Below are 72,089 nucleotides of genomic sequence, written 5' to 3'. Positions count from 1 at the left end.
CCCCGTTGAGGTAACATAGTGTTATTCGAAATTTCTCCGGTTCCATGTTATTTGGAATGAGTTTGTTAACAAGACTTGATCAACCTTGTTAGTGGATTCCTTTTGATGAGCATGAGATGGATGAAACTAGAAGGCACAACCTTCTGTGCCCTCTCTCTACTTTCTATTATTTAGTTGAAATAAAGTAAAAATAGTATTTTCCTGTCTGTTTTCTGATTTATACGTGCAATATAAAATACCCCGAAAATAAAAGTTCTCCAAATGCCCTGAAAATGAAATATGATTTTTTTGGAATATTTGAGAATATCTGGCACTGAGAACACAACAGGAGGGGCAAGCACATGGCCACGAGGGTGGAGGGCGCGCCCCCTGCCTCGTGGGCCCATGGTGGCCCCCCTCCACTTATTCCTGCACCCACACACTTCTTCTTCCTCCCAAAAAATCACCATCCAGCTCAAGCACGAGTTCTAGCTCATTTTGCTGCGATTTTCGATCTCCTTGCTCAAAGCACCTCTCACAAAACAGTTTGGGGATATTGTTCCTTGGTATGTGACTCCTCCATTGGTCCGATTAGTTTTTGCTCTAGTGCTTTATCATTGCAAATTTGTGCTGCCTAGGTGACCATGTTCTTGAGCTTGCATGTTAAATTTATATGGTTCCAAGTAGTTCTAATGCTTGATATAGGCTCTAGGCACATGTAGGAGTAGTTGCTATCAATTTTGTTGAGTTTGGTTCACTTTTATTTGAAGTTACTAAAAATTTCAGAATTTTTCGGAAAATAATGAAGAGATTTTTGAGGGGCTCATCGAGCTGAAGCTCGAAGGAAAAGCAAAGTGAAGAAGCACAGAGGCCCAAATATAATTTGCCTCGCACCGCGGAGGTCCGGCCGTGTGAATGGCCTTCCAATGATTTCTTGAGAGAAACCGGGATTTATGATGATTTTTATGAATTGGCTGAGAATGCAGGCCTCACCGACTTCCTCCGCGACCAACGCAATCAGTATCTCTTACTCACCAATACTTTTGTGCAAAACTTCTACTATTATCCTAAAGAATCACCTCCCTCGGTAGAGTTTCATTTATATGATGTTGTTAAGAAGATGCCACTAGATGAATTTTGCAAGGTTTGCAAAATACCTTTTGAGGGTAGTTTAGTGGAACCACATCGTAAAGATGTGGACGGGTTTATTGATACTATTACTGTGGGGGAAACTAGGAAGGTTTCCGATGCAAGAATCACTAGCATAGAGTTTCCTGTTTTACGCTACTTTGCCATATTTGCTAGTCGTTGCTTAATTGGCCGCGGAAACTGTGGAAACCTTAGTGTTCCTGATATTATCATTTTGTTCCATGGTTTATTCTGCGATAACACTGTTAGTATGGGCGGTATTATTGCTAAACGGTTAAGTTTGAACCGTACAAAGGGCCCCATCTTTGGAGGTATTTATGCTTCACGCCTTGCCGCACATTATAACATACCTATTAGGCACTATGAAAAAGAACAAAAATTGCTGCCCACTGCTTATTTAGATTATAAGAGTATGGTAGCGCATGACTTTATTGTTAAGAATAGGGAAGGAGCGCTTAAATACAAATTGTTCTTTGATAAACATCACCCTGAGACTATTACCTTGCCTGCTCCCTCCTTGTTTAATTTATCTGAAGATCCGTATCTCGTTCTGTTGGCGGCCATTCACGCCTACCGGAAACCTACACCAGCCACGGAGCTAGAACCACAATTTGAACCTCCACGACAGTCTAACTACCAGTGGGATCTGGATATGATTGCCAACCAGTGGCAGTCGGAGTCTTCTTCATCTCAGTACGACCCCAGCTACAACTATAGATATCCGCCAGGCCATCCGTGGCAATAAACCAACTTAGGCCAAAAGCCTAAGCTTGGGGGAGTACGTATTTCTCACCTGCATTACATTCATGTTCACACACACTCATTGCTAGATGTCGGTGCTCATACTCTTTCACTGTAATATCCGTGCTAGTTTATTTTCTTTTTCTTGCTTTATTCTTGTGTGTTTGATAAACCTTAAGAAAAACCAAAAAATTAGTGTAGCTTTTAGTTAGTTTACTTTTCTTGCTGTAGTAGTAATAATTAAAAAGAAAACCCCAAAAAGATTTCCTGTTCTTCTTTTGCTTGTTGGGAGCTTTCCCGTGTAAATAGTTTTATTTCTTTTCTTTTCTTTGGGGGTCGATAGGAGAAGGCCATGATTAAATTATTAAAGTGGCTCTTATATGCATTATTGTTGATTTAACCAAGAGCCCATATTGCCTTGTCTTCTCTTGTTTATTGAATGCTCGCAGATTCCAGCTTAGTCCAATGCACGTGCACTCTTATTATTATTCACATCGTTCGGTCGTGCAAGTGAAAGGCAATTATGACGATATATGATGGACTGACTGAGATGAGAGAAGCTGGTATGAACTCGACCTCTCTTGTTTTTGTAAATATGATTAGTTCATCGTTCCTGATTCAGCCTATTATGAATAAACATGTTTGTAATGACAATTAGAGATCATAGTTGCTTATGCCATGCTTGATTAGCTATGAGTTATAATGGTTTACCTTGCGTGCCAACATGCTATTAAAATGGTTGTGATGTGGTATAGTGGGGTGGTATCCTCCTTTGAATGATTTAAGTGACTCGACTTGGCACATGATCACACATGTAGTTGAAACAAATCAACATAGCCTTCACGATATTTATGTTCATGGTGGATTATATCCTACTCATTCTTGTACTCAATGTTTATTAATTTTAATGCATGTTCATGACTGTTGTCGCTCTCTAGTTGGTCGCTTCCCAGTCTTTTGCTAGCCTTCACTTGTACTAAGCGGGAATACTGCTTGTGCATCCAATCCCTTAAACCCCAAAGTTATTCCATATGAGTCCACTATACCTTCCTATATGCGGTATCTACCTGCCGTTCCAAGTAAATTTGTATGTTCCAAACTCTAAACCTTCAAATAAACATTCTATTTTGTATGCTCGAGTAGCTCATGTATCAACTAGGGCTGTCCGTATCTTCCATGCTAGGCGGGTTATTCTCAAGAGGAGTGGACTCCGCTTCTCATTCACGAGAAAATGGCTGGTCACCGGGATGCCCAGTCCCATGCTTTATGCAAACTAAATCAAAATAATTGCAAACAAAACTCCCCCTGGGACTGTTGCTAGTTGGAGGCACTCGTTGTTTCGAGCAAGCCATGGATTGATGCTTGTTGGTGGAGGGGGAGTATAAACTTTACCATTCTGTTTGGGAACCGCCTATAATGTGTGTAGCATGGAAGATATCGCCATCTCTTGGTTGTTATGTTGACAATGCAAGTATGCCGCTCAAAATATTATTTATCTCTATTTCAAAACCGAGCTTTGGCACCTCTACAAATCCCTGCTTCCCTCTGCGAAGGGCCTATCTATTTACTTTTATGTTGAGTCATCACCCTCTTATTAAAAAGCACTAGCTGGAGAGCGCTGCTGTCATTTGCATCCATTACTATTAATTTATATTGGGTATGACTATGACTGGATCTCTTTTACCATGAATTACAATGTCTAGTCAGTCCTTGATCTTTAAAGGTGCTCTGCATTTATGTTTTGCGGTCTCAGAAAGGGCTAGCGAGATATCATCCTGTTATATCATATCATGATTGTTTTGAGAAAGTGTTGTCATCCGAGATTTATTATTATTGCTCGCAAGTTGATTATGCCATTGATATGAGTAAACATGAGACCTAAGAGTTATTGTGAATGTGGTTAGTCATAATCTTTGCTGAAAACTTGAATGTTGGCTTTACATATTTACAACAACAAGAGCAAACAGAGTTTGTAAAAGTTTCTCTTTATCACTTTCAGTTTATCAACTGAATTGCTTGAGGACAAGCAAAGGTTTAAGCTTGGGGGAGTTGATACGTCTCCGTCGTATCTACTTTTCCAAACACTTTTGCCCTTGTTTTGGACTCTAACTTGCATGATTTGAATGGAACTAACCCGGACTGACGCTGTTTTCAGCAGACTTTCCGTGGTGTTATTTATGTGCAGAAACAAAAGTTCTAGGAATGACCTGAAACTCCACGGAACATCTATTTGGAAAATAAGGAAAATACTGGAAGAAAAATCCACGTCAGGGGGCCCACACCCTGTCCACGAGGGTGGGGGGCGCGCCTGCCCCCCTAGGGCGCGCCCCCGTACCTCGTGGGCCCCCTGACGCTCCACCGACCTCAACTCCAACTCCATATATTCACTTTCGGGGAGAAAAAAATTAGAGAGAAGGATTCATCGCGTTTTACGATACAGGGCCGCCGCCAAGCCCTAAAACCTCTCGGGAGGGCTGATCTGGAGTCCGTTCGGGGCTCCGGAGAGGGGAAACCGACGCCGTCGTCATCATCAACCATCCTCCATCACCAATTTCATGATGCTCACCGCCGTGCGTGAGTAATTCCATCGTAGGCTTGCTGGACGGTGATGGGTTGGATGAGATCTATCATGTAATCGAGTTAGTTTTGTTAGGGTTTGATCCCTAGTATCCACTATGTTCTGAGATTGATGTTGCTATGACTCTGCTATGCTTAATGCTTGTCACTAGGGCCCGAGTGCCATGATTTCAGATCTGAACCTATTATGTTTTCATCAATATATGTGAGTTCTTGATCCTATCTTGCAAGTCTATAGTCACCTACTATGTGTTATGATCCGGCAACCCTGAAGTGACAATAATCGGGACCACCCCCGGTGATGACCATAGTTTGAGGAGTTCATGTTTTCACTATGTGCTAATGCTTTGTTCCGGTACTCTATTAAAAGGAGGCCTTAATATCCCTAAGTTTCCATTAGGACCCCGCTGCCACGGGAGGGTAGGACAAAAGATGTCATGCAAGTTCTTTTCCGTAAGCACGTATGACTATATTCGGAATACATGCCTACATTACATTGATGAATTGGAGCTAGTTCTGTGTCACCCTATGTTATGATTGTTACATGATGAACCGCATCCGGCATAATTCTTCATCACCGATCCAATGCCTACGAGCTTTTCACATATTGTTCTTCGCTTATTTACTTTTCCGTTGCTATTGTTACAATCACTACAAAACACCAAAAATATTACTTTTGCTACTCTTACCTTTGTTACCGTTACCACTACTATCATACTACTTTTCTACTAAACACTTTGCTGCAGATATTAAGTTATCCAGGTGTGGTTGAATTGACAACTCAATTGCTAATACTTGAGAATATTCTTTGGCTCCCCTTGTGTTGAATCAATAAATTTGGGTTGAATACTCTACCCTCGAAAACTATTGCGATCCCCTATACTTGTGGGTTATCACCGAGCACTATAGCAGAGCTGGAAGCCGCGGGCGTCAGCGAGGTCTCTGTGGACCCGCGCGAGCTCGTGTACATGCCAGCGCCAGCACCCGTGCCCATGCGCGCCCCTTCACCCACCGTGGCGCCGGCCCCGTGCGTTTGGCTGCACCCGCCGCGCCCGTGCCCCTGCCCGTGCGCGCCCCTCCACCCACCGCGGCGCCGGTCCCCGTGCGTTTGGCTGTACTCGCCACGCCCGTGCCCGTGCGCGCGCCCCCCTCAGCGGCATGGGATGCTGCCATCGACCGCTACCTCTCAGCGGTGCCAGTTGTCGTCCTCCCGCGCCCCGCCCGTCGATCGCGCGACGACATGATGTTTGATTTACAAGTGAAAAACATTTTGTGCTGCCTTGAAGACTTCAAAAACGGCGTCCCGGAGTATGACAACGACAACGACGGCATGGCACGCCGCCTCCGCCGCCGCCGGAAATAGCTTTTTTGGGGTTTAATACTATATCTCGAATTCTCGATCATATGAATATAAATTCGCAGTGTGACTGAATGAAAGATATGGTTTGAACGAACTTGCATTTTTCTCTCTTAATGTACATACTTATCAAACGATTTTCTTTTGAAAAAAATGTCAATGGTTTTTAAATATAAAACACTCATCACAAACGTTTTAGTTAGAACATCCGTATGCAAACCGACGGCTTCCCCAGGATGCCAAGGGAAAATGTGCCGAGTAGGATTTATGCAGCTCTTGATCGCAAACATTTCAGATAGAACACCCGTATGCAACGTGAGAGCTATGGTCTTCCCCCTTAAGTCAAGGGAAAATTTGCAGGATTTGTGCATCCCTTCAATGAAAACGGTTGTTTTGGATGACCCGTGTGCAACCACGTAGAAACAATTGGGTAAGATTTGCACCTGTCATATTGGGTATGTTGCCATTTGTCAAACGGAAAGTTTGACATTTGTTTATCTAGTAACATTGCCATTTGTCAACCTTGTAACACTGCGATTTGTCAAAATATGTAGCTAAAAATCACTAGCACTATCTATTTTTTGCAACTAAAATCACTAGCACTGTTCATATGGACACCACTAGCAGGCGTGAGTTGATGGACGCATATGCAAATATACCATTGATTACATACAACAAGTCATCAACCCACAACGACGAGGATACATGTTGGATTATAGATCATTTCCAACAAAGCATTCTAGTAAAGTGAAGTTTTTCTCACACAACAAATAAGAAAGTGATGAAATGAACTTCAGCTCAACCACTCTTCGGCGTTGGAAATGCTTGCTTTGAACCAGAAGTGATTCCCTGGGAAGGGCCAGCTACTGTCAATCTCGAGACCAACGCGGGACTGATCATCCAGGCTGAAGCGGCCTCTTTCAATACCCATATTGTGATAGCCATGGTAGGGAAGCATAGCAATGTCCGAGGTATAGATACAGTTGCTTCTCATAAATGGTCACTGGTGCGTGTCGGTCCTAAACAAACGGTTTTTAACCCCTTTGCGCGACGGCATTTGGAACCGTCGCCAAGTGAGTGTGGGCGATAGGGGGGTCCTTCCCACATGACCCAGAAACCGTCGGGGATATGCCCTCCTGGCACACACGTTCGGCAAAATGAGGTCGTGTGCGACCGGCGAGCGCTCAAATACGGAAATACATACAGTAGAGCTAAAAAAATACAATTATACGGCGAAATTGTTTCCGGTCGCAAGTACATCCCACACAGTCAGTCCCCGCTAAACGTTTCCGTTCGTATGCACATCCCACACAGTCGCTCCAATGAAAACGTTTCCGTTCACAGGTACATCACACACAATTTTTCCCGTTAAATTGTTTGCATTATTGAATGTATCACGCACGGTCCGTAGAAGAAACTGTGTGGCAAAGGCTGTCCATCACACACAGTTTTTATGTGGTAAACGTTTGCGCAAGGTGGCCTAACGCAAACAGTTTTCAAGAGAAAGTCGTGTGTGATTATTCATTGATCCAACACGGTTTATTCCTAGAAACCGTGTGTGTTGCCTGAGGTCATCGCCCACGGTATTTTTTCAACAACCGTTTGCAATAGCAAAACCCAATTAGCAGGCTAATTATCCGATTATTCGTAATCCATTTATTAATCTAGTTGACATTTCATATTAAGCACACAATATATTTCATTTCCATATTAAGGAAGTAGAATTTCATAATTGAAATACATCAGAGTACAACATGATATAGCTTCAGCACTTAGCTACCCCATTACACAATTGCACCAGCAGCAACTTCCACATGCAACATGTAGAACCTTTCGAAATTAGCATCATAGACGATATATAGACAGATGCAACTTTAGGCCAGTGCCTGTGGATGATTGACCGTCCGTCCTTCGTCCTCTCCAGGAACACTTCAATATTGAACCGTGGGTGTTGTATGAAAATCTTCCTCGCCTCCTGACCATAGAGGTGGTTTGAGAGGTAATCATCAGTGAACTGCTTTGGAAAGGCCTGAAAACAAGGATGTGCATAAATATCTTCTCTATATTGGAAATGGGGCAAATGAATAAAAAAAAGGCAAGGTATAATAGTTAGTACCATCTTGTAGTGAACTGATGTCTTCTTCATTGTGCAGACAAAGATCTTGTTGTTTTTTGTCACTAATTTCTTTATCCTAACAATCTTTCGGAGTTTCTTGATTTGATTGATATTCATGGACAACTCATTTCCCCATATGCAAAAAGGGTCGAACAGTGGGTCAAAACCTCTCACAGCAGGACCTACATGTGCAAGACCAAATTGTTAAAAACCTAAATATTAGAATGGTTCCTGCAATTGCACAATAATGTGCTATTAGACAACGAACCATGCACGTGCTAACCTCGATTGTAAACCTCTGTGCTTCCCATTTTTTCCCTGCAACACATATAAGGTAGTTAGTCATCAGGTTAAGTAAGGGTTCGCATGCTATCCGTAAAATATGTTGATGAAAAATAATCACATTGCAGATTCATTAGATTAATTCAAGCCACACGGAAAACCCATTTATCCAAACCAAGCATGATTAAGAACTAGGAAATATAGCACTTGTATATGTTTCTCATGTATTAAGTGCAGCCAAATTCGATTTATTCCTCACATGCACAACAATACAAAATTCTACCCACGACAATTGGACATCGCATTGCAGAATTGAACCAAGCAGTTAACTAAACACCACAACAAATGAACCAAATATTAACTGAGCATCACATTGCACAACATAACATACTCCTAATAGAAGATCAAACAGTTAACCAAACAGTTAACTACATCCAATTGTAGCAATTGTATTTGTTTCTCATGTATTTACTACAACCAAATTCAATTTATTCCTCACATGGTATACAATAACAGAATGCACCCACAATTTTGTAAAGATAAATTCGATTTATTTCTCACATGGAAGACAATACAAAATTGCAGCCTGAAGAATTGAACATCACATTTGCAAAATTGAACCAAACAGTTAACTGAAGACGACAACAAATTAACAAAACAGTTAATAAGTGAGCACCACACTGCACGACATATAGAACATACACACTATATCAACAGATTGCATGGTAAAATTAGATAGCACAATTCACTAGAATTTGTGAAGGAAAGGCAGGAGCAGCACACGCAACGGGTAAACTGAGCATTCTTAACCGGCGTAGCTAGCAAATGGCAAGGTGCTCCTTCAAGATCTGGGGGTCGGCATGAATGACAGCCATCGCGACCTCATCCGCGCGTGCGGCCGCGATTTGCTTCTCCGCTGCCAAATGCTCCTTGAGGTCCTGGTTATACTACATGCACCATGGCTTAGGCCTATGCTTATTTGGTGTAGGGGTCGGTGATTTGGGTGGAAGGTGTCGCGCTCGCGCCAGCGGTCGGGGCATGTGGGATGTGGAAGGAGGAGGAGGATGGGGGTCGGGTGTGGATTACCTGCCTGGATAGAGGAGGCCGAGCAGCGTGAAGGAGGGTCGCCAACGAGGAGGCCGAGCAGCGTGAAGGAGGGTCGCCGATGAGGAGGCGGCGCTGCAAGCAAGGAGTGAACGTTTCAACTTGGAAAGGATGGCGGAAAGAGGGGAAATGTGGCTTTTGGTAAGGGGGAGGGGGCGGGGAGGTAGATATTTCTGCGGAAGCCGAAAATTTGGAATCGCTTCAGCGAAAAAACTGGAGCGCAAAGTTTCATCAGACACGGTCCCTTATTCAGAACTGTGTACGATATGTGGACATCACAACCGATTCAGATAGCTTAACCCGTGTGTGATGAGTTTGTACGTCAAAAGTTTTGGTTCGAATTTCCATGCATATAGTGGTCATCCACGCCATTTGCATAATTTGGGTACACAAAGGAGACTACAACACACCCACACTTCTTAATCGAGCAAGTTCAGCAATTAAACAGAGCTAGCTAACCTAAACATTACTCTAACAAATTAAAGACCGGCGCTCTTAATTAAACAAAACAAAGAGTACTAGTACGGCTGGTGCTCGTCGATCTCCGCCGCCGCCTCCATGTCCAGCTCACGCTCGACGGTCTCCGGGGGAAGGGGCTCCATGGCATCCATCGCACCATACTCGGCAAGCATCTCGCCATCCGCGTCCGCCATCTCTTTGGAAAAGGCCGCCACGAGCTGGGCGTCGGCGGACGCAATCTGGGCTTGGATGGGCTCCGTCGTCGCAAGGTATGCGGCGGAGGACCGGACGGCTGCTCGAAAGCTCTCGGCGATTGCCAACTCTTCAGCCGTGGGTTGCCGACCATTGTCGGAGAAGCTTCATTCGATTTGTGCGGTGACCGCCAGGAGCTGGGCGTGGGTGGCATCCATCAGGGCTAAGGCCGCCGCTGCGGAACGGACAGCTGCTGTGCCGCTCTCGCTAGTTGCTATCCCCGAGGCAGATGTTGCTGCCGCCACCTGAGAAGCAACAGCAGCCGTTTGGGCTGCCTTTGCCGCCCGGTCACAGATTGTGGCTGCACTCATGCACCTTGTTAGCACGCGCATGGCGGCTGCGGCCGCGCTCTCGCCGGAGTGGGCAACCGAAGTTGCCCTCACGATGCGGGTCCACGTGCCCATCTTTCACCGGCGACGATTGAACAGTGAAATGATATTTGGGGAGCGAGCTAGTGTACTTGAGGCGCCGGCTATGGACTGTAGCCGACACACCTTCTCGCGTAAGCCATAGGCGTACTATACACCGACGGTGCTCCAGGATATTTTGTGCTGCATCTCACATGGTTGCTGATAATAAATTGTGTGCGATCTACTTGATTTTTCATCTTGATTTGAATTACATAATGGGGTCACAATGGCAATGGGCGGTGTTTGAATTGCTAGACCTTTTATCTGGAGTGGACATGCAACTATATGTGTGTCGTAAAAGAATTGGAATTATTCAGGGTTCGTTTGAACATTTTATACATTAAATTGGTTTTCTAGCCATTTCAGGTGAACAATTAGAATTTGAACTACATGCACATGCTCCTGTGCATATAAATTGGTTGAAAAATCAAATCTGTGTCCTTGGGTGCATGCTTATAGGTCTCATGCAAGAAATGGGAATGAATTTCAAACACCAGGGCACCGTCGATTGCTGGCAAAACATTGAGATGCCTGGTTTTTAAATTCTAGTAAATCAAAAACTCGTCTGAAATTCATGAAACTTGGCATGCTATCATGGAGCGGCATCAACATGCTGTGGTAAATTTTGTGTCCCATTTGGGGCAGGTTTGGGTATATGCTTCTCACAAACCGGAGCTTCTCACAACCAGCATGATGGTTTTTGGTAGGGAACGTCCCACCTTTGGGGGAAACGATATCCATTGCCTCTTATTGCTTTCAAATTTTTTCTCGTGTCAACAAAGAACAACAGGAGTGTTGTGTGAATTTTTGTGATTTTTCGGGGTTCGTTTGGACATTTTTATGCATTAACTGAGTTTTCAATGGATTTATGTGCATAATTCAAATTTGAACTACATGCACATGCTCTAGTGCATATAAATTGGTTGAAAAAACAAATCTGTGTCCTTGGGTGCATCCTTAGGTCCCATGCAAGAAAAGGGAATGAATTTTAAACACCAGGGCACCGATGATTGCCGGCAAAACATTGAGATGCCTGGTTTTTATATTCTAGTAAATCCAAAACTCGTCTGAAATTCATAAAACTTGGCATGCTATCATGGAGCGGCATCAACATGCCGTGGTACAAATTTTGTCCCATTTGGGGTAGGTTTGGGTATATGGTTCTCACAAACCGGAGCTTCTCACAACAAGCATGATGGTTTTCGGTAGGGAACGTCCCACCTTTGGGGACGAAACGATATCCATTGCCTATTATTGCTTTCAATTTTTTTTCTTGTGTCAACATAGAACAACAGGAGTGTTGTGTGAATTTTTGTGATTTTTTGGAGTTCGTTTGGACATTTTTATGCATTAACTAAGTTTTCAATGCATTTATGTGCATAATTCAAATTTGAACTACATGCACATGCTCTAGTGCATATAAATTGGTCAAAAAATCAAATCTGTGTCCTTGGGTGCATGCTTAGGTCCCATGCAAGAAATGGGAATGAATTTCAAACACCAGGGCACCATTGATTGCCGACAAAACATTGAGATGCCTGGTTTTTAAATTCTAGTAAATCCAAAACTCGTCTGAAATTCATGAAACTTGGCATGCTATCATGGAGCGGCATCAACATGTCGTGGTACAAATTTTGTCCCATTTGGGGTAGGTTTGGGTATATGCTTCTCACAAACCGGAGCTTCTCACAACCAGCATGATGGTTTTCGGTAGGCAACGTCCCACCTTTGGGGACGAAACGATATCCATTGCCTTTTATTGCTTTCAATTTTTTTTCTCGTGTCAACATAGAACAACAGGAGTGTTGTGTGAATTTTTGTGTTTTTTCGGGTTGGTTTGGACATTTTTATGCATTAACTGAGTTTTCAATGCATTTATGTGCATAATTCAAATTTGAACTACATGCACATGCTCCAGTGCATATAAATTGGTCAAAAAAACAAATCCGTGTCCTTGGGTGCATGCTTAGGTCCCATGCAAGAAATGGGAATGAATTTCAAACACCAGGGAACCGTTGATTGCTGGCAAAACATTGAGATGCCTGGTTTTTCAATTCTAGTAAATCCAAAACTCGTCTGAAATTTATGAAACTTGGCATGCTACCATGGAGCGGCATCAACATGCTGTGGTACAAATTTTGTCCCATTTGGGGCAGGTTTGGGTATATGCTTCTCACAGTCCGGAGCTTCTCACAACAAGCATGATGGTTTTCGGTAGGGAGCGTCCCACCTTTGGGGACGAAACAATATCCATTGTCTCTTATTGCTTTCAAATTTTTTTCTCGTGTCAACATAGAACAACAGGAGTGTTGTGTGAATTTTTGTGATTTTTGGGGTTCGTTTGGACATTTTTATGCATTAATTGAGTTTTCAATGCATTTATGTGCATAATTCAAATTTGAACTACATGCACATGCTCCAATGCATATAAATTTGTTGAAAAATCAAATCTGTGTCCTTGGGTGCATGCTTAGGTCCTATGCAAGAAATGGGAATGAATACCAGGGTACTGTTGATTGCTGGCAAACATTGAGATGCCTGGTTTTTAAATTCTAGTAAATCTAAAACTCGTCTGAAATTCATGAAACTTGGCATGCTATCATGGAGCGGCATCAACATGCCGTGGTACAATTTTTGTCCCATTTGGGGCAGGTTTGGGTATATGCTTCTCACAAACCAGAGCTTCTCACAACAAGCATGATGGTTTTCGGTAGGGAACGCCCCACCTTTGGGGACGAAACAATATCCATTGCCTCTTATTGCTTTCAATTTTTTTTCTCGTGTCAACATAGAGCAACATGATTGTTGGGTGAATTTTTGTGATTTTTCGGTGTTCGTTTGGACATTTTTATGCATTAACTGAGTTTTCAATGCATTTATGTGCAAATTCAAATTTGAACTACAAGCACATGCTCCAGTGCATATAAATTGGTTGAAAAACCAAATCTGTGTCCTTGGGTGCATGCTTAGGTCCCATGCAAGAAATGGGAATGAATTTCAAACACCACGGCACCGTTGATTGCCGACAAAACATTGAGATGCCTGGTTTTTAAATTCTAGTAAATCCAAAATTATGTTAACCATTCACGTGATGCCACGTGTCTTGGTTTTAATGGCTGTAGGAGGTGCCGTGTGGACAGCTGCTTGACCTTGACTGAACGGGAGGCGTGCAAGCGCTGTCCGGTGCGCAGGCTGACCGAGAGGCGTGCAAGCTGTCCTCGAGTGCGCAGGCTCACCAGGAAGCGTGCGAGCTGTATGCTGGCAGGCTCATTGGGAAGCGAGCCTTTGACTTCCATGGCCGCCCGCCTTGCTCTCATCCTCTCCATTAATGGCGCCCAAGCTGCAGTTTAATTCGCTTTTTAAATATAAAACACTCATCGCAAACGTTTTAGTTAGAACACCCATATGCAAACCAACAACTTCCCAGGAAGCCAAGAGAAAATGTGCCGAGCAGGATTTCTGCAGCTCTTGATCGCAAATGTTTTAGATAGAACACCAGTATGCAAAGTGAGAGCAGCGCAGGATTTGTGCATCCCTTCAACGCAAATGGTTGTTTGGGATGACCCATGTGCAACCACGTACAAAAATTTGGTAAGATTTGTCAATCCTTGTAACACTACGATTTGTCAAAATATGAAGTTAAAAATCACTAGCAGTATCTAACTTTTGCAACTAAAATTCAGTAATTAAGCATAGATTTCATTCATAGATTAAGCAGTCGTTCTTAATTTATACAAACAGTTCAAATCCACAGCTGAACCGACCAAACTTTTCCCCAATTGTTGCCAACCACGTACTGAAATAGCTAGTTCAACTATATATACTAGCTAATTTTAAGTACGTTGTACAGTTCCACCACATCTAAAGTTAGATGAACTGAACAAAATAGCCCCTAAATACTACTACCACTACTACTACTGCGGAGGGGCTTTGTACTACTTCCGACTACCTCTCCTCTGCCGAGCGCGCTCAGTAAGAGGCGGAGGAGGAGGAGCCTACCGACGAGCTGGGCAACCGCAATGCAGTGCCTGCCGCTAATGCAGCTTCAGCGACGCTCACCTCGAACGCCCTCTACCGCTCCAGACGACCCCTCTCGAAGCGGTGGTTCTCCTCGTAGATCTCCTAATTCCTCGCCTCTGAGGCGGCGTGCGCCGTGGCCACGGCGACGGTAGGGCTCTTTGCGTGCTCGACGAGGCGCTCCTCCTCCTCCCGCAGGAACTGCGTGTAGCGCGCAAGGTCGCTGACGCACGTGCGGGCATCCACCTCCGCCTTCCGCCTTCGGGCGGCGGTGGCAGAGCGGGTGATGACCCCGGCGGTCGACGGTGGGCTGGCGGCCACGGCGGCCGACGACAGGGTGGCGGCCACGACCACCACCTCCCGCCTTCGAGCCGCGGTGGCGGAGCGGGTGATGGCCATAGTGGCCAGCAGTGGGGTGGCGGCCATGACGGCCACCTCCCACCTTCAGGCCGCGGCGGCGGAGCGGGCGATGGCCCTGGCTTTCGGCGGTGGTGTGGCAGCAATGGCAGCCGGCAACAGCTACCGACGGGCACCGGCGCGGAGCGTGTGGTGGGTGTTCCGCGCACACCCAACAGGGACGCCACGCGCACTACACTATGCCGAGGACTGCGTCGCCGCCGCGGTGTAGCCTCCCAGCTGGAGCTGTCCTCTGATGACGGCGGAGTGGCTGAGCGACGATGACGGACCGGTGCCATTAGCGATTATGGGAGAAGCAGACGAGATAAGCTACAAGGATGGAGGGGAAAATGCGAGGCAGGACTCGCCGGCCGTGAGGGTTTTTATAGCAGGCTGGTAAGCATTGGGATTTGGGGGATTTCACCGAGTTGGGCGGGAAGCTTGCGCGGGAACCTGCGAGGTTGCGCGGGAACAAGCTCACCGACAATTCATTGGCGCCATCGTTTGGCAAAAAGAACGCCCCCGCGCTGTGCAAGCTTGCGCTGCGCAAGCTTGCGCTGTAAGCCGTCTGCGGCAGCGGGGTGACAAGACGTGCGAGAGGAGGACGAAAGGCCACGTACACATACGGTTAATAAAAATAACATTTACGATTTAATTACCTACTATACCACCGTCCTGGTTTATAAGTATGATTTAACTAATAAAATACGAATGCATGTCGCCAAAGATTATATAGTTGGATTTGTATTTGAACATAGTTTCCAATTATATAATTTATAAAACATGCATTAACATTTTGTTGGTTAAATTTGAGGGCAAAGTATGGCACGGAATATAAAAGAGACTATAGACTAGACGGAGGTGGTACCACACGGCCGCTCTCTACACAGCGACGCAACTGTCGGCCGGCTTGTAGGCGACCATTTCCTGCATGTTCAACTGCTCTATGCGTGTGGTTGTTTGCGGTTCAGGCGGCCGCGGCGGGCTCTGCTCGCGTCCCGCCGCGCGCGCTCTACTCTCGCATCCCTCCGGGTGCTCTTCCCTCGTCCCTCCACGCGTGCTGCCAGTGTTTGGGGCCGGCGCACGATCACGCACGTTCGTGTGCAAGCGGTTGCACCGGGTGCGGCGCGACGATGCAGTTACCCGCTATAAAAACTGCCATGCAGATGCGCCGAGAATCCACGCCGCCCGGCCCCCTTTTATTCCTGCGGCCATTTACCTTGATCTCTCGTCTCACATGACAGAATAAGCACACCCACGAGGACACATACAGAGAGGACATCCAGCAGTTCCAATGGCGCTCCCCGTGGCTCCAATGGTGCTCCCAGCGGCCGACGACAACAACGGCGGGCAGTTCACCATGCATCACGTAGTGGACACCCACGTGAGGAGGAAGGCCCCCTCGGTGGTGTACACGAACGATCCGGTCTCGGTGGAGAGCTCCATCCAAACTATGGAGCAGTTCCTTGCCAAGAACAAGTACCGAGTGGTCGGCTTCGACCTCGAGTACACCATCGGTCGTGCCGGGCACGATCGGAAGGTTGCCGTTGCCCAGTTGTGCATGCGACATGACGTCCTCGTCTACCACTTCCACCTTGCCACAAGGCCTTGCGAGCGTTTCTCCAGGTTTATCAACAGCTCCGACTACAGTTTTGCTACGGTGGACACCACCAACGATCTAAAAGCGCTCAAGGTTTCGGACTTGAAATGCCCAAATCTTGTCAACATCCAGCACCACTAAAAGGTCTGGGGCAGCGACAAAAACAAACTGAACTCCCTGGTTGACCTCGCCTCGGCCATCATCGACCCCTACTATGCGAAGATGAAGAATGAGAGCAATAAGGACAAGAACGCCTGACACAGTGTGTGGCATAAGAGACGGGATGAACAACATGTCAAGTACGCGGCCATGGACGCGTACACAAGCTACGAGATGTACAGGCAGATCGTTGACATGAGGAAGTGTCTTCTTCCTGACAAAGACGAGGGATCGAGCAACATAGCAGTGGCGGGAGCGTCACAAGAAGTAGATGACTAGACGATCATGTTGGGGATCGTAGCAGAAATTTAAAATTTTCTACGCATCACCAAGATCAATCTATGGAGTCATCTAGCAACGAGAGAGAGGAGTGCATCTACATACCCTTGTAGATCGCGAGCGGAAGCGTTCAAGAGAACGGGGTTGATGGAGTCGTACTCGTCGTGATCCAAATCGCCGATGATCCTAGCGCCGAACGGACGGCACCTCCGCGTCCAACACACGTACGGTTGGGAGAGACGTCTCCTTCTTCTTGATCCAGCAAGGGGAAGGAGAGGTTGATGGAGATCCAGCAGCACGACGGCGTGGTGGTGGAAGCAGCGGGGATCTCGGCAGGGCTTCGCCAAGCTCAGCGAGAGGGAGAGGTGTTACTGGAGGGAGAGGGAGGCACCAGGGCTTAGGGTGCGGCTGCCCTCCCTCCCCTCCACTATATATAGGGGTCCTGGGGGGGCACCGGCCCCCTGGAGATCCCATCTCAGGGGGGGGGGGCGGCCAAGGGGGGACTTGCCCCCCAAGTCAGGTGGGGCGCCCCCACCCCCAGGGTTTCCAACCCTAGGCGCAGGGGAGGCCCATGGGGGGGCGCACCAGCCCACCAGGGGCTGGTTCCCTTCCCACTTCAGCCCATGGGGCCCTCCGGGATAGGTGGCCCCACCCGGTGGACCCCCGGGACCCTTCCGGTGGTCCCGGTACAATACCGGTGACACCCGAAACTTTCCCGGTGGCCGAAACTGGACTTCCTATATACAAATCTTTACCTCCGGACCATTTCGGAACTCCTCGTGATGTCCGGGATCTCATCCGGGACTCCGAACAACTTTCGGGTTACCGCATACTAATATCTCTACAACCCTAGCGTCACCGAACCTTAAGTGTGTAGACCCTACGGGTTCGGGAGACATGGAGACATGACCGAGACGACTCTCCGGTCAATAACCAACAGCGGGATCTGGATACCCATGTTGGCTCCCACATGTTCCTCGATGATCTCATCGGATGAACCACGATGTCGAGGATTCAAGTAATCCCGTATACAATTCCCTTTGTCAATCGGTACTTTACTTGCCCGAGATTCGATCGTCGGTATCCCAATACCTCGTTCAATCTCGTTACCGGCAAGTCACTTTACTCGTTCCGTAATGCATGATCCCGTGACTAACTACTTAGTCACATTGAGCTCATTATGATGATGCAATACCGAGTGGGCCCAGAGATACCTCTCCGTCATACGGAGTGACAAATCCCAGTCTCGATCTGTGCCAACCCAACAGACACTTTCGGAGATACCTGTAGTGCACCTTTATAGCCACCCAGTTACGTTGTGACGTTTGGTACACCCAAAGCATTCCTACGGTATCCGGGAGTTGCACGATCTCATGGTCTAAAGAAATGATACTTGACATTAGAAAAGCTTTAGCAAACGAACTACACGATCTAGTGCTATGCTTAGGATTGGGTCTTGTCCATCACATCATTCTCCCAATGATGTGATCCCGTTATCAATGACATCCAATGTCCATGGTCAGGAAACCGTAACCATCTATTGATCAACGAGCTAGTTAACTAGAGGCTCACTAGGGACATGTTATGGTCTATGTGTTCACACATGTATTACGATTTCCGGATAACACAATTATAGCATGAACAATAGACAATTATCATGAACAAGGAAATATAATAATAACCATTTTATTATTGCCTCTAGGGCATATTTCCAACAGTCTCCCACTTGCACTAGAGTCAATAATCTAGTTACATTGTGATGAATCTTACACCCATAGCGTTCTGGTGTTGATCATGTTTCGCTCGTGGAAGAGGTTTAGTCAACGGATCTGCGACATTCAAATCCATATGCACTTTACAAATATCTATGTCTCCATTTTGAACATTTTCGCAAATGGAGTTGAAGCGACGCTTGATGTGCCTAGTCTTCTTGTGAAACCTGGGCTCCTTGGCAAGGGCAATAGCTCCAGTGTTGTCACAGAAGAGAGTCATCGGCCCCGATGCATTGGGAATAACTCCTAGGTCGGCAATGAACTCCTTCATCCAGATTGCTTCATGTGCTGCCTCCAAGGCTGCCATGTACTCCGCTTCACATGTAGATCCCGCCACGATGCTTTGCTTGCAACTACACCAGCTGACTGCCCCACCATTCAAAATATACACGTATCCGGTTTGTGACTTCGAGTCATCCAGATCTGTGTCGAAGCTAGCATCGACGTAACCCTTTACGACGAGCTCTTCGTCACCTCCATAAACGAGAAACATATCCTTAGTCCTTTTCAGGTACTTCAGGATATTCTTGACCGCTGTCCAGTGTTCCATGCCGGGATTACTTTGGTACCTTCCTACCAAACTTACGGCAAGGTTTACATCAGGTCTGGTACACAGCATGGCATACATAATAGACCCTATGGCCGAGGCATAGGGGACGACACTCATCTTTTCTCTATCTTCTGCCGTGGTCGGGCATTGAGCCGTGCTCAATCTCACACCTTGCAATACAGGCAAGGACCCCTTCTTGGACTGATCCATATTGAACTTCTTCAATATCTTGTCAAGGTATGTGCTTTGTGAAAGACCTATGAGGCGTCTTGATCTATCTCTATAGATCTTGATGCCTAATATGTAAGCAGCTTCTCCAAGGTCCTTCATTGAAAAACACTTATTCAAGTAGGCCTTTATACTTTCCAAGAATTCTATATCATTTCCCATCAATAGTATGTCATCCACATATAATATGAGAAATGCTACAGAGCTCCCACTCACTTTCTTGTAAACACAGGCTTCTCCATAAGTCTGCGTAAACCCAAACGCTTTGATCATCTCATCAAAGCGAATGTTCCAACTCCGAGATGCCTGCACCAGCCCATAGATTGAGCGCTGGAGCTTGCATACTTTGTTAGCATTCTTAGGATCGACAAAACCTTCCGGCTGCATCATATACAATTCTTCCTTAAGGAAGCCGTTAAGGAATGCCGTTTTGACGTCCATTTGCCATATTTCATAATCGTAGAATGCGGCAATTGCTAACATGATTCAGACGGACTTCAGCTTCGCTACGGGTGAGAAGGTCTCATCGTAGTCAACACCTTGAACTTGTCGATAACCCTTAGAGACAAGTCGAGCTTTATAGATGGTAACCTTTCCATCCGCGTCCGTCTTCTTCTTAAAGATCCATTTATTTTCTATCGCTCGCCGATCATCGGGCAAGTCTGTCAAAGTCCATACTTTGTTTTCATACATGGATCCTATCTCGGATTGCATGGCTTCAAGCCATTTGTTGGAATCTGGACCCGCCATTGCTTCTTCATAGTTCGAAGGTTCACCATTGTCCAACAACATGATTTCCAGAACAGGGTTGCCGTACCACTCTGGTGCGGAACGTGTCCTTGTGGACCTACGAAGTTCAGTGGCAACTTGATCATGATCGTCATCATTAACTTCCTCTCTAGTCGGTGTAGGCACCACAGAAACATTTTCTTGTGCTGTGCTACTTTCTAGTTCGAGAGGGGTCATCTCATCAAGTTCCACTTTCCTCCCACTTACTTCTTTCGAGAGAAACTCTTTCTCCAGAAAGGACCCATTCTTGGCAACGAAGATCTTGCCTTCGGATCTGAGGTAGAAGGTATACCCAATGGTTTCCTTAGGGTATCCTATGAAGACGCATTTTTCCGACTTGGGTTCGAGCTTTTCAGGTTGAAGTTTCTTGACATAAGCATCGCATCCCCAAACTTTAAGAAACAACAGCTTAGGTTTCTTTCCAAACCATAATTCATATGGTGTCGTCTCAACGGATTTAGACGGAGCCCTATTTAAAGTGAATGCGGCAGTCTCTAAAGCATAACCCCAGAATGATAGCGGTAGATCAGTAAGAGACATCATAGATCGCACCATATCCAATAGAGTGCGATTACGACGTTCGGACACACCATTACGCTGAGGTGTTCCAGGCGGCGTGAGTTGTGAAACAATTCCACATTTCCTTAAGTGTGTGCCAAATTCGTGACTCAAATATTCCCCTCCACGATCTGATCGTAAGAACTTTATTTTCCTGTCACGTTGATTCTCAACCTCACTCTGAAATTCCTTGAACTTTTCAAAGGTCTCAGACTTGTGTTTCATTAAGTAGACATACCCATATCTACTCAAGTCATCAGTGAGCGTGAGAACATAACGATAGCCACCGCGAGCCTCAACGCTCATTGGACCGCACACATCAGTATGTATGATTTCCAATAAGTTGGTTGCTCGCTCCATTGTTCCGGAGAACGGAGTCTTGGTCATTTTGCCCATGAGGCATGGTTCGCACGTGTCAAATGATTCATAATCAAGAGACTCCATAAGTCCATCTGCATGGAGTTTCTTCATGCGTTTGACACCAATGTGACCAAGTCGGTAGTGCCACAAGTATGTGGGACTATCATTATCAACCTTACATTTCTTGGCATTCACACAATGAATATGTGTAACATCACATTCGAGATTCATCAAGAATAAACCATTGACCAGCGAGGCATGACCATATAGAAAACATATCTCCCATATAAATAGAACAACCACTATTCTCGGATTTAAATGAGTAGCCATCTCGCATTAAACGAGATCCAGATACAATGTGCATGCTCAAAGCTGGCACTAAATAACAATTATTGAGGTTTAAAACTAATCTCGTAGGTAAATGTAGAGGTAGCGTGCCGACGGCGATCACATCGACCTTGGAACCATTCCCGACGCGCATCGTCACCTCGTCCTTCGCCAGTCTTCGCTTATTCCGCAGCTCCTGCTTTGAGTTACAAATATGAGCAACCGCACCGGTATCAAATACCCAGGAGCTGGTTAGGTACACATCAATAACATGTGTATCACATATACCTTTGGTATTGCCGGCCTTCTTATCCGCTAAGTACTTGGGGCAGTTCCGCTTCCAGTGACCGTTTCCCTTGCAATAAAAGCACTCAGTCTTAGGCTTAGGTCCATTCTCTGTCTTCTTCCCGGCAGCTTGCTTACCGGGCGTGGCAACTCCCTTGCCATCTTTCTTGAAGTTCTTCTTACCCTTGCCTTTCTTGAACTTAGTGGTTTTATTCACCATCAACACTTGATGTTCCTTTTTGATCTCCACCTCCGCTGATTTCAGCATTGAATATACCTCAGGGATGGTCTTTTCCATCCCCAGCATATTGAAGTTCATCACAAAGCTCTTGTAGCTAGGTGGGAGCGACTGAAGGATTCTGTCAACGACCGCGTCATCCGGGAGATTAACTCCCAGCTGAGACAAGCGGTTGTGCAACCCACACATTTTGAGTATGTGTTCGCTGACGGAACTATTCTCCTCCATCTTACAACTGTAGAACTTGTCGGAGACTTCATATCTCTTGACCTGGGCATGAGCTTGGAAAACCATTTTCAGCTCTTGGAACATCTCATATGCTCCGTGCTGCTCAAAACGCTTTTGGAGCCCCGGTTCTAAGCTGTAAAGCATGCCGCACTGAACTAGGGAGTAATCATCAACACGTGTTTGTCAGGCGTTCATAACGTCTTGGTTTGCTGGGACGGGTGCTTCACCTAGCGGTGCTTCAAGGACATATGCTTTCTTGGCAGCTATGAGGATGATCCTCAAGTTCCGGACCCAGTCCGTATAGTTGCTACCATCGTCTTTCGGCTTGGTTTTCTCTAGGAACGCGTTGAAGTTGAGGTTGACATTAGCGTGGGCCATTTGATCTACAAGACATATTGTAAAGATTTTAGACTAAGTTCATGATAATTAAGTTCATCTAATCAAATTATTAATGAACTCCCACTCAGACAGACATCCCTCTAGTCATCTAAGTGATACATGATCCGAGTCAACTAGGCCGTGTCCGATCATCACGTGAGACGGACTAGTCATCATCGGTGAACATCTTCATGTTGATCGTATCTGCTATACGACTCATGTTTGACCTTTCGGTCTCTTGTGTTCCGAGGCCATGTCTGTACATGCTAGGCTCGTCAAGTCAACCTAAGTGTATTGCGTGTGTAAATCTGGCTTACACCCGTTGTATGCGAACGTTAGAACCTATCACACCCGATCATCACGTGGTGCTTCGGAACAACGAACTTTCACAACGGTGCACAGTTAGGGGGAACACTTTCTTGAAATTTTAGCGAGGGATCATCTTATTTATGCTACCGTCATTCTAAGAAAATAAGATGTAAAACATGATAAACATCACATGCAATCAAATAGTGACATGATATGGCCAATATCATTTTGCTCCTTTTGATCTCCATCTTCGGGGCGCCATGTTCATCATCGTCACCGGCATGACACCATGATCTCCATCATCGTGTCTTCACGAAGTTGTCTCGCCAACTATTACTTCTACTACTATGGCTAACGGTTAGCAATAAAGTAAAGTAATTACATGACGTTCCAGTTGACACGCAGGTCATAAATAAATTAAGACAACTCCTATGGCTCCTGCCGGTTGTCATACTCATCGACATGCAAGTCGTGATTCCTATTACAAGAACATGATCAATCTCATACATCACATATATCATTCATCACATCTTCTGGCCATATCACATCACATGACACTTGCTGCAAAAACAAGTTAGACGTCCTCTAATTGTTGTTACAAACTTTTACGTGGCTGCTATAGGTTTCTAGCAAGAACGATTCTTACCTACGCCAAAACCACAACGTGATATGCCAATTTCTATTTACCCTTCATAAGGACCCTTTTCATCGAATCCGATCCGACTAAAGTGGGAGAGACAGACACCCGCTAGCCACCTTATGCAACTAGTGCATGTCAGTCGGTGGAACCTGTCTCACGTAAGCGTACGTGTAAGGTCGGTCCGGGCCGCTTCATCCCACGATGCCGCCGAATCAAGATAAGACTAGTAACGGCAAGTAAATTGAGAAAATCGACGCCCACAACAACTTGTGTTCTACTCCTGCATAGAAACTACGCATAAACCTGGCTCTGATACCACTGTTGGGGATCGTAGCAGAAATTTAAAATTTTCTACGCATCACCAAGATCAATCTATGGAGTCATCTAGCAACGAGAGAGACGAGTGCATCTACATACCCTTGTAGATCGCGAGCGGAAGCGTTCAAGAGAACGGGGTTGATGGAGTCGTACTCGTCGTGATCCAAATCGCCGATGATCCTAGCGCCGAACGGACGGCACCTCCGCGTTCAACACACGTACGGTTGGGAGAGACGTCTCCTCCTTCTTGATCCAGCAAGGGGAAGGAGAGGTTGATGGAGATCCAGCAACACGACGGCGTGGTGGTGGAAGCAGCGGGGATCTCGGCAGGGCTTCGCCAAGCTCAGCGAGAGGGAGAGGTGTTACGGGAGGGAGAGGGAGGCGCCAGGGCTTAGGGTGCGGCTGCCCTCCCTCCCCTCCACTATATATAGGGGCCCTGGGGGGGCGCCGGCCCCCTGGAGATCCCATCTCGGGGGGGGGGCAAGGGGGGATTTGCCCCCCAAGTCAGGTGGGGCGCCCCCCACCCCCAGGGTTTCCAACTCTAGGCGCAGGGGAGGCCCATGTGGGGGTGCACCAGCCCACCAGGGGCTGGTTCCCTTCCCACTTCAGCCCATGGGGCCCTCCGGGATAGGTGGCCCCACCCGGTGGACCCCCGGGACCCTTCCGGTGGTCCCGGTACAATACCGGTGACACTCGAAACTTTCCCGGTGGCCGAAACTGGACTTCCTATATACAAATCTTTACCTCCGGACCATTTCGGAACTCCTCGTGATGTCCGGGATCTCATCCGGGACTCCAAAAAACTTTCGGGTTACCGCATACTAATATCTCTACAACCCTAGCATCACCGAACCTTAAGTGTGTAGACCCTACAGGTTCGGGAGACATGCAGACATGACCGAGACGACTCTCCGGTCAATAACCAACAGCGGGATCTGGATACCCATGTTGGCTCCCACATGTTCCTCGATGATCTCATCGGATGAACCATGATGTCGAGGATTCAAGTAATCCCGTATACAATTCCCTTTGTCAATCGGTACTTTACTTGCCCGAGATTCGATCGTCGGTATCCCAATACCTCGTTCAATCTCGTTACCGGCAAGTCACTTTACTCGTTCCGTAATGCATGATCCCGTGACTAACTACTTAGTCACATTGAGCTCATTATGATGATGCAATACCGAGTGGGCCCAGAGATACCTCTCCGTCATACGGAGTGACAAATCCCAGTCTCGATCTGTGCCAACCCAACAGACACTTTCGGAGATACCTGTAGTGCACCTTTATAGCCACCCAGTTACGTTGTGACGTTTGGTACACCCAAAGCATTCCTACGGTATCCGGGAGTTGCATGATCTCATGGTCTAAGGAAATGATACTTGACATTAGAAAAGCTTTAGCAAACGAACTACACGATCTAGTGCTATGCTTAGGATTGGGTCTTGTCCATCACATCATTCTCCCAATGATGTGATCCCGTTATCAATGACATCCAGTGTCCATGGTCAGGAAACCGTAACCATCTATTGATCAACGAGCTAGTTAACTAGAGGCTCACTAGGGACATGTTATGGTCTATGTGTTCACACATGTATTACGATTTCCGGATAATACAATTATAGCATGAACAATAGACAATTATCATGAACATGGAAATATAATAATAACCATTTTATTATTGCCTCTAGGGCATATTTCCAACAGATCATTTCTCCTACTTTAGAATGCATGCAATTTTTTATTGAGGTGTGTGCAAATGATCTGTATAGTCACTTATGTAATTGGCTGTTTATTTCAGTTATATATATACACACATGTTATTCTACTATAGACAGAGCATTCACATGGCTTATTAGCAGCAATCGTCTGTGTTATTATTGGTCTTCGCACACATTTCAGATTACAGACCTGTTTGCTGCGTATGACACACATCTTGTTCAGTTGAACCGTTTCCATTGTGTTGCCTAATCACACACAGTTCATCCCAGTGAACCGTATGCTGTATATCGCACACGCCTTCATCTGGCTGCCCGTTTCTTTTGTTCCTCCTCATCCCAAACAGTTAATTGAGCTGAACCGTATGCCCTGCATCGCACATGCAACTAAAATCTGAACCGTGTTTGATGCATCCGTCATCGCAAACGTTTTGCACCTTTTTTGACGGGGTTTTACACCACTCTTTGCGATTATGGCATCGCACACAGTTTCGTCGAAGGGTCTCTGATCGTAGTGTCGCGTTTGGACCATCCTGCAGTAGTGGGTAGTAACGTTGTGTCAGCAGCAGCTGGATCGCCTTTCACCATCATTGGATAGTTTTGTCCAAGGAATAGCGAGTTTTCTCCAAGACTATCAATACTAAACCAGGGAGAAGGTGTTGGCGCTAGCACACTAGTATCCATCCCGAATACCCTGCAACGGATGTTGGAATAGGTCCGGAGAGTGCGACCATGCGAGACAACACCTACTTCCTTACTAACATTAGTAGTGCCCTGTATACAGACAAGAAGAGGTGATCCATCGGAATAAGTTGCCAGGCACCACTGAGTATATGGGTCCTGCTCGTCCTCATGCTCATGATCATCACCATCGTCATCTCCCCTTTGGTTATCAAAATTTTCAAGTATAGGTGGTGGAATGTTCACAGGACCTTGGAAACACAAGAAGGTTTATTGGTAAAGGGAAACTAGCTAGCTAACCCACATACATGTGGATGAAACAATTATAATTACACTGGAAGACAAACGTACCGAAACCATAAGGATTCCATGCAAAAACAATGCCACAAGTGGTGGCAGCAAACACAAGACCCTCGTATTGAATTGCATCACAGTACTCATCCGTGTACAAAAATTGATTTTTGAGCAATATCCATCGAGTCGTGGAAGCAAGGACGGCAACAAGCTTGTCGAAGATAGCAACAACTTCATAGTTCATGTAATTCCAAGAGCGGTTGGGAACTCGACAAATTGCTATCTTCCTGTAGCGACCAGACCTCAAACAGCTAGTCTCTATGCATCAGTGTCATCCCTGGATCGGTAATGCTGACACGCACAGTACTTGAAGGATTTATAACAGAGTAGCAATCACACACTTATTACATCGAATAGTTCAAGAGAACTCAATACAAATAATTATGGCTTAAGGCCATCTAAAAACGATAACAGCGGAAGGCTTGGAAGATAGAGTGAGTCCATCAACTCCAACGGCATCACTGAGTATAAGACCACGACCTAAGGCTCCTTACTCGTCGTCTGAAAAGTCTGCAACATGATACGTTGCAGCCCGAAAACGGGTCAGCACATGGAATATGCTGGCAATGTAACACATAGAGAGTAATGAACAGAATAATGCTATCACTACATGCATATTTGGCTGGTGGAAAGCTCTATGGTTACAGTTTTGCGAAAAGCCAATTTTTCCCTACCACAAAGGAATAAATTTTATTTAACTATCATGGTGGTTGTTAAACATTGAGAAGGTACCTCCAACTCAATCCCAATTAAAAACGTGATTAACCCAATCAAATTAAATTAAGTAACATGATGATGAGATTCACATGATAATCCAAGAACTAGATACTCAAGATGTCCATAACCGGGGACACGGCTAACCATGATTAGTTTGTACACTCTGCAGAGGTTTGTGCACTTTTCCCCAGAAGACTCGATCGCCTCCGCTTGATTTCTCGCACTACATGGTGTTTGAGAAACGGATGACCGAGACACAGTCTTTCAGAAACAATACTCTTTACTCCGGGTGGACAGTTACACCTACTTTCCCCTACATCTGCTAGCCCACCTCTTCAAGAGGTCATGTAACCTACTCAGCTATGCTAGAGCCCATAATAGCTTGTGGCTGCACACGGAAGTTTCTAGCATGAATAATCTCATGATCCCTTTGAGCCTGGGTGGCGGTCCATAGGATGATCACACGGGTACTCCGGGATATCCAAAAATACAGGCAACACTGGGTTCTCCAGGTGCCTCAATCCACCCAGATGTAAGTTAAAGTAGCCACCTTAAGTTAATCCATTAATTAACAATCTCACACCTGTCATGAAATACACTCAAACCCAAACCACGTCTACGAGCATAGCATAGCAATATAAGCAAACCTAGAAGTAACTCCCAAAGGTTTGATAGTAAACAGGGCAATAGGTACTACCTCATCTACTTCCCAAAACCCACATATTAATCAGATCCTAATCATGCAATAGTTTGAGGATTGATCTAATGCAATAAAACTGGGTGGTAAAGAGGTATGATCAAAGTGTTACTTGCCTTGCTGATGATCCGTGAAACCTAGAGACTCGTAGTAGCACGCTTCGCACTCCGGGTACTCTATCGCAAACAAACAATACATACATAAGCAATCAAGCAAGGGTGCATGAATAAAACTCAAAATAAGAGATCTAACCAGAAAGTTCAACTTAAGAACTCCGGTTTGCAAAAAGAATCAAATCGAACGAAGCAACGAAACTCAAACGGCGAAAGAAACAAGCTTCCTTTACTAATCTGGACCTTAGTCAAATTTTACAGTAGCAAAAACTTGTTTGAGTTGCTTAAACAGAAAGAGGGTTTCGAGACGAAACTCTAGGCGCTTGAATCGCCTGATTCCGATAAACGGGCGAAAAGATAAACTGAAACGAAAATCGGATCAAAAATCACGATCGAAAATAATCGCGGAAAAATCCGAGAAAAAGAAAAATTGACGAACAGGCTAACGAACGAACGTTCGCTGTCTGCGGTTAAACGACGAAAACCGTTCGTTAAAACGAACGTACGGACGAATGTCCACAAAATAAATAAACCAAAAAAATAAACCGAACCGATCTAAACAAAACCGAAACTAGGATTTATGAAATAAAACCGATCGATTTTATAAAAAAACACCGGCGGCTACCTCTAACTCCGGCGAACGGCTCCAGCGGCGGTGGATGGCGGCGACGGGCGATGGAGCGGCGCGGGGTGGCGGCGCGGGCGGCGGGGCGGCGCGGGTGGCGGCGGCGGATCCGGCGGCGGCGGCGCGGATCAGTTAGGGTTAGGGTTAGGTGGCGGCGGCGACTTGGGCTGGCGGCGGGGTCGGGCCGCGGCTTATAAGGCCGGCCGGGGTGACGTGTCCGGGTCGGACACGGCCCGTAAGGCGGTTGACTTTTTTTTAAATAATTCGAACATGCAGAAAAAGTAAGAAAAGAAATACTAAACGGACTTCAAAAATCCCGAAATAAATTTTCCCCATCCTCTAAAAATAAGCCGGACAAGATGAACATTTATTTGGGCCTAAAATGCAATTTTGAAAAACACGTATTTTTCCTAATTCAAATAAAATCAAATAAAATCCAAATAAAATCAAATATTTGTTTTTAATATTTTTCCTCCAATATTTCATTATTTGTGGAGAAGTCATATTATCTCCTCTCATATATTTTGATATGAAATATTTTCGGAGAGACAAATAATTAAAACAAATGATCCTATTTTCAAAATTTGAGAAAACCCAAATATGAAAATAACGAAATCCCGAACTCTCTCCGTGGGTCCTTGAGTTGCGTAGAATTTCTAGGATTGCAAAACAAAATGCAATAAAATATGATATGCAAGAATGATCTATGTATAACATTCCAAATTGAAAATTTGGGATGTTACACTTCCGTAGACGACAGTCACCATGATCGTATTTAAACGCACGTAGAATACCGGTGTGCTCAACTTCAGGGCAGTCTGAGATTTTTGGAAGTGGAACCCGGTGACGAGTGTACACATTCACAAGTTCCCACTAGCAGTTGTACCCAATATAAACAACCCAGTCTTCATTTGCGCCTGCCCAAGCCTTACGCTCAAGAGATGGCATCTTAACATCACACGTATCATTATCAAGCGGTATCAACTTGCACAAGGCGAGGCTTCCTCGTCCCCGCGCTAGTGATCAGGGTCACAACAAAGAAGATAGGGGAGATCAAACCGCTCCTGGACCCTTGGCTTGCTTGTAATGATGTTATTAGTTGAGTCGAGAATGGTCTTGAACGAACCTGCCATGCTAGCCGAGGTGATGACATCGCACCGATCAATGAGTTCCTCCACCACGTCATCTTTCAGATCGGGGCAAGAATAACGGGGTCGTTTCCGTCCTGTTCCCTCCATGGAGAAGATGATCGAACAATGGCAGAAGGAAAGGGTGAAGGCAAATGGAGGGAGGAAGAGCGTGCGACAGGAGTTCCAAATCGAGAGGGAAAGGCGAAGAGGCCGTGGACAGTTGCCACGGTACAAGAAGAGGCTAGTGGGGAGCGAACGGTTGCCACAGAGGACACACACTGATGACAAGGCCGAGTGAACCGCATGCCGTATATCGCACACACCTTGATCTGGCTGACCGTTTCTTTTGTGTTGCCTAATCACAAACAGTTCATCTAAGTGAACCGTATGATGTATATCGCACATGCTTTCATCTGGGTGCCCGGTTCTTTTGTGTTGCCTCATCGCAAACAGTTAATTGAACTGAACCGTATGCCCTGCATCGCACACGCAACTAAAATCTGAACCGTGTTTGATGCATCCATCATCACAAACGTTTTACACCTTTTTTGACGGTTTTTTACACCACCGTTTGCGATTATTGCACCGCACACAGTTTCGTCGAAGGGTCTCTGATCGTAGTGTCGCGTTAGCAGCATCCTGCAGTAGTGACAGTTCATACGGTGTCGTCTCAACAGATTTAGGCGGTGCCCTATTTAACGTGAATGCAGCTGTCTCTAATGCATAACCCCAAAACGATAGTGGTAAATCGGTAAGAGACACCATAGATCGCACCATATCTAATAAAGTACAGTTACAATGTTCGAACAACACCATTAATCTGTGGTGTTGCAGGTGGCGTGAGTTGTGAAACAATTCCACATTGTTTTAAATGAAGGCCAAACTCGTAACTCAAATATTCGCCTCTGCGATTAGATCGTAGAAACTTTATTTTCTTGTTACGATGATTCTCCACTTCACTCTAAAATTCTTTGAACTTTTCAAATGTTTCAGACTTGTGTTTCATTAAGTAGATATACCAATACCTACTCAAATCATCTGTGAAGGTCAGAAAATAACGATACCCGCCGCGTGCTTCAACACTCATCGGACCGCATACATCAGTGTGTACTATTTCAAATAAGTCATTAACTCGCTCCATTGTTCCGGAGAATGGAGTTTTAGTCATGTTGTCTATGAGGCATCATTCGCAAGTATCAAATGATTCATAATCAAGTGATTCCAAAAGTCCATCCGCATGGAGTTTCTTCATGCGCTTTACACCAATATGACCTAAACGGCAGTGCCACAAATATGTTGCACTATCATTATCAACTTTGCATCTTTTGGCATCAATATTATGAATATGTGTATCACTACGATCGAGATTCAATAAACCATTTACATTGGGTGTATGACCATAGAAGGTTTTATTCATGTAAACAGAACAACAATTATTCTCTGACTTAAATGAATAACTGTATCGCAATAAACATGATCCAATCATATTCATGCTCAACGTAAACACCAAATAACATTTATTTAGGTCCAACACTAATCCCGAAGGTAGAGGGAGTGTGCGATGGTGATCTTATCAACCTTGGAATCACTTCCAACACACATCGTCACCTCGCCCTTAACTAGTCTCTGTTCATTTTGCAACTCCTGTTTCGAGTTACTAATCTTAGCAACTGAACCGATATCAAATACCCAGGGGATACTATGAACACTAATAAAGTACACATCTATAACATGCATGTCAAATATACCTTTGTTCACTTTGCCATCCTTCTTATCCGCCAAGTATTTGGGGCAGTTCCGCTTCCAGTGATCATTTCCTTTGTAGTAGAAGCACTCAGTTTCAGGCTTGGGTCTAGCTTTGGGCTTATTCATGGGAGCAGCAACTTGTTTGTTGTTCTTCTTGAAGTTCCCTTTCTGTCCCTTGCCCTTTTTCTTGAAACTAGTGGTTTTGTTAACCATCAACACTTGACGCTCTTTATTGATTTCTACCTTCGTTGATTTCAGCATCGCGAAGAGCTTGGGAATTGTTTTCGTCATCCCTTGCATGTTATAGTTCATCACGAAGTTATAGTAGCTTGGTGATAGTGACTAGAGAACTCTTGTCAATCGCTATCTTATCTAGAAGATTAACTCCCACTTGATTCAAGTGATTGTAGTACCCAGACATTCTGAGCACATGCTCACTGGCTGAGCTATTCTCCTCCATCTTGTAGGCAAAGTGCTTGTCAGAGGTCTCATACCTCTCGACATGAGCATGAGTCTGAAATACCAGTTTCAGCTCTTGGAACATCTCATATGCTCTGTGGCGTTCAAAACGTTTTTGAAATCCCGGTTCTAAGCCGTAAAGCATGGCGCACTAAACTATCAAGTAGTCATCATACCGAGCTTGTCAAACATTCATAATGTTTGCATCTGCTCCTGCAATAGGTCTGTCACCTAGTGGTGCATCAATGACATAATTCTTCAGTGCAGCAATGAGGATAATCCTCAGATCACGGACCCAGTCCGCATCATTGCTACTATCATCTTTCAACTTAGTTTTCTCTAGGAACATATCAAAAAATAGGGGAGCTATATCGCGAGCTATTGATCTACAACATAGATATGCAAAACTATAAGACTAAGTTCATGATAAATTAAGTTCACTTAATCAAATTACGTAATAACTCCCACTTAAATAGACATCCCTCAAGTCATCTAAGTGATACATGATCCAAATCAACTAACCCATGTCCGATCATCACGTGAGATGGGTTAGTCATCAATGGTGAACATATCTATGTTGATCATATCTACCTTATGATTCATGTTCGACCTTTCGGTCTCCAGTGTTCCGAGGCCATGTATGTACATGCTAGGCTCGTCAAGTTTAACCCAAGTATTCTGCATGTGTAACTGTCTTACACCAGTTGTATGTGAACATAGAGTCTATCACACCCGATCATCATGTGGTGTCTTGAAACGACGAACTTCCGCAACGATGCATACTCGGGGAGAACACTTATATCTTGAAATTTAGTGAAGGGATCATCTTATAATGCTACCGCTGTTCTAAGCAAAATAAGATGCATAAAGGATAAACATCACATGCAATCGAAATATGTGACATGATATGGCCATCATCATCTTGTGCTTTTGATCCCCATCTGAAAAGCATCGTCCTGATCTCCATCGTCACCGACTCGACACCTTGATCTCCATCGTTGCATCGTGGTCGTCTCGTCAACTATTGCTTCTACAACTATTGCTAACTCATAGTGATAGAGTAAAGCAATTACATGCCGTTTGCATTTCATACAATAAAGAGACAACCATGAGGTTCCTGCCGGTTGCCGATAAATTTATAAAACATGATCATCTCATACAACAACGTATATCACATCATGTCTTGACCATATCACATCACAACAAGCCCTGCAAAAACAAGTTAGACGTCCTCTACTTTGTTGTTGCAAGTTTTACGTGGCTGCTATGGGCTTCTACCAAGAACCGTTCTTACCTACGGCAAAAACCACACTGGTGATTCATCAAGTTTGCTGTTTTAACCTTCTTCAAGGACTGGCCGCAGTCAAATTCGATTCAACTAAAGTAGGAGAAACAGACACCCGCCAGCCACCTTTATGGAAAACAAATTGCATGTCTATCGGTGGAACCGGCCCTATGTACGTGGACATGTAAGGTTGGTCCGGGCCACTTCATCCCACAATACCGCCAAATCAAAATAAAACGTTGGCGGTAAGCAGTATGACTATCACCGCACATAACTCTTTGTGTTCTACTCGTGCATATCATCTACGCATAGACCTGGCTCATGTTGCCACTGTTGGTAATCGTTGCATGGAAAACAAAAAAAATTCTACGCACACGCAAGATCTATCAAGGAGATGCATAGCAACGAGGGGAGAGTGTGTCTACATACCCTCGTAGACTGTAAGCGGAAGCGTTTCACAACGCGGTTGATGTAGTCGAACTTCTTCGCACTTCAATCGATCAAGTACTGAACGCACGACACCTCCGTGTTCTGCACACGTTCAAATCGGTGATGTCCCCCGCCTTCTTGATCCAGCAAGACGTCGAGGTAGTATATGAGTTCCGTCAGCACGACGACATGGTGCGGTGATGGTGAAGTGATCTCCGCAGGGCTTCACCTAAGCACTACGAAAATATGACAGGGGGTGTAGACGGTGGAGGGGGGCCCCGCACGTGGCTAGGCAATTGCCTCTGGTGTGTGCTAGGCGCCCCCCTCCCACATATATATAGGTGGGAGGGAGGGAGGAGCAGCCATAGGAGGCTCCCAAGTAGGAGGAATCCTACTTGGAGTCCCTCCCAAGCCGCGCCCCCTGCCATATATAACCGAGGGGGAAGGAAAGAGGGGGGAGGGAAGGAAGGGGGAGTCTGATACGTCTCCAACGTATCTATAATTTATGAAGTATTCATGCTATCATATTATCAACCTTGGATGTTTTATATGCATTTATATGCTATTTTATATGGTTTTGGGACTAACCTATTAACCTAGAGCCCAGTGCCAGTTTCTGTTTTTTCCTTGTTTTAGAATATCGCAGAAAAGGAAAACCAAACGGAGTCCAATTGTCCTGAAACTTGACAGAGCTTATTTTTGGACCAGAAGAAGGCCACGGAGTCAAAGAGTTGGGCCAGAAGAGTTCTGGGCTGCCCACAAGGGTGGGGGGCGCGCCCACCCCCCTGGGTGTGCCTCCCTGCCTCGTGGACAGCCCGGAGACCCCCTGGCTTGTTCTCGACACCAACACCTCTCATATATACCCAAACTTCCAGAAAGAAACCTAGATCGGAAGTTCCGCCGCCGCAAGCCTCTGTAGCCACGAGAAATCAATCTAGGCCCTCTCCGGCACCCTGCCGGAGGGGGCCATCATCACCGGAGGCCATGGAGGAGGATCCCGGAGGGGCCATCATCGCCATGAAGGCCAAGGACCAGAGGGAGAACCTCTCCCCATCTAGGGGGGAGGCCATGGAGGAGGAAGCACAAGGGGGAGAACCTCTCCTCCTCTCTCTTGGTGGCGCCGGAGTGCCATCGGGAGGGGAATCATCGCCGCGGTGATCGTCTTCATCAACATCACCATCATCATCACCATCCTCATTTATTTTACGCAGTCCACTCTCCCGCACCCCGCTGTAATCCCTACTTGAACATGGTGCTTTATGCCACATATTATGATCCAATGATGTGTTGCCATCCTATGATGTTTTGAGTAGATATCCTTTGTCTTTGGGTTGATTGATGATCTAGATTGGTATGAGTTGTATGTTTTATTTTGGTGCTGTCCTATTGTGCCCTCCGTGTCGCGCAAGCGTGAGGGATTCCCGTTGTAGGGTGTTGCAATACGTTCATGATTCGATTATAGTGGGTTGCTAGAGTGACAGAAGCTTAAACCCGAGTAAGGGAGTTGTTGCGTATGGGATAAAAGGGGACTTGATGCTTTAATGCTATGGTTGGGTTTTACCTTAATGATCTTTAGTAGTTGCGGATGCTTGCTAGAGTTCCAATCATAAGTGCATATGATCCAAGAAGAGAAAGTATGTTAGCTTATGCCTCTCCCTCATATGAAATTGCAATGACGACTATCGGTCTTGTTAACAATTGCCTAGGACAATTCCGCACACCGATCCATCATTATTCCACACTCGCTATTTATATTATTTAGTAATAATTCTAACGTTATGATAAAAGCACCTACTTTTATGTTTTAGCTCTCCGATATCATGCAAAGTTATCCTCTTCATACCCACAACGTAGTTTTATTTCTCGTTTCTAGTTGGAAGCAAACGTTCGGTGCACGTAGAGTCGTATCAGTGGCAGATAGGACTTGAGAGAATATTGATCTTACCTTTAGCTCCTTGTGGGTTCGACACTCCATACTTATCACTTCCACCATTGGGAATTGCTACGATGATTCCCTGCACTTGGGGATTATCAAGCTCTTTTCTGGCGCCGTTGCCGGGGAGCAATAGCGTGGGGTTGATATTCTCGTATGTGCTTGTTTGCTTTCTTCACTAAGTATATTTTGTTTTTCCTTTTTGTTTCTGATTAGTTGTGGGTGAAACAAAAAAAAAATTAAAGAATGAAAATACAAAAAATTATTACTTGCCTCTCATGCCTAAAAAGTTTTTCAAAAAGAGAAGTGATTGGAAATTTATGCATTGAAGAAGTGAGGGTCGACCTTGAGCACTTGTGTTCATGCTCACGGAAACAATGTAGAATTTTTCATGGAAGTTTCTCTGTAAATAATTATCCCCTTGTGTATATCCATTGTATTATAAAAATAATGTGCCAAGCTTTGGTTTTAGGATGATTAGATTGCTTGTTTACTATGTGCAGAACAAAAACAGAAACTTTGGCTGTAGTGCATGAATTTACATTTTTTAATGGAAGGTCAAATAGGTATGAAACTTTTTGCACATTACTTCTGTACAAATTTTTCAAATTTTCAAACTTATTTCATAATTTTAGGAGTTACAGAAGTTTACTAAACTTCCAGATTACTACAGACTGTCCTATTTTGGACAGATTCTGTTTTTCGCGTGTTGTTTGCTTATTTTGATGAATCCATGGCTAGTATCGGGGGGTATGAACCATAGAGAAGTTGGAATACAGTAGGTTTAACACCAATATAAATAAATAATGAGTTCATTACAGTACCTTAAAGTGGTAGTTTGCTTTATTACACTAACGGATCTCACAAAGTTTTTGTTAAAAGTTTTGTGTGGATGAAGTGTTCAAAGATCGAGGAGCTATCAATATGAGAAGAATAAGAAAGGCAAGAGTTAAAGCTTGGGGATGCCCAAGTCACCCCAAGTAAAAATTTCAAAGGATACTCAAGCATCTAAGCTTGGGGATGCCCCGGTTGGCATCCCATCTTTCTTCTTCAACAATTATCGGTATACCTCGGTTTTTGTTTTGTTCACATGATTTATGCCCTTTGTGTTTTTGTTTTTTCTTTAAGAACCATGCTAGTATGAGATGTCCCTTCATAAATTTATATAAGGATTCATGTGCTTCACTTATATCTTTTGAGTATGACCTTATAGAATGCTCTTTGTGCTTCACTTAAATCTTTTGAGTATGGTTTTATAGAATGCTTTGTGTGCTTCACTTATATATTTTGAGCTTGGATATTGGTTAGTCAATATTAATTGTAGAATGCTCCATGAACTTAACTTATATATTTTGGAGTATGAATAATACTATCATCTAAAGCGGGTTTGGAAGAGTGTCGACATTAGGAATTAGGATCCCACTATTCCGAATGAGAAGAATTTTCCTTATGTGGAGAGTAGAAAAATTTCTATGCTTGTAGATCATGAAAAGAATGCTTTATGTGATGGTTATATTGTTAAATTCATTCATGATGCTACTGAAAGTTATTATGAGGGAGGAATATATGCTTGTAGGAGTTGCAATAATATCAAGTTTCCTCTCTATGTGCTTAAAGTTTTGAATTTATACTTGTTTTGCCTTCCTATGCTAGTTGATTCTTGTTCCTATAAATTATGTGTTCACAAAATCCCTAGGCATAGGAAGTGGGCTAGATTCAAATGTGCTAGTCATATTCTTCATGATGCTCTCTTTATGTCCCAATTCTTATCTTGTATGTGAGCATCATTGAAATCATCATGCCTAGCTAAAAGGCATTAAAGAAAAGCGCTTGTTGGGAGACAACCCAATATTTACCCTTACTGTTTTTGTGTGTTTGCATGATTAAGATACTGTATTAATCATGTTTTATAGGTTTTTTTAAATAAAGTGCCAAGTAAGACCTTTGGGAAGACTTGGGTGAAAGTTAATGTGATCTTGCTGTAAAAAACAGAAACTTTGCGCTCACGAGAATATATGTCATTTTTAACAGAAGAGTGATTTTGAGTTGATTCTTTTTGCAGAAGATTAATAGACAAATTCCTCACGTCCACCAATTTATTTCATAATTTTTGGAGTAGCAAAAGTATGGTTTATGTTCAGATCATTACAGACTGTTCTGTTTCTGACAGTCTGTTTTCATTGCATAGTTTGCTTGTTTCTAGTTTCTGTGGCTTATATTTCTCAATATAAATTGTAGAAATGATATGGTACAGTAGGCATTGTGCGAGAACAATTATGAACCTTTTCTTTGACAGTACCGAAGTGAATGGTTTACTCTTTATCATACTAACCTATCTCACGAAGTTCCGTTAAGTTTTGTGTGATTGAAGTTTTCAAGCTTTGGGTGAGATATCGATATGAGGAGAATAAGGAGTGGAAAGACCCTAAGCTTGGGGATGCCCAAGGCACCCCAAGGTAATATTCAAGGAAGACTCAAGCGCCTAAGCATGGGGATGCCCCGGAAGGCATCCCCTCTTTCGTCTTCAAAACTATCGGTATACCTTACTCAGACCTATATTTTTATTCATCACATGATATGTGTTTTGCTTGGAGCATATTTTCAATTCTACTTGCTGTTTGAATAAAATCATTGGATCTGAACTATTGAATGAAAAAAGAATCCTCCCATGGCTAGTTAATTATTTGACTACTCAGTGTTCTTCACTTGTATCTTTTTGGAGTAGTTTGTCAATAACTCACGTGCTTCACGTATATCCTATGAGTAAAAGGTTGAATGAATTGAATGTCATAAATCTGAATTTATATATGTTTCATATGCTTATAACATGGGGAGTAATGACTTCACACATAATAAGTATAGGTAGTAAACTCATTGAAAGTTAGCAAACGTAGAATTGGCCACTTGAACAATTCATGAAAGAATATTGAAGGAAGAGAGATTTCACATATAAATATACTATCTTGGGCATCTTTTGTAATTGTGAGAACTCATTAAAATATGACATGCTAAAAGGTTGATGTCGGACAAGGAAGACAACGTAATGGGTTATGTTTTCTTATATCCGAAATAAAGTATATTGTCTTGGATCATCCAACATGTTGAACTTCCCTTTCCCCCTTATGCTAGCCAAATTTTTAGCACCAAGTAGAGATACTACTTGTGCTTCCAAATACCCCTTAAACTAGTTTTGCCATGAGAGTCCACCATACCTACCTATGGATTGAGTAAGATCCTTCAAGTAAGTTGTCATCGGTGCATGCAATAAAAATTGCTCTCTAAATATGTATGATCTATTAGTGTGAAGAAAATAAGCTTTATACAAACTTGTGATAGGGAAGTAATAAAAGCGACGGACTGCATAATAAAGGTCTCTATCACAAGAGGCAATATAAAGTGACGTTCTTTTGCATTAAGATTTTGTGCATCCAACCATAAAAGCGCATGAAAACCTCTGCTTCCCTCTGCGAAGGGCCTATCTTTTACTTTTATCTTCTACCTTATGCAAGAGTCATGGTGATCATCACCTTTGTTTTTACACTTTTTCCTCTGGCAAGTACTTTGTGTTGGAGCGATCCGGATATATATATCTACTTGGATGTATGTTTTCATGAGTTATTATTGTTGACATTACCCTTGAGGTAAAAGGTTGGGAGGCGAAACTATAAGCCCCTATCTTTCTCTGTGTCCGATTAAAACCTTGAACCCATAAATATCACATGAATGTTAGCAATTGTGAAAGATTAAATGATAGTTGAGTATGTGGAGTTTGCTAAATCAAAGCTCTGACATAAACCCTTCCTGAAAATAAGATGAATTGCAATTGTTTGATGGCTAAGAATATAGTTTGTTAGTTTCAAGAAAGTTTATGATCTATAGTTCAACACGTGAATAGCTTGTTACTTGATCATGAAAAGTTTTATGAAGATGAGCTACTGATATGACATATAATGATGCTAGAAAAAGTGACTGGAACTATCATTGATCAAACTTGTGCACTTGCTAGCATTCACACTTGATAAATTATTTCTTTTATCATTTACCTACTCGAGGACGAGCAGGAATTAAGCTTGGGGATGCTGATACGTCTCCAACGTATCTATAATATATGAAGTATTCATGCTATCATATTATCAACCTTGGATGTTTTATATGCATTTATATGCTATTTTATATGGTTTTTGGGACTAACCTATTAACCTAGAGCCCAGTGCCAGTTTTTGTTTTTTCCTTGTTTTAGAATATCGCAGAAAAGGAAAACCAAACGGAGTCCAATTGACCTGAAACTTGACGGAGCTTATTTTTGGACTAGAAGAAGGCCACGGAGTCAAAGAGTTGGGCCAGAAGAGTTCCGGGCTGCCCACGAGGGTGGGGGGCGCGCCCACCCCCCTGGGCGCGCCTCCCTGCCTCGTGGACAGCCCGGAGACCCCCCTGACTTGTTCTCGACGCCAACACCTCTCATATATAGCCAAACTTCCAGAAAGAAACCTAGATCGGAAGTTCCGCCGCCGCAAGCCTCTGTAGCCACGAGAAATCAATATAGGCCCTCTCTGGCACCCTGCCGGAGGGGGTCACCATCACCGGAGGCCATGGAGGAGGATCCCGGAGGGGCCATCATCGCCATGAAGGCCAAGGACCATAGGGAGAACCTCTCCCCATCTAGGGGGGAGGCCGTGGAGGAGGAAGCACAAGGGGGAGAACCTCTCCTCCTCTCTCTTGGTGGCGCCGGAGTGCCATCGGGAGGGGAATCATCACTGCGGTGATCGTCTTCATCAACATCACCATCATCATCACCATCCTCATCTATTTTACGCGGTCCACTCTCCCGCACCCCGCTGTAATCCCTACTTGAACATGGTGCTTTATGCCACATATTATGATCCAATGATGTGTTGCCATCCTATGATGTTTTGAGTAGATATCCTTTGTCTTTGGGTTGATTGATGATCTAGATTGGTACGAGTTGTATGTTTTATTTTGGTGTTGTCCTATTGTGCCCTCCGTGTCGCGCAAGCGTGAGGGATTCCCGCTGTAGGGTGTTGCAATACGTTCATGATTTGATTATAGTGGGTTGCTAGAGTGACAGAAGCTTAAACCCGAGTAAGGGAGTTGTTGCGTATGGGATAAAAGGGGACTTGATGCTTTAATGCTATGGTTGGGTTTTACCTTAATGATCTTTAGTAGTTGCGGATGCTTGCTAGAGTTCCAATCATAAGTGCATATGATCCAAGAAGAGAAAGTATGTTAGCTTATGCCTCTCTCTCATATGAAATTGCAATGACGACTACCGGTCTTGTTAACAATTGCCTAGGACAATTCCGCACACCGATCCATCATTATTCCACACTCTCTATTTATAGTATTTAGTAATATATTCTAACTTTATGATAACAACACCTACTTTTATGTTTTAGCTCTCCGATATCATGCAAAGTTATCCTCTTCATACCCACAACATAGTTTTATTTCTTGTTTCTAGTTGGAAGCAAACGTTCAGTGCACGTAGAGTCGTATCAGTGGCGGATAGGAATTGAGAGAATATTGATCTTACCTTTAGCTCCTTGTGGGTTCGGCACTCCATACTTATCACTTCCACCTTTGGAAATTGCTACGATGATTCCCTGCACTTGGGGATTATCAGAGTCCTACTCCACACTTTCCTTTCCCTTCCCCTCTTTCCTTCTCCTCCTAGGCCGACCTGCTATGGGGGGCGCACCAGCCCCTTGTGGCTGGTGCGTTCCCTCTCTTGGCCCATAAGGCCCATATCTTTTGTCGGGGGTGCCCGGAACCCCTTCGGTGACCCGATAAGTACCCGGTACCCCCCGAAACACTTCCGGTGTCCGAATACCATCGTCCTATATCAGTCTTTACCTCTCGACCATTTCGAGACTCCTCATCATGTCCGTGATCTCATCCGCGACTCCGAACAACATTCGGTCACCAAATCATATAACTCATATAACACTATATCGTCAACGAACGTTAAGCATGCGGACCCTACGGGTTCGAGAACTATGTAGACATGACCGAGACACCTCTCCAGTCAATAACCAATAGCGGAACCTGGATGCCCATATTGGCTCCTACATATTTTATGATGATCTTTATCGGTCGAATCGTTATGACAACATACGTAATTCCATTTGTCCATCGGTATGTTACTTGCCCGAGATTCGATCGTCAGTATCTCTATACCTAGTTCAATCTCGTTACTGGCAAGTCTCTTTACTCGTTCCGTAATACATCACCTCGTGACTAACTCCTTAGTCGTTTGCTTGCAAGCTTATGATGTGTATTACCGAGAGGGCCCAGAGATATCTCTGCGATACTCAGAGTGACAAATCCTAATCTCAATCTATGCCAATTCAACAAACACCTTCGGAGATACCTGTAGAGCATCTTTATGATCACCCAGTTACGTTGTGACGTTTGATAGCACACAAGGTATTCCTCCGGTATCCTGGAGTTGCATAATCTCATAGTCGAAGGAATATGTATTTGACATGAAGAAAGCAATATCAATAAAACTGAACGATCATTATGCTAAGCTAACGGATGGGTCTTGTCCATCACATCATTCTCCTAATGATGCGATCCCATTATCAAATGACAACACATGTCTATGGTTAGAAAACCTTAACTATCTTTGATCAACGAGCTAGTCTAGTAGAGGCATACTAGGGACACGGTATTTGTTTATGTATTTACACATGTATTTAAGTTTCCGATCAATACAATTCTAGCATGAATAATAAACCTTTATCATGAATAAGGAAATAAAAAATAACAACTTTATTATTGCCTCTAGGGCATATTTCCTTCAGCCATCGGTACTAAAATACTGCTGACGTGTCTGCCAACGCCACCACTAAATTGTTTTCACTGACGCCATATTGGTGGCGTTGGGTGTCTACGCCAGCAAGGCACTTGTTGCCACGCCATAGCTAGGCTTTTTTCCATTAATGCTATGAGTTTCTTGAGTTCATAAATGCAGAGTTGGTTATTACTTCGTAATGAATCATAGTATTTACATGCACTTGAGTAAATATAGAACAAAAAACACAATTATGCCACGATGAAGATTAGAAATGTCCCCAAAAGTACATACTTTCACTTATCTAAGAAAATCATAACATGTCATATAAGCCATGCAATATTCAGTGAAAATCAAGTCCACGCCATGTTCCTGTATCCAAAGTTCATGATGTGGAATATGTCAAATATACTCCCTCCATTTCTAAATATAAGCCCTTTTAGATATTTCAATACTGACTACATACGGATGTATAGACATATTTGAAAGTGTAGATTCACTCATTTTGCTCCGTATGTAGTCCATATTGGAATCTCTAAAATGTCATATATTTAGGAACAGTGGGAGTAGTAAGCAACGAAAGTAACTTCAATAAGTGTATATGTTCTACAGTAACGAATATTAAAATATTGCATCCAACAATTCCAAGGCTTGCATGGGACCTTCCAGAGAAGTCACTAAAGATGAAAACAATTTGGTGCATGTAAAGAAGTTTGGAGTAGAGGAAAATAGCATGACTTTCATATGATATTTCGTATTCTATATACAGCTATTTATATCATGATCCTATTATTGTAAAGCTCAAGCAAAGGTGCTCCTGATAAACATAATAATATAATGTTTCTGTCATATACAAGGTATAACTATATCAACACAACTATATCAACATTCTCCATTGGCAAGAAAATTATGTGTATCAAACTCTAGCGAAAATAAATCATAGGGAATTGCACAATGATTCTCAGAATTCATAACAAAAACAATACCTTGAATGTTGAAATAGCTCAGGGCTCTCGATGCAACAAGGCCATCAACATGGGAATCATCCACACGAGAACATGGGGGCTTTCAATTCCCATGATGCCAACCATAAAAGTTCTATATGATACTAAACTTCGATATAAGGTGGTTTGTCCCCTAAAAAAGATATAGCAATTTGCATCTAGCTAACGACATCCCTAAGATAGAGAGCTAAGTAGTATCCATAAGATAGAGGACCAGGAAACAATAGGTGGATATGGCTTTCAAATCTTACATGACGACAAGAAAATATATCAATGAGCAGTAGTTAAATATTCATGCCAATTCTTCCATGCAATAAGAAAAATATCTTCCATGCGACAAGCGAATCCTACATTCTTAAGAAGTTGATCCCAATTCTCTCAACATGCAAAGTGTCCACCTCAACGTCCCACTAAGCCATGCATTTAAGTCTTCTCTCCCACTAAGCCATGCAAAATCTGCCACATAAGCGAGTCATGCATTTAACATATAAATTGCAAAAAAAATTGCATTACTCTATGCATGTAACGCTGCCACATCATACATTCATGCTAGTCATCCTTCACATTTTTGCATAGCAACAAACATATCATGGCCCACGATAAAGAACTAACGAACACAAAAAAAGTGGATATGGATGTCATGTCTTGCAACACGGCACACAAATATATCGCGATCATAGCGAGATCTTGATGTCATAGATCGAATATATCTGGCATATTCGCACCTAAAAAATGACACTTAAATTCCCCTCTCTATGGGCTAGGTAGCATATCAACTCCCAATTTTCGGCCCATGGTATGGACAAAGCCCACGACAGACTCAGACAAAAGTAGAGATGTTTCTCTTGACGGGTATCAAAGTAGAGATGTTTATATACTATACTACTCAAAACAAAAAGTAACTTGTGGTTGTCTAATGGTTTCCTTAAGATAGGGAACCGTTTAACACTAGCCAAATCTGACCGTTGTATCTCTCATCACAAGAAGTTTTCATATCTTAATAAGGGCATTGCCACAGATAGACCTCCAAGTATGTCTCACATTACGAACACTCAAATCAACAAATTTTATTCAACTCATGGAAACTAATATACATAGGGCCCGTACGTGGTGTAAACATACATGCATGCTACCCTGGACCGCAACAATACCAATATGCATGCTACCCATCTACACATGCTACACATGTTCTCATAGCTTAGTGTAGAGCGTGACGTTCATCCACCGTGACTCCATGCAGCTGGACTGGTCGTGGTGCTGCATGTACACCCCGAACTTGAAGTAGTAGGACTCGCTAGGGGTCACGTTGGTGCCGAACTTGTGCTCGCCGTCGACGTACACGGCCACTGTGGATGCCCGGACGTCATGCACCACGTTTAGGCGGAACCACCGTTTGTAGATGTCGGGCTCGACCGTCGTCCCGCTGTAGAAGCGCAGGACGCCGTCGTAGACGTGCAACATCAGCACCGTCAAGTGCGAGGCTCCCTCCTGGTTGTGAATCTGCATGACCGACACGCCGGACGCCCCCTCAGGCACGTAGTCGTAGCCCTCGAACTGACACACCCCGGACCAGTAGTCGTGGCCCTGAAAGATCGAGAACGCTTAATTCATATATGTGTGTGACGCCATGCATGGTCGATTTGGCGGGAGCGCGAATATATATGGTGGCGGGCAATGTGCTTACCCGGAGCCTGACTTCAGAGCAGGGGTTGGTGTGGGTGGCGGTGTTGAGGGCTTCACTTTTCTAAATCTTTATACCAACTATAATGGTTGTAGTACAAATGGGAAAGTGGAAAGGGCGCCTCCCACCTCGCATCGCCCCAACTTTCTCTCAGGCGACGCGATTGGGTGGCGTCCCAAACTCCCAACCACTAGTTCTATTTATAGTAGACAAACTTGAGATCTATTGTGGAGCTAGCGAGTGCGTACTCTGCCACAAGGGTGCACAAGTTAATCGTACCGAAAATTAATATTGGTCCAACAATGTTCCAGCACGTACAGTGTGCACTGACGTACCGACGCTGTCGCCAACTGACCATATCGCTGTCCGCATGAGCCCTGATCCGGACGTTCCGAGGGTGGTTGGTCCCTTTTCGCACTTGTGTTCTCTGATGAATATTAAATCACAAATCCAAAAGAGAAAAGGGCTGCATTAGCCCATTACGTACGGAAGTGCATGAAATGTATTGTATGTATATAATATAAATACATACGCATGCACCCTAATGCACGCCAAACAACTGAACGTCGATGGCCAAATTGGCCAAGTGCTAGCTATTTAACGACACGACTCGATCGATCTTCTCCCACATCCATCTGAACCAAGCTAGTCAGCTTGCTTGCTACTTCCTCCTCACATCACATATTGCGATAATGGCTTCTCTCACGAGTCCATGGCTAGTGCTTCTCGTGGCCATGGGTGCACGCTCCTCGCGGCAGCCCGCAGCAACAGCGGGAACTCCAACGCCGGGTTTGAGAAAGTTGTGCTCGCCGACAACGACTTCCAGGTGCAGAGCCCGTACAACGTGCCTGAGAGCCAGCGGTTCCAGTCCTGCTTGCCCATCCGCACAGGAGGCCTCTCAAGATGTGTGAGCCGCTCGACGCCACGATGTCTTCCGCTTTGTGCGGGTACGGGTGCGTCGATTTCCTCTTCGGCCACGGCGGGGGGATCTGGATTACTGCCACCGCCATGGAGGCCGTGGCGTCCGAGCCGCCGCTGCTCCCGACGACTCTCTGGTGACCTGTAGAGCACGAGGCAAATCAAGAGTCAGGAAAATCCACGACGCTCGTTGGTGTCGACCACTTCGAGAGCGTCGGCGACGACCGAATCGGAGCCTGGCGACGAAGATGAAATGGCAGAGGCCACCATTGGGCAGTGGATTGAGGCAAGGAGGAAGGACGGGGCAGCGGCGACGACTGGAGAATCGGGGAAGATGAGAGAGGGAGGCGGCGACGGAAGGGAAGGGAATCATCGGGGAGACCCGGGTTAGGTTAGATATCGATCTCTATTGCGTGTGCGAGCGTGGCCAATCCTGCGTTACGTTCGTTTTGTCCTTTCCTATCCGACGTGGACATCACGAGGCTACACCCTTACCACGTAGCTTATTGTGTTTGATGGTGTCAACAAACAATTTTCATTCTAAAATGTTAATAAAATGACTCAGCTAACTATATTCAAAACTATTGAAGCTAGTTACATGTACCCTGCAAAAAAAAGTCATTAGGCTGGCCATAGTGGTGGTTTTTTAGCTAGTATAATGCACTTGGGAATAGCAAACATGCTTATGTGGCAGAGAATTAAAGAAGATAGAGAGAGGGTTGGAGTAACATAGGTACTAGATACCGTATCATATTAAATGCTATGCTACTTTGTGTCATACATGGCAATAAATAAGATAATCTATGATACTACTCTATGATACTAGTATGCACTATGAAGATAGTATTATACACTAGTATCATATGCATTATACTAGTATATGATACTCCCCACTATGAGTAGCCTTATATTGTGCATTGCGACCAAGACGGAGAGGAAAACGAGAGAAGTTGATGTTTATTTGCTAATTAATACTATTGCATGCAATGGACTGACCACTGCATATCGTGCTAGGTTGTCTCAAGTCATGAAAAATATATATGCCCCACGTCTTTTATTGGTTGATTCCTTTATTTATATCATGAAACAAGTAATGAGGTCTGAGTTAATGCATCATGCCTAAGTGTTTTGAGATTATTTAATTTTTGTAATATGACTAATACATCGGTACAAAGGAAGTATTTGACATGCTAAATACAGTACAATCTTTGACCAACAATAGGAATCAAGGTGACAACAAGCATGCTATGCTACTTCCTGATGGACCCTAAACATCCATCGGAGCATATCCAGCAGTGCAATGGTAGCCACAAAACTTCACCCAACAATAAACATGATACTCCGACCAACCTAAGGTCAACTCCACCGCGCGACCCTATTTTGTTCGGCCCTGTCCGTTTGAGGTAAAAGGGACAAACGAGGCGGCCCAGCGCGCGACGGCCTGTACCCATCTGGTTCGTTTTGTGTCCGGGCCGACCCATTTCGAGCGCAAACATGCGTTGGGTTTGGGTCACGGCGGACAACTAACGGACGCTTCGAATGTTCGCGTCGGGGCCGCGTGGCAGGCGGCCACCTACCTCCCACCCGCCAACATCAATGCGCACGGGCGGGTGGCCCCACCTGTCATCCGCCCAGAGAACGGTCGCCGTCCTTCTTAAATGGAAAGCCGTGGACCGGTCGTCGTCCACACTTCCCACTCCGGCCCCTCTCTGCCCCCTCGAAACCCGACACCCTCGAAACCCTAGCTGCTCCCCGTCCTCGACCTCGCCGGTCGGCCGCAGCCATGGGGCTTTGGAACTACGGCCGCAAGGGGAAGCACGACCGCGAGGCCGGCTCTTCCTCGGGACGCCGCCGCGGCTCCGTCAAGAAGGAGGAGCCCGAATCGCCGCCGCTCCTCCAGTCGAGCCCCCGTGCCTGCCGCCTTCACCATCGCCCCTAGGGCCGCCGGCGAGCGCGACCCGCGGTACCTGGCCGTGGACGTGTGCTGACGGTACTGGGAGACGAGGACGCCGGTCCCGTGGAGCGACCTGCACCTCCCCAACAATTGGCACCTTTCCGCGGACCGGGTCCCGATCCCGCCGGTGCCGGCGAGCAGCCGTGCGCGGCGCGATGAGATCGAGCGCCGCCGCCTCCTCCTCCCCGACGACCTCTACTACGACGAGAGGTACGCCCCCGACTCGGTGCTGTGGGACACGTGGCTCCAGGACGAGCACGACGTGCGGCGCGCGTCCTACTTCGCCGGCACGGTGTCGGGGCCGCGGCGGCCATGTCGGGAGGTGCGTGGGCGTAGGCGGGTGTGCGGCCTCACGCCCACGCCGTCGCCGTCGCCATCTCCATCGCCACCACCGCCTCCTCGCATGACAGCGGAGGAGGAGGCCCGTCTCATGGCGCGTGTGCTGGAGGACTCCATGCACACGCACGACGACCGCCAATGGGAGGGCCTCGAGGAGATGACGGCCCTCTCCGCGGCCGGCGACGTCGCCATCCCCGAGCTGGAGATGGTGCCGAAGGAGGAGGTGGTGGAGGAGCCGCCGGTGGCCGCGTTCCACCCGGGCCTGGTGGGCCAGGGGTGGAGCTGGTCGTGCACCGCTGAGCAGATGGTGGCCGCCGTGGGGGGCGTGAACTGGTGCCCCACGCCGCCGCGGTCGCCGGAGTGGGACGCCTCGCCTCGGGAGGAGGTGGTGCAGGCACCGACCACCTTTCACCCCGCGGCCCCCATGCACCATGGACCGCCGGCCCACCTGTGGACGCCGCCGGACTACGTCGACCTCGTCAGCGACGACTACGACACCGGCGGCCAGTGAAGACGGCGACGGCCACGGCATCGACGGGCGTGGCAGGAGCGCGCGGGCAACGTTTTTTTATTTTGTTTTATGTTTATTATGGAACTGGGCCGTTTAAGTGGATTATGGAACTGGGCCGTTTTATGGTCATGACCCCTAAATATGTTTTAAGTTTTTTTTAACTGCGTTTATTTACTTTTTTAGGCATTTTATTTAAGTTTTTTTAATCACGTCCACCCCGGACATGGTTTGGGGTGCGGCCGCGCGTTGGGCGCACCCATGACCGAACGGACAAACGCGGACATGGGCGAATCCAACGCCGCCCCAAATGAACAAAATCCGACCAAACCGGACGTCCGTTTGGGATCGCGCGGTGGAGTTGGCCTAAGATATTTTGCCAGCTCCAATATATACAGTGGTGCATACAGTCCGACCAACTGTCTGAGCGAGTTTAAGGGCGGACGCACGCTCTTAAACTCACATGAATTTACCCATTTGAGGGGCGCCAAATCTGGCACCACCAACCACATGAATGAACATGATGATAAGAGTAGGTAGCATCAAGCAGCACCGCCTGGTGTGTGCAGCAGCTTCGCTCCGCTCCGCTCCGTTTTTGTGCACGACATCAACCGGAATAGGGTCGTCAGCTCCCGCTGGCCGGCGCCTTCCAGAAAGGGAACTCTGACTAAACCGTCCGTCCAGCCAAAATTTTGAAAAAGAAAGGGGCGCCTATACGTCAGGCCGCTGAAAACATCCGTTACTTTCATTCGGGGCCGCTAGATCCTTATCCAATGGCTAAAAACAGGTCGTGCTCTGTTCGCCTTCAACATCTCATTTTTCTCCTTCACGCATCCGCCGACCTACCAGGCTTAACCGCCCGCCTCCGCCTCCAAGGCGCCGCAGCACGTTGCCGCTCGCATCGTCGTCCCTGCCTTGGGCAATGTACTGGCTCGGCCTCGCTGTAGACGACATCGATCGCTGCGCCTCCTCACATTGCCTCCACTTTTGGCCGCATTCGAAATCGACTGACCCAACCAAAATTTGAAGTTCAGGAAAAGAGAGGAAAAAAAAAACAAAAAAAGGGTACACCTACGTCATCTATTACGTAAGTTTCATAATGATATATACGTAGGTGTAGCAAAGCTCGAAAAAGAAAAAGAAAACACTTGGATCTACTGCTCCGTGGTACAGTGAATCCCAAAGTAATCCAAATCAGAGTGGATCAACGGTATGGTGCGTTTATACGTGTCGAGACAGACGCCATGTGCACTTGCCGGGACTGCGTGTTCCAATATACTGTATTTACTCAACGAATTTACGTTTATTATCGTTAGAGTTAACCCGTCTCGTTAAGAAAAAACAGAGAGAGGTTTTCTGACGAAAACAACACATAGAGGAAAAGAGGAGCCGACCGAAGAAACCAGAAAAATGAATCAAGCTAAGAACGTACAATCTCCAGCATCGGGGGATGGGGGACGTGAACTCAAATCTCAATCAGTTGAGTTCAGCCGCGGGAGCACTCGGCGGGGAAGCCCTGCGGGAATCGCCAGCCGTCGTCGCAGTAGTTGTAGCGCATGTAGTCGCGCTTGGCCCAGGCGACGGTGCCGCGCTCGGCGTCGTCGAGCTGCCGGTTCATCCAGCGGTCGGTGCCGGCGGGGCAGGAGAGCGGGCTGCCTTCCGCGGGCACGCAGGCGTCGGCGGAGTAGGCGCGGTAGGAGACGACGAAGGGCGCGCCGGACCAGTCGACGGGGACCTTGCCCTTCTGCGTGGCCCAGTAGCTGCCGTCCCAGAGCGTGGCGTGCACGGACATGGGCTTGGCGCCCGGGTAGGGGAGGTCGGCGTAGCGCCTGAAGGAGCGGACGAAGAGGTCGTCCACCTTGAAGAGGACGTTCTTGTCGTTCCAGATAATGGTGTAGGTGTGGTAGTCGGCGGCCGGGTCGAACCAGAGGTCGAACTGGTGCTCCTTCTTGCCGTCGCCGTTGGCCCACACGTTGGTGTTGAGCACCACCGGCTGCCCCGTGGAGTTGCCCATGAACTCCATGTCGATCTCGTCGTGCCCGGGGCCGTCGCCCGACGACAGCTGCACCAAGCAATTAAGTAGCATCGGTCCCTGAATCTGCTCAACTATGAATGTATTCTGTGCTCGAACCTGAATCGAATGGAATGGAATGCTTACGTAGAAGGAGGTGACGGTGCCGGCGGAGTTGCCGGGGACGAGCTTCATCTGGATGCTGAACTCGCCGTAGAGGTACTTCTGCCGGGAGCCGAAGGCGCCGCCGCCGGACTGCTGGGTGAGCATGAGCGACGCCACCTGCTGCCCCTGCGCGTTGTAGTCCGCGCGCACGTTGCCGTCCGTGGTGAACTCCTCGTACAGCCACGAGTCCGCCGCCGTGGCCGCCGCCAGCAGCACGCCGACCGTGACGGACACAGCCCGCAGCATCGCCATGGTACTCAGCTCTGCTCTGCTTCTTGGAGGCTAGCTAGTGGGAAGTGGAGTGGAGCGAGAGGATAACTCCAGTGTGGTTGGTTGGGTGGATTTATACATACGGGCCGTATAAGCGCGTTACTGCCGCTGTCACGGGCGTCGTCGCGGCGCTCGGCTCGGACCGCTGTCGTTGTCTGACTGCCGCGCTCCGCGGCGGCCGCACATGGAGACGGAAGGGCAGGAGTCGGTGCTCCGCTGTCCGGTTTGTTTGGTGGGGCGGCCAAGCACACACAGGAGGTGTCGGCAAGGCGGACGTTTTTGCGCGCGGTGTCGGTGACCTGCCGGTGCGAAGCTTCCCATCGTGATACTATGAATTTGCCACGAGAAAACTCCTTGTTTGCCATCGGAATATCTCATGCTCATCACCTATGAATTTGGAAAAAAAAATTTATATAGTAAGTACATTTTGCTGCCTCAGCCGGCTGCAAAATCTATCGGAATTTGACGCCAATTTTTTTTTGGCATATTTGACATAATTAAAAATCTGACGTCAGATTTATAGTAGAATCCAAATATATTTCATGCTATTGCAAGAGCTAACCGCTGTTCGAAATAATTGTGGTCTACCCCCTATTTCTACGCGCCTATCCGTGCTGCCACTCACAATTCGCATATCTAAGGCTAGGGGTAGGAGCCTTCTTATACTGTCTTTCCAAAGAGTCCACCTCTTATACAGATAAGATTCCTAGTCGTTACAACTAGTTTCCGGGATAGAGTCAAGATCAAATTACCAACCACGATCATATTTGTATGTTAACGGATTCTACCCGTCATGTCCCCGGAGCACGCGCTTGTGAGTAACGCGCCATAATAGAATGTACATTCCTCTAATTACGTAGATCAACATTAGGGCTGTAATCTAGCTATACAATCTCGCTCCTTTCAATCATCAGTATACCCGGATAGCCTTTCGAATCTCTACTTCTAATGATCTCTACTCCTAATGAAGCAGTTGGTAGGATTACGTCCACGGCATGGTTTTTTTTTGTCCCACCACTTTTGTCCGGTTTTTTTCCGTCCCCTCCTCCCTCTTGCACGCACGAAATAAATCTGTATCACCACGCACGAAACCGAGGCAATCCATACAAGGCCGCTCCCCTCGATCGCATCCATCATACAACCTCGCCGCCGCCAACGAGGTACGGGATCACCGCCGCCGAGCCGAGGCACGGATCGCAGCCGCCGAGCGATCTTCCTCAATCTTTTGTCTAGGGTTCCCCGCCTCCGCCGTCGATGGCGACGGCGCCATCCCGGAACCTCGGGGCAGGTCAGGACTCCAGGCAGGTCGTGCTTGTGTGGAGTCGCCGCACTCCGCACGCCGCTGCCGCCGCCGCTGATCCCTACGGACGAAGCCGTCCAACGAACGGCCGCTGCAGGCGCCACAACAGCAGCTCGTTACCGAGTAAGTTCCCGCACCCAGCACGCACGTTGGCACCATGCTCTTGGTCAGCGGCTGCATGCTCCTCGGTTTCCCTTGCAAGATGAACACCATACGCTGCACCGGGTCACCCTCTTAATCACTTTCTCATGCTGCAGAATATCAGGGGCGCAGATGATGTACATGATCATCTCGTCCATGCCATGGAACAAAGCCACCTGCTTGATTAGCTCCAAACAGAGGTAAGGCTTGATGCCCCGCTGGATCAACTATTTTTACAATATTGTTGTGACTTTGTAATGACTGTAGCCCATTTTTTCTTCATTGTTCTTTGGTCCTTTTTGGGAGATTCAACAAATTTCTTCCAAATTATCACAAATGGAGATGTTTGTCTGAACCATTATGTAAAAGAATTGAAATCACTGACATATTAAATTCAGCCATAATTGCATGAACGAGTGAGTGCTGAGTAGCAAAGCCAATTTTTGCCAGTTCAGATATCTAGCAACATAATAATAAGACCACTAAAACCAATAATGGTACTATATGTCTTACAAATTAATTTACCCGTACAACGGATTGAGGCAGTAGATTACAGAGGCCTGCATCATGATGGCCCTTTTCATGTCAGTTATCTTGGACCAGTAAAAGGTAACCGCATCGTTCTTACAATTTTTTGGACTATTAATATTTTCCCTGTCTCAGCCAACCAAAAGATACTTTCATGCAGCTATTTCTAATTTAATTTAAACCAAGATGACTTTCACCAGTCCCTTTTTTTTAGTTTTCATGCATTTATCAAGGCGCTACTTTGTTACTTGGAATGATAAAATAGCTACAATAGATATGCTGATTTTGTGTTTGAATCAGTGTGTACTGTTATGATGAGTGCCTCTTTTATTTGCCAAGCTCCAATGGCTTACCAAGATGTGGCTTTTTTCATTGACCAGGTAATTAAATTATGAATTTGAAAAAAGTGAAGGTGAGGTAGAGAATATTGGTCATGTCAAGAAATAATGCTTGTGTTGTTTTATTCCAGTCAATGTATTGTTTCTCCGGCTCGTGAACTGAGAGGACCTTCGTTCAAGTATTATGGAAGCTCAACCGGGTACTTTCGGAGTCGACTGATTAAAAGCTAGACACTGATTCTTTTTATTTCGTAATTTACTTTGTTGTGATCCCAACAATTTGTTTTTATTTCAAAATTGGTATTAATCTTGGCATAGGAAACTCGTATGCTGCTGTGACCATAATTTGAAGTGACATTGTGCTCAATCAACCATTATTTGGCTCCGCTGAACGTAATTGCAGGGTGTAAGCTCTTCTATTCTCGCAACAGTTAGTCCTAAAGGACCAAAGGTCCTTTAAATATGTTGAAATATTAATACGAATGTAGCATCAATGGCATTAAAATGGAATATGAAATCGGGTAATTCGATATTGGTGTATTTGTAGATAGGTTTCTCATCTGTGATTTTTTCGCATATAGTTTGCTGCTTTATAAACTTGTATAACTATGCACTGTTGTGATGTCAGTTATGAAAGTCGTTTCTGGTGCAGATGAAGAACAGTTCCTAAATATCATCATTGCACCTAACAACAAAGTGCATTTCTCCGTTGATCTCTTCTTACATCACGAAGCATTTCTATGTTTCATGTATACATATTGATATATTTTATCTGTGCATTTGTAGGACTGAAGGTGCCTCCATATTTTGAAGTACTTAAATCCAGCGTGCAACAACCAATGTCATATCACGTGGTCAGCAGGGAAGGGTAGCATGGTGACAAGACAACCATCATCGGCAATGGACGACTGAGCAGAGGATTGGCTCAATGTAGGTTTGTAAGCCCGAATGCCATTTTTTGCACTTTCGTCAACTGTAACATATTTTTTCACTAGCACACTAGTAATTTGAACATAATACAGGTGATAAATGACTCCTAAAAACTGAAGTAGCCAGTTTATGTTTCTGGTGATATCACATACTTGACTTACATGATAACCAATATATATATTTAGAACAATGTTTCTTGGACTGCTTGAGCTAGGAGTACAAGGAATAAAGGGCATTCAGTTGCAAAAACATCAATTGCTTGATTTGTGTGTAAAATCTCTAATATTAAAGGGGAGTACCTAGGTCGTTTCACTTGTTTCATTAGTCCCATCGATCAAAGCCCCCCCCCCCCCCCCCCCCCCCCTGACCGATCCCCCTCCCAAAGGGCTTACCCAGGTCCACCCATGAAGTCTCTCAAAGCTTCACAAGTCAGCTGGCTTGGTTGATTCCTCTGGTTCTGCACTACACATACATTTTTCTAGATTTTTGCAGTTACTTTCTTTGGCTTATTTCATGTAACATGGAGATTTCTTGTAATTTTGTTTTGTTCATGAAGATGCAGAATCGAGAGGAGACCTAAACAAGCTTCTTCTCAGTTCAGAAAAAAAAAATCATTTCTGGCATAACCTGGTAATCCCACTCAAGGAGGAGCAGTATCACTTAACCTGTTCATATTACCCCCATATGAATTATCATCCTCAATGACCCCTCCAGGGAAGGATTCTGATCAAGAATCACTGTTGCTGGAGGTTCCTCGCAATGGACGGCACCGATAGGCAAAACTTCTTTGTTACCCACACCATCTCTACAATAAGAGGGCGTGCATATGGAAAAAGAAGGATATGATGATCTACTTATCGGCTCCTAGGAATGAAGGACTGTTTTTCTTTCTTTAAGTGCTTATCAGGTAAATATTTGTCCACACGGTAATAGAAATCATATGGTGTCAAGTGATGGGGAACTTTGCTGGTTTACTACATGATGGCTCGGGGCCATGCTTGATGCTCGTGCCATGGGACACATTACAAGCCCCCTCACACACCCTGACGAGAAGGGCGGCAAGACAACAACTGCTTGCTGATTTTTATTGTTGCATAAATATGCTTTATTGTTACGGTGCTTGTCGCTGAGGTGGAGATGGAAAGAACCAATCTTAGTTTACAGTTGTGTGAGAATTATTAGTCTGCACATTGATTACTATTTTCTATCCTTTGGTGAAATGATCAAGCGCAAATTTCAAAAAGTGTTCCAGCTTTCCAAATTTGTTCACAAATTTATAAATTGTTCATGTTTTCAAATTTTGTACACAAATTGAAAAAATGTTCGTAAATTCCATAAATTTTGTTTGGGAGTTTGAAAAAATGCCCCCGTTCCAAAATTTGTTTGCAAATTTCAAAAAATGTTCATATTTATAAGTTTTGTTCGGAGTTTCAAAAAATGTTCCGTTTCCAAAATTGTTTGCAAATTTAAAAAATGTTCGTTTTTTCAAATTTTGTTCTGGAGTTTCAAAAATGTTCGCATGCAAAAGTTGTTCGTGTTTCCAAATTTTATTTTGAAATTTGAAAAAAAATTATGTTCAGTTTTTTGGGTAGTTTAGAAAATGTTTCTGTTCTAAAAAATATGTTCGTGTCTCCAAAATTCGTTTGTGTGTTGAAAAATGTTTGAGTTTTGTCAAAATTTGTAAAAAAAATTAATAATGTTCGCGTTCGATAAAACATTCACGTTTTGTTTTTGATAAAAAAAGTTTTGTGTTCGAATTTTCAAAAATTGTTCAGAAATTAAAAAATGTTACCATTTTCAAATTTTGTTCAGGGTTGAAGTTTTTTTAAATTGTACAGAAATTTAGAAATGTTCCAGTTTTCAAATATTGTTCACAATTTATAAAATGTTTGCACTTTTCAAAATATTCTACATTTTGTTCGCGTTATTTACAAAATGTTCGGGTTTTAAAAAAATGCCTTTGAAAAAACCACTATCAGGGGATCTTCGGTTCGATCCCTCATTGGGACTTTAGCTTTTGCGAATCCTTTACACTTTTGGCGCTGTCGACAGTTTCTTTTTGAGTTGCGCTGTTAATCTAACACAACACTTGGTCTAGCGTAGTGGCTATCACAACACGCTCATTACTACCGAGGTGGAGGTTATAATCCTAGCACTAGCGCATTTTTTTCCCGCTGTTTTTCACCTCGCGGACGGCAAGTGGGCCGGCCCAGGTGAGCCGCCCCTGTGCGGCACGTCGACTCTTTGACGCAAAAAGCGTCACATAGGAGATCTCGAGGCGGGGACGTCCTATGCGATGCATTTTGCATCGACTAGTCGGGCGTTCGCACAGGGTTGACGCACGACTGGGTCGGCCCACCAACCCGCTCTTTGTTTAGCTTCCTTTCGCGCGCGACAAAAAAGCTGAAACTAAACACGCTCATTACTACCGAGGTGGAGGTTATAATCCTAGCACTAGCGCATTTTTTTCCCGCTGTTTTTCACCTCGCGGACGGCAAGTGGGCCGGCCCAGGTGAGCCGCCCCTGTGCGGCACGTCGACTCTTTGACGCAAAAAGCGTCACATAGGAGATCTCGAGGCGGGGACGTCCTATGCGATGCATTTTGCATCGACTAGTCGGGCGTTCGCACAGGGTTGACGCACGGCTGGGTCGGCCCACCAACCCGCTCTTTGTTTAGCTTCCTTTCGCGCGCGACAAAAAAGCTGAAACTAAACACGCTCATTACTACCGAGGTGGAGGTTATAATCCTAGCACTAGCGCATTTTTTTCCCGCTGTTTTTCACCTCGCGGACGGCAAGTGGGCCGGCCCAGGTGAGCCGCCCCTGTGCGGCACGTCGACTCTTTGACGCAAAAAGCGTCACATAGGAGATCTCGAGGCGGGGACGTCCTATGCGATGCATTTTGCATCGACTAGTCATGCGTTCGCACAGGGTTGACGCACGACTGGGTCGGCCCACCAACCCGCTCTTTGTTTAGCTTCCTTTCGCGCGCGACAAAAAAGCTGAAACTAAACAGCGGGTACCAGGAATCGATCACACCACCACACACTAAAACCGCGAACCATTAGCCACTACACCACACACCATGAAGTGCACACAAAGGTGCAGATATATATAAGAACAGACATCAGCGTTGATATTTGGAAAACATTTTGAAACCATTTCGAAAATTGTGAGCAGTTTTCAAATGCCGCATTTTTTGGAAAACTGAAGATGTTTTGTAATTCTGATTTGAAAATGAAACACGAACGAAATAATATTTTAAAAGTGAAATATTTTCGAAAATCGGGAACATTTTTTTGTAATGGGAACATTTTTTGAAATTCCAAGACAAAATTTGAAAACATGAACATATTTTGAAAAATGTGAAAACAAGAACATTTTTGAAATTGGTGAACAAAATTTTGAAATTGAACAATTTCAAAACTCCCGAAAAAATGAAAACATGCACATTTTTGAAATTTGCGAACAATTTTCCAAAACGAGAATATGTTTTCAACTGCCTGATTTTTTTTTGAAAATTATGAACAAAAAATTGAAATAGAAAAATTTCGAAACTCCTGAAAAAAATGAAAATGTGCACATTTTTGAAATTTGCGAACAATTTTTCAAAACGGGAACATGTTTTGAACCGCCCGAACATTTTTCGAAATTTGTGAACAAAAATTTGAAACTGAACAATTTGAAAACTCAAAAATGAAACTGTGCACATTTTTTGAAATTTGCGAACAAATTATTTAAAACGGGAACATGTTTTGAACCGCCTGAACATTTTTTATAATTTGTGAACAAAATATTAAAAACAGGAATATTTTTTAAACTCCGAACAAAATTCGAAAGCACGAACATTTTTTGGATCTATGAACAAAATTTAAATATGGGAACATTTTTTGAAATTCTGAACAAGATTTGAAAACCGACCATTTTTTAAACTCCCAAACAAAATTTCAAAACGCGAAGATTTTTTAAAAAAGTGAACATTTTTTGAACATGCGAATTTTTCTTGAAACCGGAAACGTGTTTTGAAACAACCGACCGAAAATTGAAAACGCAAACAATTTTCTGAAACTCTGGAACAAAATTTGAAAACACGAACAAAATTTTGAAAATCGAACATTTTTTGAAAATATGAACATTTTTTGAAAAAGAGAACATTTTTGAAAAAGGAAAGCAAAAAAAAAGAAAAAGAAACATTAAACAAAAAATGAAAAGAAAAACGAAACAGAAACAGAAAAAGAAAAATAAATGAAAATAAAAAAAGGTTCAGGAACCTTCTAGAAGGTTCCCAAAACCAGAAAAAACCGGCTGGGAACCCTCAGAAGGTTCCCAAAACCGGGGCGTGAAAGATTTACGTGATGGGCCGGCGCAAATCGCTCGGTCGGGTCGCTCGTACGGGCGTTCTCGACAGTTTGACGCAGAGTCATATCGAGGCCGGCTACTACCGCCTGCTGAGGCGAGGCCTCTATGTCTGATGCGCTGGTGACACGCGTCGGCCCAATACAAACCCTATTTTGCAGGTCGCACGCCACAAAACGAACGAGCTGCTCCCAGGCCGCCGCCGACGCCTGGACTCGACCGGCGACCGCTTCCCCAATACAAACCCTATTTTGAGTGGCTGGCTGCTGCTCCTTGCTACCCCCTTGCTGTGCTTGGCTGCTCGCTTGAATGCTTGTGCTGCCGTATCGGTGTTTTTTTAAGGGTATATATGCTTTTCCTTTCTGGTTGTGATGCCAAATGATTAGATTTGTGCTTCAACTATGTCTAACCATCAACAAAGAAACTGGGGTTATCCTTTTGTCCAATAAGTATTTTTTAAATCAAAGTTTTCCTCGTGTGTAACAAGGATTCACTGATAATGCTGTGCTTTCGGAAATGATTGCTATGTTCTTTCGGAAATTGTGCTGTCTTGCATTTGTTTTGCACCTGTCTTTTCTTCTGCATTAGTTTCTTCACCGGTTTATCTGCATCGGATTGACATGACATTTGTTTGTATTATTACAGGAATAAGTAGCCAAGCTTTACAGTGGCGAAATGGTGCAGTCTAATTTCAAGAAAATCACTGTTGTCCCTCCCGGGAAGGACTTCATTGACATAATCTTGTCCCGCACTCAGAGGCAAATGCCAACTGTTGTCCACAAGGGCTATGCTATCAACCGCATTCGCCAGTTCTATATGCGCAAGGTTCGCTACACTCAACAGAACTTCTACGAAAAGCTGTCCACCATCATCGATGAGTTCCCCCGACTGGATGACATCCACCCTTTCTATGGCGATCTCCTTCATGTGCTCTACAACAAGGACCACTACAAACTTGCCTTGGGCCAGATCAATACGGCTAGAAATATCATTGCAAAGATCTCCAAGGACTATTTGAGGCTGCTCAAGTATGGAGACACCCTGTACCGGTGCAAGTGCCTCAAGGTTGCTGCACTAGGTCGCATGTGTACTGTTCTGAAGCGCATCAGTCCTAGTTTGGCATACCTGGAGCAGATCAGGCAGCACATGGCCAGGCTTCCATCAATTGACCCAAACACCCGTACTATCTTGATTTGCGGCTATCCAAATGTTGGGAAGAGCTCTTTCATGAACAAGGTTACAAGGGCTGATGTGGACGTACAGCCTTATGCTTTCACAACAAAATCCCTTTTCGTTGGCCATGCAGATTACAAGTATCTGCGGTACCAAGTGATTGACACTCCGGGGATCCTTGATCGGCCTTTTGAGGACAGGAACATCATAGAAATGTGCAGTATCACCGCTCTTGCCCACTTGAGGGCTGCTGTGCTGTTCTTCTTGGACATCTCTGGTTCTTGTGGGTACACTATTGCTCAGCAAGCTGCACTCTTCCACAGTATAAAATCCTTGTTCATGAATAAGCCTCTAGTCATTGTGTGCAACAAGACTGATTTGCAGCCGCTTGACGGGCTTTCTGAAGAGGACATGAAGCTGGTAATGGAGATGAAGTCAGAGGCTATGAAGACTATACCTCAAGGTGGAGATCCTAGTGAAGAGGGTGTTTTGTTGACTATGAGTGCTTTAACAGATGAGGGTGTGATGGCTGTTAAAAATGCTGCATGTGAGAGGCTTCTTGAGCAGAGGGTGGAGATCAAGATGAAATCAAAGAAGATCAATGACTGCTTAAATAGGTTTCATGTTGCTATGCCCAAGCCTCGTGACAACAGAGATAGGCCTACTTGCATTCCTCAGGCTGTTCTTGAAGCTCAAGCAATTGCTGCTGCAAAGGAAAAGAAGAAACTTGAGAGGGACCTTGAGAATGAGAATGGAGGTGCTGGTGTCTATTCCGCCAGTCTCAAGAAGCATTACTTATTGGCCAATGATGAATGGAAGGAAGATATTCTCCCTGAGATATTGGATGGGCATAATGTTGCTGATTTCCTGGATCCGGATATCTTGGAAAGGTGTGAAGAACTGGAAAGGGAGGAGGGTCTTCGTCTTGAAGAAGAAGCTGCTCAGGATGCTTTCATGGTTGATGGCCATGACGAGTTAACTGAAGAACAGCGTGAGATATTGGGTAAGATTAGGAAGAAGAAGGCAATGTTCATCCAAGAGCATAGGATGAAGAAGAGTACTGCAGAGAGCCGGCCTATTGTTCCAAGGAAGCATGACAAAGATAGGAAATTCACAACCAAGAGATTGGGCAGACAACTCACATCTATGGGCGTTGATCCTACTGCGGCTGTGAACCGACTTCGCAGCCAGTCAAGAGGCCGTAAGCGTGAGAGGTCACTGAGCAGAGCTGATGGTGACGCTATGGACGTTGATGGCCAGCATTCCGACAAGAAACTGCGTACAAGGTCGAGGTCCAGGTCCAAGTCACGACCAATTGAAGAGGTTGTGCCAGGTGAAGGACTCAGGGACACTGCTCAAAAGAAGAAGGCCATCAAGAAATCAAGGGACTCTGTGAAGAACAGGAACAAGGAGGCTCGCCGTGGAGAGGCTGACCGCGTCATCCCCACCTTAAAACCGAAGCATCTCTTCTCTGGGAAACGAGGCATTGGAAAGACCAGCAGGCGATAAGCCAGCCAATCTGGACATTGCTGCTTGCGATCACTGGATCAGGTGCGGAACCTGTGCTTCACATGATTTCCACCTAGTTAACAAATCTTATTCTGTGCTATGATAATAAACTACTGTTTCTTTTTCATAGGGATAGGGTTGTTAAATCTTGACATTATGCTGATTTTTTTGAACTAGATGCAAATGTTAGAACCAGCACCGTTGTTGTAGTCAATTGGTTGTTCTGTAGTAAGCTGAGAGTGGTCTACATATCATACTGCACTCTCAAATTGGATTAGTCATTTTCTTGATAATAATAAAAAAGCACTGCTATCACAAACTGGTCATTGGCGATGCAAGCACTGTAGATCTTTATAGAAGGGCTTGTGAAGTATTGCTTGAGCTACATCCACATTTTTTTTCTTATTATATATAGCGTATCAGCTTAACCCTTCAATTTTTTTCCATATGGATGTTGTTGATCAAAATCATGCTGATTTTGTAAATTGAATGCAAATGTTAGAACCAGCACTGCTCATCTAGTCAATTGGTTGTGCTGTAGTGAGCTGAGAGTAGTTTGCATATCGTGCTCCACTCAAATTTGATTAGTGGATTTCTCAATAATAAATATTTAATACATAAAAGCACCGTAGCCAAAAACTGGCGATTGGTGATGCAAGCACTGTTTGGAAGGGCTTGTGATCCACATATGTTTATTGTATGTTGAAGCTCAACTCTTGATTCTCTCCTGCAGGAAGTACAGGATCACTGGTATTTTTGGTGCTGGGTATCTATGGGGGAGGCTTGAGCACACCAAGCTGGCAGGAGATACTACTAGTATCTACATTTTCATTTTTGTCTGTTACGCGTTGTCCTCATTTGTTAGATTATGCCGATCGTTGCCGAAGTGTATGGTACCTTTGGTTTATTCCGCGCTAGTGTGGAGTAGACTCAAATTTTGTTTGATGATGTTCGAACGGGCCGCTTGTTTTATACTCCCTCTGTAAACTAATATAAGAGCGTTTAGATCACTATTTTAGTATTCTAAATGCTCTTATATTAGTTTACGGAGGAAGTACTTTTTATACTGAAGTGTGTAGGTGCTGTGATGTTTCAGTTGGTGTTTCTAGGCATTCAGAGATTATAAGGTTAGACTCTGCCCTGTTGCACTTGAGGTCTGGAACGTGTGAGTTTGAGTAATTTCAGTAGGTACTCCGCTCCTGCAAGCAGTTGCGGTGTAGTATTTTCTGGTGCCAGCGCTTGCCCTTGATGTGAATCTTTCAGGTTAACTTTGAAGAACACGTTTCTTTTCTCATCTTGAAGGTCTTGCTGCTGGGCAGTGTCCCTAGGTAACTGCGAGGCTGTAGTCTTATGCTTGGGCTTTTTCTTCATTTTTTGAGAAATATACTTGCTGTTTGTTTGGCGCTTGTAACCTTAAGCTGGATGTTTCGACTGGGTGTGTTCCAACGGAGGTATTGATGTTACAGTCCTTACACCGATGTACTCTTTTTAGCTTCATATAAAGCTCTGCTCCTCTCCTGCCTTATCTCTCGAAGAATGCTGTTTGTTCTCTCTGCTAGTATTGTGGTCCAACTGGTTGCGGGTTTTTACCGCAGATGAGTTGGTTTGTTTCGTTGCGAAAAGAGACAACTTTTTGCATAATTCACTGATGCATGATTAAAAAAGGAAAACTTTTTCCCATAATTCAGCTAGATGAAAAACAATTGCTTCCTCTTATAACTTACAAACAAACAAACAAAAATATGCAAGTTATGCAAATATGAACCTTACTATGGTTATCTAGTGCTTGAGCATTACATGTTAGCTATGTATACTTTCAAGTCTTAATGTATGTAAGATACATGGAGCTTCCTTAAGTTTCTTTCTGACTCTGTAATGTAAACTACTTACTCTGTAACAACAGATTGTATATTTCTTATATCATACCCTTTACATATGCAGCAGATAATGGAGGTTCGTTCATGCCTTCATGCTAGCAAAGTCGTCGCTAATTCCTTCTCTTGCTTGTTCTTGCCCATCTTTTCCCTTTCCAGAATCTTATCCTCACAAATGGCACCAGCATACCTCCTTTGAGATCATCAGCATGTGAATTCTTGTCAATACACTTTTGCAACTTGATATAATATTTCAAGTCTTCTATCTGCAGGGGATTATATTGGGCATTACCGAATGATACTAAAACTTCTCCCTCTCAAAGCTATAGCTTTTGTAAGAAACAACAATAGGAATTATAAGCACCTGTTCTTCCAGGTCAAGAATCGTATCGTCCTTCAGCTTCAACTGTGCTCTCTCATCATCCAGTTATATATAAATTACATTAGATACAAAGATAAAAAAAGATATATATAGCTTATTAAGGAAATCGACACAATTAATACGTCAGCTGATTCACCGTCAATGGTTGCATTTCTTCAGTTCTTGTATTCAATCATGCATACCAAGAAAAGTCATGCATGCTAGTACTTGATTTTCGGATAGCACGCGTGGAATTGGAATATACAAGAATGCTTGAGCTACTGGTCCATGTATCTCATTATATAAATGAATATGAGATCTGACTTGGTAAGGATGTCATGGAGGCACATCCACATAATAAATAATCTAAGCAAAATGATGAGCTACCATTGCTGAAAAGAAGGGATATATTTGAAAACGAGATAACAGACACGTTATCTGGGTACTATTCCTATTTGAAAACAAGATAACAAATTGTGGACTAACGGCCTGTTTGGAATCTCTCCCGTCCGCCCCACTCCGCGGAGCTCCAGGAGCTTGGTTTGAGCTGCTCCGTGGAAATAAGCTGCAGTTTCCTCCGCTCCGGGAGCGCAGTCCAGGGAGCGGAGAGGAACCGAACAGGCCTTAAATGTAACAAACTGCGGACTATCTATAGTTACGTACACATCAAAATCAGCCCCCGGGCATATTCTCGGGCCACACGCATGCGCATGCGTACATGGCCTTCCGTTTCCGATCCCTTTTGAGCTAGCCGAACCTTCTTCCTCGCCAGTGGCATCACATCGGTGCAATACGACCGGGACATTGTGGAGAGTTGAAAACGCGCATGCGCCTTGGCCTACAAATAATCCTGCCCCATCGCTAGCACACCAAGAGATCGTTGAGAAACCGAGAGTACAGTCTGAATAAGAGCCCTCGTTAGAAACAACATCAGCAAAAAAATTAAGATAACTATTATGTTGCCTCCCAACAAGCGCTATTGTTTTGCGCCCCTAACTATGTGTAAGGCATTAATTCAAGTATCATCATCCTTCACATCCAACTCCTCAATTACACATACATGCTTCCTAGGAGGTTTAGCATTTTTTTAATAATCACACTCTTAGGGACCAAATTGAGGAATTTAATTTCATAAATAGGTTCTTTATTATACAATAAACTTGGGGTGCACACTAATCATTTTAAGATCTTCGTTTCCCTTACTAGATGCGGCACCTTTATTCTTAGGAACATACATAGACTTGGAATTCTTATTAGGAGGAATTCTCCCAATAGTTTTAACACAAGAAAAAGCGGAACCCAAATTATTAATAATTCCTGTCAACTTATCAATTCTAGCGGGACTTTTTTCTACTTTTTCATTAACTATCGGTTCCTTTTCCTTTAATATCTTTAACATAGTTCTGTCTTTGAACCAAATTGAGTAATTTTATGGACCTTTTTGTCTAGATTCTCAATATGTTCTATAGTGGGCATTTTATTTTCAATAGCTTCTAACCTCCGCATAACATATTCCAAAGTCAATGGCGTTTCATTAATAGTAAGAGGTGGTGATCCTACCAAATTTCGCATAGCATTGAAAGCACCATTAGGGTGACTACTCAAGAAATTTCCTCTGGTAATAGTGTCATGCACAAATCTATACCAAGTAGTAACATCCATATACAAATTGCGAAGAAGAACGGTAGTGGATTGCTTATGAGCTGATCTATTTTGAGCATTGCAAATATTATACCAAGCATCTTTTAAACTTTCTTCTCCCCTTTGTTTAAAATTTAGAACTTCATTTTCAGGAGTACAAGCAACAAGTGAAGAACTAGCCATAGTGGCAAAACAAGCAAATGGGCAAACTAACAAAGCAAAATATTTTTGTGTTTTTGATTTTTACAAGAAGTGGAGGGCGATGAAAAAGAGAGGCGAATAAAAAGGTAGATGATAGTTTGAGTGAAGGTACTTGTAGTGATTTGGATTATGTCTACCCGACAACGGCTTCAGAAATTGTTTCTGCTACTTGTGAGCTGCGTTGGGATTTTCCTCGAAGAGTAAGGGTGGAGCAGTATAGTAGAGATAAATATTTTTCTCAGTGAGAATCAAAGTTATCAAACCAATAGGAGAACCACTCAAAACCTAGTGAACAACACCTGCACACACAAAAGCTGAAGGAAATATGCCCTAGAGGCAATAATAAAGTTGTTATTTATATTTCCTTATATCATGCTAAATGTTTATTATTCATGCTAGATTTGTATTAACCGGAAACTTAGTACATGTGTGAATACATAGACAAACAGAGTGTCACTAGTATGCCTCTACTTGACTAGCTCGTTGAATCAAAGATGGTTAAGTTTCCTAGCCATAGACATGAGTTGTCATTTGATTAACGGGATCACATCATTAGAGAATGATGTGATTGACTTGACCCATTCCGTTAGCTTAGCACTTGATCGTTTAGTATATTGCTATTGCTTTCTTCATGACTTATACATGTTCCTATGACTATGAGATTATGCAACTCCTGAATACCGGAGGAACACTTAGTGTGATACCAAACGTCACAACGTAACTGGGTGATTATAAAGGTGCTCTACAGGCGTCTCCGATGGTACTTGTTGAGTTGGCATAGATCGAGATTAGGGTTTGTCATTCCGATTGTCGGAGAGGTATCTCTGGGCCCTCTCGGTAATGCACATGACTATAAGCCTTGCAAGCAATGTGACTAATGAGTTAGTTGCGGGATGATGCATTATGGAACGAGTAAAGAGACTTGCCGGTAACGAGATTGAACTAGGTATTGAGATACCGACGATCGAATCTCGGGCAAGTAACATACCGATGACAAAGGGAACAACGTATATCGTTATGCGGTTTGAGCGATAAAGATCTTCGTAGAATATGTGGGAGCCAATATGAACATCCAGGTTCCGCTATTGTTTATTGACCGAAGATGAGTCTCGGTCATGTCTACATAGTTCTCGAACCCGTAGGGTCCGCACGCTTAACGTTCAGTGACGATCGATATTATGAGTTTATGTGTTTTGATGTACCGAAGATAGTTTGGAGTCCCGGATGTGATCACGGACATGACGACGAGTCTTGAAACGGTCGAGACATAAAGATTGATATATTGGATGACTATATTCGGACACCGGATGAGTTCCGGGGTCACCGGATAATTGTCGGAGTGCCGGGGGGTTATCGGAAACCCCGGGGGGACTAATGGGCCAACATGGGCCTTGTGAGAGAGAGAGAGGAGGGGGCCATAGGGCTGGCCGCGCCCCCCTGAGGAGTCTGAATTGGACAAGGAGGGGGGGGCCCCCTCTTTCCCTCCCTCTCTCCCTCTCCTTCCTTCCCCCTTCCTCCTCCTAGTTGGACTAGAAAAGGGGGAGTCCTACTCCTACTAGGAGGAAGACTCCTCCCCTCCTTGGCGCGCCCTAAGGGCCGGCGGGCCTCCCCCTTGCTCCTTTATATACGGGGGCAGGGGCACCCTAGAACAGAACAACAGACATTGTCTTAGCCGTGTGCTGTGCCCCCCTCCACCATAATCCACCTCAGTCATATAGTTGCAGTGCTTAGGCGAAGCCCTGCACAGGTAGCTTCATCATCACCGTCATCACGCCGTCGTGCTGACAAAGTTCTCCCTCGACACTCAGCTGGATCGAGAGTTCGTGGGACGTCACCGAGCCGAACATGTGCAGATCGCGAAGGTGTTGTACTTTCAGTACTAGGATCGGTCGGATCGTGAAGACGTACGACTACATCAACCGCGTTGTCATAATGCTTCCGCTTACGGTCTACGAGGGTACGTGGACTACACTCTCCCCTCTCGTTGCTATGCATCACCATGATCTTGCGTGTGCGTAGGAATTTTTTTGAAATTACTGCGTTCCCCAACAGTGGCATCAGAGCCAGGTTTATGCGTAGATGTTATATGCACGAGTAGAACACAAGTGAGTTGTGGGCGATAATAGTCATACTGCTTACCAGTGATACGTCTCCAACGTATCTATATTTTTTTGATTGCTCCATGCTATATTATCTACTGTTTTGGACATTATTGGGCTTTATTATTCACTTTTATATTATTTTTGGGACTAACCTATTAACCGGAGGCCCAGCCCAGAATTGCTGTTTTTTGCCTATTTCAGAGTTTCGCAGAAAGGAATATCAAACGGAGTCCAAACGGAATGAAACCTTCGGGAACGTGATTTTTAGGAAGAATATGATCCAGGAGACTTGGACCCTACGTCAAGAAACAAAAGAGGAGGCCACGAGGTAGGGGGGCGCGCCCTCCACCCTCGTGGGCCCCCTGTTGCTCCACCGACGTACTCCTTCCTCCTATATATACCTACGTACCCCCAAACGATCAGATACGGAGCCAAAAACCTAATTCCACTGCCGCAACCTTCTGTACCCACGAGATCCCATCTTGGGGCCTGTTCCGGAGCTCCGCCGGAGGGGGCATCAATCACGGAGGGCTTCTACATCAACACCATAGCCCCTCCGATGAAGTGTGAGTAGTTTACCTCATACCTTGGGGTCCATAGTTAGTAGCTAGATGGCTTCTTCTCTCTTTTTGGATCTCAATACAATGTTATCCCCCTCTCTCGTGGAGATCTATTCGATGTAATCTTCTTTTTGCGGTGTGTTTGTTGAGACCGATGAATTGTGGGTTTATGATCAAGTTTATCTACGAACAATATTTGAATCTTCTTTGAATTCTTTTATGTATGATTGGTTATCTTTGCAAGTCTCTTCGAATTATCAGTTTGGTTTGGCCTACTAGATTGATCTTTTTTGCAATGGGAGAAGTGCTTAGCTTTGGGTTCAATCTTGCGGTGTCCTTTCCCAGTGACAGTAGGGGCAGCAAGGCACATATTGTATTGTTGCCATCGAGGATAACGAGATGGGGTTTCTATAATATTGCATGAATTTATCCCTCTACATCATGCCATCTTGCTTAAGGCGTTACTCTGTTTTCATTAACTTAATACTCTAGATGCATGCTGGATAGCGGTCGATGAGTGGAGTAATAGTAGTAGATGCAGGCAGGAGTCGGTCTACTTGTCTCGGACGTGATGCCTATATACATGATCATACCTAGATATTCTCATAACTATGCTCAATTCTGTCAATTGCTCAACAGTAATTCGTTCACCCACCGTAAAATACTTATGCTCTTGAGAGAAGCCACTAGTGAAATCTATGGCCCCCGGGTCTATCTTCATCATATTAATCTTCCAACACTTAGTTATTTCCTTTGCTTTTTACTTTCCTTTTATTTTACTTTGCATCTTTATCACAAAAATACCAAAAATATTATCCTATCATATCTATCAGATCTCACTCTCGTAAGTGACTGTGAAGGGATTGACAACCCCTTATCGCGTTGGTTGCGAGGATTTATTTGTTTTGTGTAGGTGCGAGGGACTCGCGCGTAGCCTCCTACTGGATTGATACCTTGGTTCTCAAAAAATGAGGGAAATACTTACACTACTTTGTTTCATCACCCTTTCCTCTTCAAGGGAAAACCAACGCAGTGCTCAAGAGGTAGCAAGAAGGATTTCTGGCGCCGTTGCCGGGGAGGTCTACGCAAAAGTCAACATACCAAGTACCCATCACAATCCCTTATCTCCCGCATTACATTATTTGCCATTTGCCTCTCGTTTTCCTCTCCCCCACTTCACCCTTGCCGTTTTATTTGCCCTCTCTGTTTCGTTCGCCTCTTTTCCGTTTGCTTGTCGTTATGGCTAGTCCTCTATCTTCTCCGCTGTCTCCCGAGAATGAAGTTCTAAATTTTAAACAAAGGGAGGGAGAAAATCTAAAAGACGCTTGGTATAGAATTTGCAATGCTCAAAATAGATCTGCCAGGAAGCAATCTACTTCCGTTCTTCTCCGCAATTTTTATGTAGGCGCTAATCCTTGGTATAGATATATTCTTGATACCACTACCGGAGGGAATTTCTTGTGTAGCCATACTTTTGACTCTTATAATGCTATGATAGATTTATTTGGCTCACCACTTCTTTTGGTTAATGGAACTATGTTAACTTTGGAGCATGTAATGCAAAGACTTGAAATTATTGAAAATAAGATTGCTACCGTAGAGTTAATTGAAAATTTGGATAAAAAGATCCACAACTGAATCAATCAATATGGGTCTAAAGTAGGAGTCACTTTGAAAAATATTAAAGAGAAGGAACCCATAGTTAATGAGAAAATAAATCAGGATTCCACAAGAATCGATAAACTTGAGGATATCATTACCAACTTGGGAATGTTGGAAATATGCCCTAGAGGCAATGATAAATGGTTATTATTATATTTCTTTGTTCATGATAATAGTCTATTATTCATGCTATAATTGTATTGTCCGGAAATCGTAATACATGTGTGAATACATAGACCACAACGTGTCCCTAGTAAGCCTCTAGTTGACTAGCTCGTTGATCAACAGATAGTCATGGTTTCCTGACTATGGACATTAGATGTCATTGATAACGGGATCACATCATTAGGAGAATGATGTGATGGACAAGACCCAATCCTAAGCATAGCATAAAAGATCGTGTAGTTTCGTTTGCTAGAGCTTTTCCAATGTCAAGTATCTTTTCCTTAGACCATGAGATCGTGCAACTCCCGGATACCGTAGGAGTGCTTTGGGTGTGCCAAACGTCACAACGTAACTGGGTGACTATAAAGGTGCACTACGGGTATCTCCGAAAGTGTCTGTTGGGTTGGCACGGATCGAGACTGGGATTTGTCACTCCGTATGACGGAGAGGTATCTCTAGGCCCACTCGGTAATGCATCATCATAATGAGCTCAATGTGACTAAGGCGTTAGTCGCGGGATCATGCATTGCGGTACGAGTAAAGAGACTTGCCGGTAACGAGATTGAACAAGGTATTGGGATACAGACGATCGAATCTCGGGCAAGTAACATACCGATTGACAAAGGGAATTGCATACGGGATTGATTGAATCCTCGACACCGTGGTTCATCCGATGAGATCATCGTGGAACATGTGGGAGCCAACATGGGTATCCAGATCCCGCTGTTGGTTATTGACCGGAGAGGCGTCTCGGTCATGTCTGCATGTCTCCCGAACCCGTAGGGTCTACACACTTAAGGTTCGGTCACGCTAGGGTTGTAGAGATATGTGTATGCGGAAACCCGAAAGTTGTTCGGAGTCCCGAATGAGATCCCGGACGTCACGAGAGGTTCCGGAATGGTCCGGAGGTGAAGAATTATATATAGGAAGTCCAGTTTCGGCTACCGGGAAAGTTTCGGGGGTTACCGGTATTGTACCGGGACCACCGGAAGGGTCCCGGGGGTCCACCGGGTGGGGCCACCTATCCCGGAGGGCCCCGTGGGCTGAAAGTGGAAGGGAACCAGCCCTTAGTGGGCTGGGGCGCCCCCCTTGGGCCTCCCCCCATGCGCCTAGGGTTGGGAACCCTAAGGGGGGGGGAGCTTCCCCCTTGCCTTGGGGGGCAAGGCACCCCTTCCCCCCTTTGGCCGCCGCCCCCCCTTGGAGATCCCATCTCCCTGGGCCGGCGCCCCCCCAGGGGGCCTATATAAAGGGGGGGAGGGAGGGCAGGAACCTACAGCTTTGGGTGCCTCCCTCCTCCCCTGCAACACCTCTCTCTCTCTCGCAGAAGCTCGGCGAAGCCCTGCCGGAGACCCGCTACATCCACCACCACGCCGTCGTGCTACTGGATCTCCATCAACCTCTCCTTCCCCCTTGCTGGATCAAGAAGGAGGAGACGTCGCTGCACCGTACGTGTGTTGAACGCGGAGGTGCCGTCCGTTCGGCACTCGGTCATCGGTGATTTGGATCACGGCGAGTACGACTCCGTCATCCACGTTCATTGGAACGCTTCCGCTCGCGATCTACAAGGGTATGTAGATGCACTCCTTTCCCCTCGTTGCTAGTAGACTCCATAGATGCATCTTGGTGAGCGTAGGAAAATTTTAAATTATGCTACGATTTCCAACAGTGGCATCATGAGCCAGGCCTATGCGTAGTTACTATGCACGAGTAGAACACAAAGCAGTTGTGGGCGTTGAGTTTGCCAATTCTTCTTGCCGCTACTAGTCTTTTCTTGTTTCGGCGGTATTGTAGGATGAAGCGGCCCGGACCGACCTTACACGTACACTTACGTGAGACAGGTT

General features: G+C 44.9%; 3 protein-coding genes, 1 long non-coding RNA gene and 1 other non-coding gene across 5 annotated transcripts; 2 read left to right on the top strand and 3 right to left on the bottom strand.

Annotated features, from left to right (window-relative positions):
* Positions 1-42,790: 42,790 nt before the first annotated feature.
* On the bottom strand, positions 42,791-43,898 carry LOC120963820 (uncharacterized). The gene is made up of 2 exons (XR_005755525.2): positions 43,545-43,898; positions 42,791-42,930 (listed from the first exon to the last, which is right to left on the bottom strand). It is a non-coding gene; the product is annotated as an uncharacterized lncRNA (long non-coding RNA).
* An 855-nt stretch (positions 43,899-44,753) lies between these two features.
* LOC109735219 (citrate-binding protein-like) lies at positions 44,754-45,615 on the bottom strand. The gene is made up of 3 exons (XM_020294428.1): positions 45,562-45,615; positions 45,247-45,306; positions 44,754-45,146 (listed from the first exon to the last, which is right to left on the bottom strand). Exons 1-3 carry the CDS (start codon positions 45,613-45,615, stop codon positions 44,754-44,756), a joined length of 507 nt encoding a protein of 168 aa, XP_020150017.1.
* A 4,630-nt stretch (positions 45,616-50,245) lies between these two features.
* LOC109735092 (xyloglucan endotransglycosylase/hydrolase protein 8) lies at positions 50,246-51,473 on the bottom strand. The gene is made up of 2 exons (XM_020294294.3): positions 51,121-51,473; positions 50,246-51,024 (listed from the first exon to the last, which is right to left on the bottom strand). The coding sequence occupies exons 1-2, from the start codon at positions 51,388-51,390 to the stop codon at positions 50,449-50,451; spliced, it is 846 nt and encodes a 281-aa protein (XP_020149883.1). The 5' UTR covers positions 51,391-51,473; the 3' UTR covers positions 50,246-50,448.
* A 1,067-nt stretch (positions 51,474-52,540) lies between these two features.
* Positions 52,541-55,595, top strand: LOC109735046 (uncharacterized). Its single transcript, XR_012184011.1, has 7 exons — positions 52,541-52,831; positions 52,966-53,049; positions 53,678-53,757; positions 53,847-53,915; positions 54,502-54,645; positions 55,202-55,275; positions 55,360-55,595. It is a non-coding gene; the product is annotated as an uncharacterized protein (transcript).
* A 3,553-nt stretch (positions 55,596-59,148) lies between these two features.
* Positions 59,149-62,630, top strand: LOC120961798 (nucleolar GTP-binding protein 1-like). Its single transcript, XM_020294283.4, has 3 exons — positions 59,149-59,343; positions 59,646-61,724; positions 62,416-62,630. The coding sequence occupies exon 2, from the start codon at positions 59,676-59,678 to the stop codon at positions 61,680-61,682; it is 2,007 nt and encodes a 668-aa protein (XP_020149872.1). The 5' UTR covers positions 59,149-59,343; positions 59,646-59,675; the 3' UTR covers positions 61,683-61,724; positions 62,416-62,630.
* The last annotated feature ends 9,459 nt before the right edge of the window (positions 62,631-72,089 follow it).

This window comes from Aegilops tauschii, chromosome 5 (assembly GCF_002575655.3).
Source record: "Aegilops tauschii subsp. strangulata cultivar AL8/78 chromosome 5, Aet v6.0, whole genome shotgun sequence".
Classification (NCBI taxonomy): Eukaryota; Viridiplantae; Streptophyta; class Magnoliopsida; order Poales; family Poaceae; genus Aegilops; species Aegilops tauschii.
Note: the sequence above shows the minus strand (reverse complement) of the source record. Positions and strands in the feature narration are given on the sequence as shown.

Coding starts and splice junctions, on each gene's coding strand:
- LOC109735219 (XM_020294428.1), bottom strand. CDS start 45,615: ATGCGGACAGCGATATGGTCAGTTGGCGACAGCGTCGGTACGTCAGTG. Junction 45,307..45,561: donor TCGGTACGTCAGTGCACACT/GTACGTGCTGGA, acceptor ATAAAGATTTAG/AAAAGTGAAGCCCTCAACAC. Junction 45,147..45,246: donor GCTCTGAAGTCAGGCTCCGG/GTAAGCACATTG, acceptor TCGATCTTTCAG/GGCCACGACTACTGGTCCGG.
- LOC109735092 (XM_020294294.3), bottom strand. CDS start 51,390: ATGGCGATGCTGCGGGCTGTGTCCGTCACGGTCGGCGTGCTGCTGGCG. Junction 51,025..51,120: donor GCACCGTCACCTCCTTCTAC/GTAAGCATTCCA, acceptor TGCTTGGTGCAG/CTGTCGTCGGGCGACGGCCC.
- LOC120961798 (XM_020294283.4), top strand. CDS start 59,676: ATGGTGCAGTCTAATTTCAAGAAAATCACTGTTGTCCCTCCCGGGAAG.